General features: G+C 35.3%; 1 long non-coding RNA gene across 2 annotated transcripts; it reads right to left on the reverse strand.

Moving 5' to 3' along the window:
• Positions 1–24216: 24216 nt before the first annotated feature.
• On the reverse strand, positions 24217–36879 carry LOC138337707 (uncharacterized). 2 transcript variants are annotated; one of them, XR_011211099.1, is made up of 5 exons: positions 36742–36879; positions 35578–35621; positions 32671–32714; positions 29247–29289; positions 24217–24351 (listed from the first exon to the last, which is right to left on the reverse strand). It is a non-coding gene; the product is annotated as an uncharacterized lncRNA (long non-coding RNA). The 2 variants fall into 2 exon arrangements; XR_011211100.1 differs by having other exon boundaries at positions 29247–29302.
• Between the last annotated feature and the right edge of the window lie 35210 nt (positions 36880–72089).

Consider the following 72089-nt stretch of genomic DNA (forward strand, 5'->3'; position numbering starts at 1 on the left):
CACAAGAGGAATAAAGAGAATGAATCTTGAAAGATGTTAATATACTCAATTTAATGAACCTAATTCCCAAATGAGTATGATGAGGAGGTGTGAGTCCTCATTGATGTGCTTGGTGTTGTGACCAAGGGTTATTGTAATTGTAAATGCCGCATGTTGAGTATTGTAGTTGATTTTATGATATTATCTGATATATACTGTTTTCTATTTTGAGTTGGCCGATGATATCTACTTAGTACTCGTGTTTTGTACTGACCCCTACTTGTATGTTTTCCTTTTGTTCATTGTGGAGTGCAACAAACGTACCGTCGTCTTCAACCCAACTGCAGCTCTAGCCAGTCTTCATCACACCAGATTTCAGGGTGAGCTAAAGCCTCTAGGTTGGACTGGATCTTCTTCTTCATGTCTTGATGCCTTGAAGTTCTGGCATAGACTAGCTATTATTTATGTTTAGTTTCTTAGATACTCTTAGCTTTAGTAATTTGAGGATAGATGTTCTTGTGATGATGACTTCCAGATTTTGGGGATAATGATAAGTTTTGAGTTTTAGAAGTTGTTTATTGATTTTGTTAATGAGTTTTAAGTCTTCCGCATTGTATTCTGTTTATTATGGTTAAAGGTTGGGGTTTAGATTGGTGGGTTTGCTCACATAGGAGGATAAATGTGGTGCCACTCACGCCTCGATTTGGGTCGTGACAAACTTGGTATCAGAACATTAGGTTCGTTGATCTCATCACACAAGAACGAGTCTAGTAGAGTCTTAAGGAACAGTAGGGGGACGCCTTTACTTTTCTTTGAGAGGCTATAAAACTTTAGAAAAATTCCATTCTTTCTTTCTTTCGTGCTATTACTTGGATCCAATTGGTATCTAGTTGATACAAATTGGTATCTGACCATCTTCACTCTATTTCGCAGATGGTTAGAACTAGAGCAACAACTACGCCAACACCAGCACCGGCAGGACAGGGTGCGTCTGAGCCAGCCAGTGGGGCTGTAGCTCGAAGAGGAGCAGTGACAAGGGGTTGTGGGAGGACGTCCTCTAGAGGAAGAGGACAAGCATCTAGCCCATCTTGTACTAGGGCGGTGACTCCTCCACCGACTGAGGAAGTAGTAATAGAGGGTGAGAAAGGGGAGAATGAACAAGTGCAGAATGAGGAATTACCACCCCAACCTACCCCATAGATGATCAATCAGGTTCTTGCTTATCTTAGCGGGTTATCTGATCAAGGTCAGACGCCTCCAGTGTTTTCTGCACCAGCACCTCAGGTTCCGGAGGTACAACATGCAGCTACTGTGGCTCCCCGCATGGATGCCTCATTGGAAATAGGCACGTTTCCTCGGTTGACTACAGGGTCAATATTACAAGTGATCAGCATGAACTTTTCAGTAAGTTCTTGAAATTGAAACCCCCAGTCTTCAAGGGTGCTGAATCTGAGAATGCCTATGATTTTCTAGTTGATTGTCATGAGCTACTACACACGATGGGTATAGTAGAACGATTTGGCGTTGAGTTTGTGACTTATCAGTTTCAAGGGAACGCCAAAATGTGGTGGTTGTCACATGTTGAGTGTCAACCAACAGAGGCACCACCTATGACTTGGGAATCATTCTCTAGCTTATTTATGGAGAAGTATATACCCCGTACTTTGAGGGATAGGAGGAGAGATGAGTTCTTGAGCCTAGAGCAAGGTAGGATGTCGGTTACTGCGTATGAGGCTAAGTTTCGCGCATTATCCAGGTATGCCACCCAGATTTGTTTCAGTCCACAAGAGCGGATTTGCCGTTTTGTGAAGGGGTTGAGGTCAGATTTGCGAATTTCAGCCTTACAAGTAGCGGCTACAGTGAAATCCTTTCAGGAAGTGGTAGACTTCGTGATAGAGGTGGAGGGAGTGAAGCCAGATGACTTCACCTTGGCATCGACATCTAAAAGGTTTCATAAGGGAGGTGAGTTTAATGTTTCTTACTCCAGAGGGCAGGGTTCAGGAGGTTACCCAGCCCGACCTATCCAATCTTCACTACAGACTATAGTTGGGGGTCCACTGCAGACCGACCAACATTTCTCTGAGTTTGGTGGTTATTCCCAGACTTCGTCATTCTCACAGGGACCTATGCTTGAATCCAGAGAATGTTATAAATATGGAGAGACTGGACATATTAGGAGGAATTGTCCAAAACCGAGTTACAGACCTCCAATAATCAGAGGTAGAGGTGGTCATGGAAGAGGGCGTTATTCATGAGGACGTGGTAGCCGAGGTGATGGTGGTCACCAAAACGGCCGAGGTAACGGGCAAACTGGAACTACTGCAGCGCATCATGGTAGGGGCAACGGGCATACAGGTGATAGAGCCCATTGTTATGCTTTCCCTGGGAGATCCGAAGCGGAGACATCTGATGCTGTCATCACAGGTAATCTTTTGGTTTGTGATTGCATGGCTTCTGTATTGTTTGATCCTAGATCCACATTTTCTTATGTATCTTCCTCATTTGCTAATGGTCTTAATTTACATTGTGAATTGCTTGACATGCCTATTCGTGTTTCTACTCCGATGGGTGAGTCTGTGATAGTTGAAAAGGTGTATAGGTCTTGTCTTGTGACTTTTGAGGGGAGCAATACTCATGTAGGCTTGGTTATCTTAGAAATGGTTGACTTCGATGTAATTCTGGGTATGACTTGGCTTTCTCCAAATTTTGCAATCTTGGATTGTAATGCTAAAACTGTGACGTTAGCCAAGCCTGGGACAGATCCGTTAGTGTGGGAGGGTGACTACACTTCCAATCCGGTTCGTATCGTCTCCTTTCTTCGTGCTAAGAGAATGGTTAGTAAGGGTTGTTTAGCTTTCTTGGAACACCTCAGGGATGATACTACCCAAGTACCTTCAATTGAGTCGGTTTCGATAGTTCGCGAGTTTTTAGATGTGTTTCCTGCTGACCTTCCTGGTATGCCACCGGATAGAGATATTGACTTCTGCATCGATCTTGAACCTGATACTCGCCCCATTTCTATACCCCCTTATAGAATGGCTCTCGCTGAGTTAAGGGAGTTAAAGGGCCAACTTCAAGAGTTGTTGAGCAAAAGGCTTCATTAGACCAAGTGCATCCCCTTGGGGTGCTCCTGTTTTGTTTGTGAAGAAGAAGGATGGAAGCTTTCCGATGTGCATAGACTATAGACAACTGAATAAGGTAACGGTTAAGAACAAGTATCCTCTTCTTCGCATTGATGATTTGTTTGATCAGTTACAAGGCGCTTGTACCTTCTCAAAAATCGACTTAAGATCTGGTTATCATCAATTGAAAATACGGGCAACAGATGTGCCCAAGACTGTTTTTCGGACCAGGTATGGGCATTATAAGTTCTTAGTAATGTCTTTTGGGCTTACGAATACCCCTGCTGCTTTCATGAGCTTGATGAATGGGATTTTTAAGCAATATCTGGATCTCTTTGTCATTGTATTCATTGATGATATACTGGTATACTCAAAGAGCAAGGAAGAACATGAGGAGCACTTGAGAATTGTGATGGAAATGTTGAGGGAGAGAAAGCTTTATGCCAAATTCTCTAAGTGTGAGTTTTGGCTAGATTCAGTGTCCTTCTTAGGGCACGTAGTTTCTAAGGATGGAGTGATGGTGGATCCATCTAAGATTGAAACAGTGAGGAATTGGGTAAGACCTACTAATGTGTCAGAAGTAAGGAGCTTTGCTGGTTTAGCTAGCTACTACCGTCGATTTGTCAAGGGGTTCTCTTCTATTGCTTCCCAATTGACAAGCTTGACTAAGCAGAATGTTCCATTTGTATGGTCGGACGAGTGCGAAGAAAGCTTTCAGAAACTCAAGACTTTGTTGACTACTGCACCCATTCTCACCTTGCCAGTGGAAGGTAAGAACTTCATAGTTTATTGTGATGCATCTTATTCGGGTTTGGGTGCAGTGCTAATGCAAGAGAAGAACGTAATTTCTTATGCTTCAAGGCAATTAAAGATGCACGAACGCAATTACCCGACCCATGATTTGGAGTTGGCCGCGGTAGTATTTGCATTAAAGCAATGGAGGCACTATCTATATGGGGTTAAGTGTGAAGTTTATACGGATCATCGTAGCCTACAGTATGTTTTTACTCAGAAAGATTTGAACTTGAGACAGAGGAGATGGATGGAATTACTGAAGGACTACGATATCACTATCGTGTATCATCCGGGAAAAGCTAATGTTGTGGTAGATGCTTTAAGTAGAAAGGCAGGGAGCATGGGAAGTCTAGGCTACTTGCAAGTTTCAAGACGCCCATTGGCTATAGAAGTACAGATTCTGGCTAATGACTTAATGAGGCTAGAAATAAATGAGAAGGGAGGATTTTTGGCCAGTGTGGAGGCGAGATCTTCTTTTCTTGACAAGATCAAGGGAAAACAGTTTGATGATGAGAAACTAAGCCGAATTCGGGATATGGTATTGCGAGGAGAGGCTAAAGAAACAATAATGGATGAGAAAGGTGTTTTGAGAATTAAGGGAAGGGTATGTGTGCCCCGTGATGATGATTTGATCCACACTATTCTTATAGAGGCTCATAGTTCCGGATATTCTATACATCCTGGTGCAACCAAGATGTACCGTGACCTAAAGCAACACTTTTGGTGGAGTAGAATGAAGCGCGACATTGTTGATTTTTTTGCCAAATGTCCAAATTGTAAGCAAGTAAAGTATGAACACCAGAGGCCCAGAGGAACACTTCAGAGAATGCCCATTCCTGAATGGAAGTGGGAGAGAATTGCAATGGACTTCGTGGTTGGTCTTCCAAAGACATTGGGGAAGTTTGACTCTATTTGGGTAATTGTAGACAGATTAACTAAGTCTGCTCACTTCATCCCGGTCAAGGTGACCTACAATGCAGAGAAGTTAGCCAGACTCTACATCTCAGAAATTGTTCGATTGCATGGAGTTCCACTTTCCATCATATCAGATAGAGGTACGCAGTTTACTTCTATGTTTTGGAGAACATTGCATGCTGAATTAGGTACTAGCTTGGACCTTAGTACTGCCTTTCACCCTCAGACCGATGGTCAGTCTGAGCAAACAATTCAGGTGTTGGAAGATATGCTTCGTGCATGTGTAATAGAATTTGGGGGTCATTGGGATAACTTCTTACCCTTAGCGGAGTTTTCATACAATAATAGCTATCACTCAAGTATTGATATGGATCCTTTCGAAGCATTGTATGGGAGGAGATGTAGGTCTCCCATTGGTTGGTTTGATGCATTTGAGGTTAGACCTTGGGGTACTGATATTTTGAGGGATTCATTAGAGAAGGTGAAATCTATTCAAGAAAATCTTTTAGCAGCTCAAAGCAGGCAAAAGGAATATGCAGATCGAAAGGTTAGAGACTTGGAGTTCATGGAGGGTGAGCAAGTCTTGCTGAAGGTTTCGCCCATGAAAGGGGTGATGAGGTTTGGAAAAAGAGGTAAGCTAAGCCCGAGGTATATTGGACCATTTGAAGTACTTAAGCGAGTAGGGGAGGTGGCTTATGAATTAGCCTTGCCCCCAGCACTCTCAGGAGTGCACCCGGTATTACATGTGTCTATGTTGAAAAGATATCATGGGGATGGAAACTACATCATTCGTTGGGATTCAGTTCTGCTTGATGAGAATTTGTCTTATGAGGAGGAGCCTGTTGCTATTTTATATAGAGAATTCCGCAAGCTGAGGTCAAGGGAGATTGCATCCATCAAAGTTCAATGAAAGAATCGACCAGTTGAAGAAGCCACTTGGGAGAAGGAGGCTGATATGCGAGACAGATACTCACACCTGTTTACAAATTCAGGTACTCCTTTTTGCCCTTGTTTTTCTTCTTGTGATCATTCGAGGACGAACGATGGGTAAATTGGTATCTATTGTAACGACCTGTTTAGTCGTTTTGAGCAACAGATTTTATTTCTGGAAAAACTGTCTTAATCGACGGAACCTACGACGGACCGTCATGGGCACGATGGACCGTCGGGGGGTCTCATTCCAAAACACTTAGAATTCTGAAATTTTGGTACTGAAATCGACTCTCTGAACTTGGTGATGAAGTGGCTGGATGGACCGTCACAGGTATGACGGGCCGTCGCAGCCTCTTTAATAAATCGAGTCTCTGAACCTTGTGATGGAAGCAGCAGGACGGACCGTCGCAGGCACGATGGGTCGTCACAGTCTGGCGTAACCCTGACTGGGTCAGATTTCTATTTAATATTTTAAGGGGCATTTTGGACTATTCCTGCTTATAATTATAATGTTAGTGGTTGAATATCAATAATCCAATTTCTTGAGGGTTAAAGGAGATAACCTTAAATTAATTAGTGGGTTACTTTTGTCATCTTTTATACTTAATTATATGCTAATTAGGGTAAAAGAAAGAGGGTTTGAATAAGAAAAAGAAAAAGAACAGAGAGAGAGGGAGAAACGATCGATTGAGAGAGAGGAAGAACGCAGCTTTGGGAAAGTAGATTGCTTGACTTCAATTCTTTGGTGGAGGTAGGTTATGGTTTTTATGCTATTTCATAGTAAACTCTTAATAGCGAATGATATGTATTGGGTAGTATTGTAAACCCTTCTTATGCTTAATAGTGTGTTTGCATGATGTGATGATATAATGGTGATGAAATAAGTATGATGAAGCTAATGAATCCTAAATCTTGAAAACCTCTTGTTAATGATGATGCCTTGGTGTAAAAGAAGGCTTGATGAACTAAAAGAATGAGTTTAGGGGATTGGGTGTCACGAACCGACACGTAATATTAGGGGGATCGGGTGTCACGAACCGACACGTAGTATTAGGGGGATCAGGTGTCACGAACCGACACGTAGAATTAGGGAGATCGGGTATCACAAACTGACACGTAGTATTAGGGATCGGAGTGTCACGTTCTGACACAAGAGGAATAAAGAGAATGAATCTTGAAAGATGTTAATATACTCAATTTAATGAACCTAATTCCCAAATGAGTATGATGAAGAGGCATAAGTCCTCATTGATGTGCTTGGTGTTGTGACCAAGGGTTATGGTAATTGTAAATGCCGCATGTTGAGTATTGTAGTTTATTTTATGATATTATCTGATATATACTGTTCCTATTTTGAGTTGGCCGATGATATCTACTCAGTACTCGTGTTTTGTACTGACCCCTACTTGTATGTTTTCCTTTTGTTCATTGTGGAGTGCAGCAAACGTACCATCTTCAACCCAACCGCAACTTTAGCCAGTCTTCATCACACCAGATTTCAGGGTGAGCTAAAGCTTCTAGCTTGGACTGGATCTTCTTCTTCACGTTTTGATGCCTTGAAGGTCTTGCATAGACTAGCTATTATTTATGTTTAGTTTCTTAGATACTCTTAGCTTTAGTAATTTGAGGATAGATGTTCTTGTGATGATGACTTCTAGATTTTGGGGATAATGATAAGTTTTGAGTTTTAGAAGTTGATTATTGATTTCGTTAATAAGTTTTAAGTCTTCCGCATTGTATTCTATTTATTATGGTTAAATGTTGGGGTTTAGATTGGTTGGTTCGCTCCCATAGGAGGATAAATGTGGGTGCCACTCACGGCTTGATTTGGGTCGTGACAAACTTGGTATCAGAGCATTAGGTTCATTGGTCTCATCATACAAGAACGAGTCTAGTAGAGTCTTAAGGAACGGTAGGGGGACGCCTTTACTTTTCTTTGAGAGGCTATAAGACTTTAGAAAAATTCCATTCTTTCTTTCTTTCGTGCTATTACTTGGATCCAATTGGTATCTAGGTGATACAAATTGGTATCTGACCATCTTCACTCTATTTTGCAGATGGTTACAACTAGAGCAACAACTACGCCAACACCAGCACCGGCAGGACAGGGTGCGTCTGAGCCAGCCACAAGGGTTGTAGCTCGAAGAGGAGCAGTGACAAGGGGTCGTGGTAGAGGTCGTGGGAGGACGTCCTCTAGAGGAAGTGGACAAGCATCTAGCCCATCTGGTACTAGGGTGGTGACTCCTCCACCGACAGAGGAAGTAGTAATAGAGGGTGAGGAAGGGGAGAATGAACAAGTGCAGAATGAGAAAATTACCACCCCAACCTACCCCAGAGATGATCAATCAGGTTCTTGCTTATCTTAGCGGGTTATCTAATCAAGGTCAGACGCTTCCGGTGTTTTCTGCACCAGCACCTCAAGTTCCGGAGGTACAACATGCAGCTACTGTGGCTCCTCGCATGGATGCCTCATTGGAAATAGGCACGTTTCCTCGGTTGACTACAGGGTCTATAATGACAAGTGATCAGCATGAACTTTTCAGTAAGTTCTTGAAATTGAAACCCCCAGTCTTCAAGGGTGCTGAATCTGAGGATGCCTATGATTTTCTGGTTGATTGTCATGAGCTACTACATAAGATGGGTATAGTAGAACGATTTGGCATTGAGTTTGTGACTTATCAGTTTCAAGGGAACGCCAAAATGTGGTGGCGGTCACATGTTAAGTGTCAACCAACAGAGGCACCACCTATGACTTGGGCATCATTCTCTAGCTTATTTATGGAGAAGTATATACCCCGTACTTTGAGGGATAGGAGGAGGGATGAGTTCTTGAGCCTAGAGCAAGGTAGGATATCGGTTACTGCGTATGAGGCTAAGTTTCGCGCATTATCCAGGTATGCCACCCAGCTATGTTTCAGTCCACAAGAGCGGATTCGCCATTTTGTGAAGGGGTTGAGGTCAGATTTGCGGATTTCAGCCTTATAGGTAGCGGCTACAGTGAAATCCTTTCAAGAAGTGGTAGACTTCGTGATAGAGGTGGAGGGAGTTAAGCCAGATGACTTCACCTTGGCATCGACATCTAAAAGGTTTCATAATGGAGGTGAGTTTAATGGTTCTTACTCCAGAGGGCAGGGTTCAGGAAGTTACCCAGCACGACCTATCCAATCTTCACTACAGACTGTAGTTGGGGATCCACCGCAGACCGGCCAACATTTCTCTGAGTTTTGTAATTGTCCCCAGACTTCGTCATTCTCACAGGGAAGAGACTGTACATATTAGGAGGAATTGTCCAAAACCGAGTTACAGACCCCCAATAATCAGAGGTAGAGGTGGTCATGGAAGAGGCCGTTATTCGGGAGGACGTGGTGGCCGAGGTGATGGTGGTCACCAAAACGGCCGAGGTAACGGGCAAACTGGAACTACTACAGTGCAACATGGTAGGGACAACGGGCAGACAGGTGATAGAGCCCATTGTTATGCTTTCCCTGGGAGATCCGAAGCGGAGACATCTGATGCTGTCATCACAGGTAATCTTTTGGTTTGTGATTGCATGGCTTCTGTATTGTTTGATCCTAGATCCACATTTTCTTTTGTATCTTCCTCATTTGCTAATGGTCTTAATTTACATTGTGAATTGCTTGACATGCCTTTTCGTGTTTCTACTCCGGTGGGTGAGTCTGTGATAGTTGAAAAGGTGTATAGGTCTTGTCTTGTGACTTTTGTGGGGAGCAATACTCTTGTAGACTTGGTTATCTTAGAAATGGTTGACTTCGATGTAATTATGGGTATTACTTGGCTTTCTCCAAATTTTGCAATCTTGGATTGTAATGCTAAAACTGTGACGTTAGCCAAGCCTGGGACAGATCCGTTAGTGCGGGAGGGTGACTACACTTCCAATCCGGTTTGTATCGTCTCCTTTCTTCGTGCTAAGAGAATGGTTAGTAAGGGTTGTTTAGCTTTCTTGGCACACCTCAGGGATGATACTACCCAAGTACCTTCAATTGAGTCGGTTTTGATAGTCCGCGAGTTTTTAGATGTGTGTCCTGCAGACCTTCCTGGTATGCCACCAGATAGAGATATTGACTTCTGCATCGATCTTGAACCGGGTACTCGCCCCATTTCTATACCCCCTTATAGAATGGCTCCCGCTGAGTTAAGGGAGTTAAAGGCCCAACTTCAAGAGTTGTTGAGCAAAGGCTTCATTAGACCAAGTGCATCCCCTTGGGGTGCTACTGTTTTGTTTGTGAAGAAGAAGGTTGGAAGCTTTCCGATGTGCAAAGACTATAGACAACTGAATAAGGTAACGGTTAAGAACAATTATCCTCTTCCTCGCATTGATGATTTGTTCGATCAGTTACAAGGCGCTTGTACCTTCTCAAAAATCGACTTAAGATCTTGTTATCATCAATTGAAAATACGGGCAACAGATGTGCCCAAGACTGCTTTTCGGACCAGGTATGGGCATTATGAGTTCTTAGTAATGTCTTTTGGTCTTACGAATGCCCCTGCTGCATTCATGAGCTTGATGAACGGGATTTTTAAGCCATATTTGGATCTCTTTGTGATCGTATTTATTGATGACATACTGATATACTCTAAAAGTAAGGAGGAACATGAGGAGCATTTGAGAATGGTATTGGAAATGTTGAGGGAGAAAAAGCTTTATGCCAAGTTCTCTAAGTGTGAGTTTTGGCTAGATGCAGTGTCCTTCTTGGGGCACGTGGTTTCTAAGGATGGAGTGATGGTGGATCCTTCTAAGATTGAGACAGTGAAGAATTGGGTAAGACCTACTAATGTGTCAGAAATAAGGAGCTTTGTTGGGTTAGCTAGCTACTACCGCCGATTTGTCAAGGGATTCTCTTCTATTGCCTCCTAATTGACGAACTTGACTAAGCAAAATTTTTAATTTGTATGGTCGGATGAGTGTGAGGAAAGCTTTCAAAAGCTCAAGACTCTGTTGACTACTGCACCAATTCTCACCTTGCCAGTGTAAGGTAAGAATTTCATTGTCTATTGTGATGCATCCTATTCGGGTTTGGGTGCAGTACTAATGCAAGAGAAGAATGTGATTGCTTATGCTTCAAGACAATTAAAAGTGCATGAACGTAACTATCCAACTCATGATTTGGAATTGGCCGCGGTAGTGTTTGCATTAAAGCAATGGAGACACTATTTATATGGGGTTAAGTGTGAGGTCTATACGGATCATCGTAGCCTACAGTATGTCTTTACTCAGAAAGATTTGAACTTGAGACAGAGGAGATGGATGGAACTACTGAAGGACTACGACATCACTATTTTGTATCATCCGGGGAAGGCGAATGTTGTAGCGGATGCTTTAAGTAGAAAGGCGGGAAGCATGGGAAGTCTAGCTCACTTGCAAGCTTCTAGGCGCCCATTGGCTAGAGAAGTTCAGATTCTGGCTAACGACCTTATGAGGTTAGAAGTAAATGAGAAGGGAGGATTTTTATCTTGTGTGGAGGCAAGATCTTCCTTCCTTGACAAGATTAAGGGAAAGCAGTTTAATGTTGAAAAATTGATCAGTATCCGAGATAAAGTGTTGCAAGGAGAGGCTAAAGAAGCGACAATCGATGAGGAAGGTGTTTTGAGGATTAAGGGAAGGGTATGTTGTACCCCGCGTCGATGATTTAACCAACACTATTCTGACAGAGGCTCATAGTTCAAGGTATTCGATACATCCGGGTGCAACCAAGATGTACCGTGACCTAAAGCAACACTTTTGGTGGAGTAGAATGAAGCGTGATATTGTGGATTTTATTGCCAAATGCCCAAACTGTCAATAGGTAAAGTATGAACACCAAAGGCCCGGAGGAACACTTCAGAGAATGCCCATTCCTGAATGGAACTGGGAAAGGATTGCAATGGATTTCGTGGTTGGTCTTCCAAAGACATTGGGAAAGTTTGATTCTATTTGGGTAATTGTTGATAGGTTAACTAAGTCTGCTCACTTCATTCCGGTCAAGGTGACTTACAATGCAGAGAAGTTAGCCAAACTTTACATCTCGGAAGTGGTGCGATTGCATGGGGTTCCACTCTCCATTATATCAGATAGAGGTACGCAGTTTACTTCTAAGTTTTGGAAAACATTGCATGCGGAATTGGGTACTAGGTTGGACCTTAGTACTACGTTCCATCCTCAGACCGATGGTCAGTCTGAGAGAACGATTCAAGTGTTGGAGGATATGCTTCGTGCATGTGTGATAGAATTTGGTGGTCAGTAGGATAGCTTCTTACCCTTAGCAGAGTTCTCCTACAAAAACAGCTATCACTCAAGCATTGATATGGCCCCATTTGAGGCACTATATGGGAGAAAATGTAGGTCTCCCATTGGGTGGTTTGATGCATTTGAAGTTAGACCTTCGGGTACTGACCTTCTGAGGGAATCGTTAGATAAAGTGAAATCTATTTAAGAAAAGCTTCTAGCGGCGCAAAGTAGACAAAAGGAGTATGCAGATCGGAAGGTTAGAGACTTGGAGTTTATGGAGGGTGAACAAGTCTTGTTGAAGGTTTTGCCAATGAAAGGGGTGATGCGGTTTGGTAAGCGAGGTAAACTTAGCCCAAGATATATTGGTCCATTTGAAGTACTTAAGCGAGTAGGGGTGGTGGCTTATGAGTTAGCCTTGCCTCCAGGGCTGTCCGGAGTGCATCCGATATTCCATGTGTCGATGTTGAAAAGATACCATGGGGATGGAAACTACATTATCCGTTGGGATTCAGTTTTGCTTGATGAGAACTTGTCTTATGAGGAGGAACATGTTGTCATTCTAGATAGAGAAATTCGCAAGTTGAGATCAAGGGAGATTGCATCCATCAAAGTTCAATGGAAGAATCGACCCATTGAAGAAGCCACTTGGGAGAAGGAGGCAGATATGCGAGAAAGATACCCACATCTGTTTACAGATTCAGGTACTCCTTTTCGCCCTTGTTTTCCTTCTTGTGATCGTTCGGGGACGAACGATGGGTAAATTGGTATCTATTGTAACGACCTATTTAGTTGTTTTGAACGGCAGATTTTATTTCTGGAAAAACAGGCTGAGGCGACGGACCCCACGATGGACCGTCATGGGCACGACGGACCGTCGCAGGGTCTCATTTCAAAACACTTAGAAAATCTAAAATTGGGTACTGAAAATCGACTCTCTGAACTTCGTAATGAAATGGCAGGACGGACCGTCACATGTGTGACGGACCGTCACAGAGTCTTCAGTGGAAATCCAGTCTCTGAACCTTGCGACGACCTGCAGGACGGACCGTCGCAGGCACGACGGGCCGTCACAGGTTGCATAATCCCAGTCTGGGTCGGATTTCTTTACACATTTTAAGGGACGTTTTGGACTATTCCTACTTTAATTATAAAGTTAGAGGGTTAAGGTTAATAAGTCCAATTACTTGGGGATTAAAAGAGGTAACCTTAAGTTAATTAGGGGGTTACTATTGCCATCTTTTATTCTTAATTATATACTAATTAGGGTAAAAGAAAGAGGGTTGGAATAAGAAAATTTGAAAGCACAAGAGAGGGAGAAAACGAACGAACAAGGAGAGAAGAAGAACAAAGCTTTGGGAATTTGCTTGCTTGATCACTAGTCTTCGGTGGAGGTAGGTTATGGTTTCTCTTATGATATTCGTAGTACACTCTTAATAGTGAATGATATGTATTGATAATATTGTAAACCCTGTTATGTGCTTAATTGTATGCTGGCATGAATGTAATTATGTAATTGTGATTATATAAGCATGATGAAGTTATTGAATCCCAAATCTTACAAAACCCTAATCTCTCTGTTAATGATGAGGCATTGATATAAAAGAAAGTGTGATGAACTAAAATAATGAGATTGATTATGCCTTGGCAAGAAAGAAGGCTTGATGAATTGATAGAAGGAGATTAGGGGATCGGGTGTCACGAACCGACACATAGATTTAGGGGATCCGGTGTCACGAACCGACACGTAGATTTAGGGGATCGGGTGTCACGAACTGACACGTAGATTTAGGAGATCGGGTGTCACGAACCGACACGTAGACTTAGGGGATCGGGTGTCATGAACCGACACGCAGATTTAGGGGATCGGATGTCACGAACCGACACGTAGATTTAGGGGATCGGAGTGTCACGTACCGACACAAGAGGATTAATGAATATGAGGGAGCGGACTGTCACGTACCGACATAAGAGAAATAAAGACAATGAATCTTGAAAGATGGTAATATACTCAATCTAATGAACATAATTCCCAAATGAGTATGGTATTGAGGCTTGAGTCCTCATGTGTGAACTTGACGGTAATTGTTAATGATATAGTACTTGCTGTTGGTACATGTTGAGTATCATAGTTGATTTTATGATATTACTTGGTATATATTGATTTCTATTTTGAGTTGGCCGATGATATCTACTCAGTACCCGTGTTTTGTACTGACCCCTACTTTTATGTTTTCTTCTTGTTTATTTGTGGAGTGCAGCAACCGTGCCGTCATCTTCGACTCAACAGTAACTCTAGCCAGTCTTCAGTACTCCGGATATCAGGGTGAGCTAATGCTTCTAGCTTGGACTGGATCTTCCTCTTCATGTCTTGATGCCTTGAAGTTCCGGCATGGACTAGCTTTTATGTATTATGTATTTTTAGCTTCTTAGAAACTCTTAGATTTAGTAATTTGATCATAGATTTTCTTGTGATGATGACTTCCAGATTTTGAGAAATAATAGTTATTGAATTGGTTTTTATTAATGAGTTTAAGTCTTCCGCATTATTTTATGATGATATTACATTGAAATGTTAAGGTTTAGATTGGTTGGTTCGCTCACATAGGAGGGTAAGTGTGGGTGCCAGTCGCGGCTCGGTTTTGGGTCGTGACAAAATTTTTAATGATATTCATAAATAGTGTCATATAGTTTTAAGGGTAATTTCAAGCTCTCAAGTTTGTACCAATATTAATTTTAAAAGATAATATTATCAAAATAATAATTTTGTTATTGTTATAAACTGAAAATAATGATAGAAAATATCAACAAGTTCAATTTATTAAATGGTGCAAATGTTGCTATAATATTTGTATTGATATAATTTTTTAATATTCTAGATGATACAATTGGTATAATTTTGATATTTTAGATGATTAAATAGTGGTATGACTTGGTGTTTTAGATGATACAATATGGATATATTATACGGTACATATATTTAGTTTACACAATTTAATATATTATATGATACATATTGAGGTATAACATAATATTAAATTTTATTTAAGACTTTTGACACCAAAGTTCTTTTATAAAAAGAAAAAAGACACCAAAATTGTACGAAAATCTATATAATATGTACGTTTTTAATTACCTTATTAAACTTTCTAAGCTCAAATGGTTTTCTAAGTCATGCCATAAAAATTGTCAAAAAATAATGTAAATAAATTTTAGACATTAAAATAAATCTATATATTTGTACGAAAAAATTTCAAAGAGGTGAGAGAAGACTACAATTAATAAATAGTATAATTATGGATGGAAAGTCAAAAGTAAATAATAATTATCAATTTCTTAAATTTAACACATAAACCCCAAAAATAGGAAATAATTGATACTAAAATATAAAAAAAAATCAAAAATTCAATATATGAGCCAAAAAATAAAATAAAACTGTATAAATTAGTGTTTAAAAAGTCAAAAAGTAAACAACAATTATTAATACCATAAATTTAGCACATAATCGCCCAAAGTAGGAACTAAATCGTATACTAAATATACAAAAAATAAAAAAAATGAAAATTGATATTGGTAAAAAACAATACAAAACGATAAAATTATGATTGAAAAACCAAAAGGTAAACAATAATTATCAATCCCATAAATTTAGCACATAACCATCCAAAAAAGGAAATAAATCGAATATTAAAATATATATATACTTTTAAAATAAAAAAATTATATACGTTGTCATGTTTGTGATTAAAAAAACTTAGTTTTGTAAATAAAAAGGAATATATACATATATTGTTAATTAAGGTCTTAAAGGGTATAATTCTTCTAACTTTTTCCATAAAAACCACAAGATAACTTTCTTTGGTCGTTGGGTCCATCTTCCACTTGTTCTAAGTAAACAATCCAATAATAACTAAAAGTGAAAATTAATAAACTAATAAAAGACTCTAACATAATTATTAAAAATATCTATAATTAAAAAATAATAATTAAAATATCAATATTTTAAAAAATATTGTGTATCTTCTACTTTACCTCACATTAATTATATTTTTCCAACTGATTCTCTCTCATGTTTTCAAAAATAAAGTATTCTCTCTCGTTGATTTTTCTCTTTCAATTCTTCTTTATCTTTCTACTTTCATTTTTCTCTCTTTCGTTTTTTCAATTCTTCTTTGTCTTTTTACTTTCGTTTTTCTCTCTTTCGTTTTTTTCGTTCTTTTTTAAAAATTGAAAAGTATATTTCTAAAAATATTCACAATAATCCCTTAAATTATTTTCTTATATTTTCCTAAAAAAATGAATAATTATTCATTTTCTTACTGAAAGACCTTTGAAATATTTTTACTTAATTATTAGGCTTATAATATTTTCGCCCCCGAAAATATCTTTAAGTCTTAAGTTGTTTATTTCCTCAAATTAATTAGTGTGCTTATTTTCTTAAAATAATTAGCAAAATACTTTAATTACCAGATAACTGTGAGTTGACGAATGTTTTAAGTACCTTTCAAACCTTCTAAAATATTAATGTGAACTCCGGAACCTTTAATGTTTTTATGAGTTTTTCAGTTTTAATCTTTTGAAAATTAATTTTTTTGTTAATTTTTTCTTAAAAAAGAATTTGTGATTCTAAAATACAATTTTTGTAAATATAAAACAATAAACATTTCATTTTACTAACATTTATTTATTTAAAGGAAAAAAATTTAACAATACAAAATAAGCATCTAAATGACAGCTATAAAACAGTAATTTTTGTTTCACCAACATAACAATAGTTTTTTTTTCAAAACAATGAGATTATTTTTGTAAAAAATCTAAACAAATAATTAAGAAAATGAGAAAATAAATGGAGCATTACAGCCCAAGATTTTTAATAATTCCTTACAAATCAGTTATTGCTTCTCTCTCGTAGTTCTAATTAAAATCAAACTCTTCTCTTTCATAAATCTAATCACAATTAAATTCTATACCTCTACCATTTTGAAAGTTTGTTCAATGAAAAATATGAATATATTTTTTTCAATTTTAATTCAGTAGATAAAACAAATATTCACCATATACTTAGAATATAATTTTGATAGTTTAGTTGATACAATGTTGATATAATTTTGATATTTTTTATGATTGGTGTTTTATTGTATATACTGAGGTATATTATAATATTAACATTTTATTTAAGACGTGATATTAAAGTTGTACGAATATCTATGCAATATGAAAGTATTCAATTATTTTGTTAAACTTTCTAAATTTAAATGGTTTTTAAGTCATACCTTAACAATTTGTTAAAAAATAACGTAAATAAATTTTGGACTATATATATATATACTAGGTAGAGGTGGCTCGTGCTTGCATGGGCCCAATATTGAAAGATTTTTGTTAGTTATATATATATATATATATATATATATATATGAAATATGGTTGGCAGTTGTTTTGCTCGTTGTCATGGCTGTGTTATTTAGGTTGGATATCTACAATATTTACATAATGCTGTATTTTGACTATTAGTCAGCGTCATTCAGAAAGCACCTGTGAAATAAGATGGAAAATAAATTTAGTATATAGTTATGGAGAGGAGTTAATGTTGAGTATAGTAATGGTTTGTTTAAGAATTTATCATTGATTGCAAGATTTAAGTACCTGTCAATTTCTTATAACTATGCAGCAAAGTCCATGCTATCAGCACCAAAAGTGTACGTCATCAAGACAGGTGTTGCCAACCATATTGCAAAAAAGTATTACACTATAACAAAAGGAGAGTGTCAAATCTTATCCAGAAAATCAGAATCAAACACCTTGATATTAGAACCCAATTTCAAAATATTTCAAAACTCCCCATCGATTCGCATTTCTACCTCTAACTTAACGTTTAAAATTTGACTCCATGTTCTAATCTACCAAACTATCAGCAATCAGCAATCAAACTGAAACACATTTCCTAATGCAACACACATCCTCTTTCTACAAATAATCTATCAAATGTAACAGATTTGATAGATTCCCTTCAGAAATAAATAGGGATACAAGTTGTAACCACATTTGTTATATTTCCAGAAGAACAAAATTTAATCATAGCATATTATCAAAAACATATTTTCCTATATAGATTTAACCCAGAATTTACATATAACATCATAAACATATCCAAAAACAAATGCAAGCATTAGTTTTAAAATTAATAGGACAAACAACATTTATTGCTGCATAGCAATTGAGAGTCGTGTAGAGAGAATATATTTTAGTCTTCTTTTATCATGATTTGCTTCAGCTTGCGTTTACTGCTTTCTGGAGTTCTTGGTGCGTTGATGGGCAGTGGCAGATTGCTAGCTATATCTTTCTCGGTGATTGACATGATAAACAGTTTTGCTGAAGATGCATCCTTGTTTTTGGCAAACAACAGTTGTTTCTGAAAGATGGAAGAACTCATGTTAGATTAGATTTTTAAGGAATAAACAAGAGGTTGTAGAGTGTTTTACCTTGATGCAACGTATGTCTTGAATTTCTGCTACAGTTAGAGACAATAGTTCTTCTCCAATTTTATCTGAAATCATGGTTGTTGTTGAACCAGTATCATCCTTGATGGTTACTTCAAACTGGCATCTAAGCAAAAGTCAATACGTTTATGTTCAATAATAATTTTTTAAATTGAAAATTGTTATTTAGTTTACTAATCGTTCATATGCTCATATGTTATGCAATAAAATAATTCTACCAAACAAAGGTGGTATTTATATAACTTTACAAGAAAGCAAGGATGTTAGCCGGCTAGGAGATGTCTTATTCTTGGTAGTATGCTCTTTGACTACTTGGATGAACATCAGAATTAAAATAAAATGTAAAAGCAACCAACTCAACAGGTATCCAAAGTATTTTTCCACTACATCACAATTTATCAAAGCCAATTCTTTTGGCCTATCAAACCATAATTAAATAAGATATAAATAATCTATAACCTGTAATAATATTTTACATAAATAACATGTTAGCAGTTGCAAAACAAATGAAGTAGCTCAAGCCTTAAGAAAATTAAACTATGATACGTAAGGTTGCAGCACCTGAATATTTTATCATATTGGTTATTCAAAAAATGGAAAAAGAAAACTTCGGCATCAGTTTAGGTGTGTGTAGTGATTGAAGTGAGAGACTAAAACAGAATGAGACACTTGCTAAAAGTATGTATTAGATTGTGATAATACTATCATTACTTAATTTGCGGAATTCCTGCCAATCAAAAAATCAAGAAATGTCTAATCCACATTGCAAAAGTAAGCAATTTATTGAAAAAATATATTGAACTTCTCATGTAGACAGGAACATACTCCTGGTCACAAATTTCAATTCATTTATCTTCAGATATAACTATGAGAGGTATATTTACAAAAGAGTATAAGATCCTAATTTCACTTATACCGAACCAAAGACATGTTATCTTATTATTTGGCTTCAAAACATAAGAGTAAAGATGGGTTCTTATTAATCTAATGATGAGTTGTATTTATTGAGTAGATGTACTGTTTTGAGAAAATGAAAACAACTTTTCATCCATCTTCCAACCAAAGGTAAAAAGGGTTGTCGAACTTTCTTGATGTTATTTGATATTTTCTCTATTTGTTATTTATTGTGCATGGCTTGAACTTGTTTTATATATATTTTTCGTCTTCTGTTACTAAGACAATTGTACACCAAAGGAAAGCATCCAAGAGTAAAAAAACGCTCACTTATCCAATCCATATAAGTTTGAACAGACTAATTAATTCATGCATTTTACTTATCAAAATCATATAAGTAGTAGTAAAAACACTTTATTTGTGGAAAAGCTATCTTGTTATTCTATGATCTGCAACCAAACACGAGATAAACTCATCCTAAAATTAATCAAAGTCTCACACGGGATAAACTCATCTTTAGATATTTACATATGTGAAAACTATGAAAGTTTAGCAATTGATATTAGGAATATAAATTTTGAATTCATGACTTTCAAAATATAGCTAAATCAGTGCTAAAAGTTTTAAAAATTTAACGTACCAAATTTAATTCAAGGACGTTATGGTTATGCAGTTATTGATCCTACTGATATGATTTTCATACCTTGGTGTGAGTTGTGTTGGTCGACGGCAAGTTGTACAATAGAATGTTCTCTGTGTCCAAATCCTTGGAAATACTTTCTTGTAGTCAGAGAAGACTAAGACACAGAATTTTTGAGTTTCATTGGATATTAACAATTGAGCTTGCACGTGGAATACTTGCTCCTGTGCATACAGATGAAATGGTAAATTAGATTAACATTTCATTTCATAAAGAGATTTAAGATGTAGATGATGCATATACCAAAGATTGTTGCTGGATGTTGACAATAGGCACTATGTGTTCTTCAAATGGCACAAACAAAAGAGAGCCTATAGCTGTGGTGCTTTTTGTTGTGTATGTGTTGAGAACCGATTTTATTTCATCAGACCTGTATGTAAAAAATGTTAAAGATGAGAAAACATTTATTTATTTATGGAGAGGTGTATTTTGAATACCATGTCTTTAATGCGATAGCTTGTAGGTATGGAGGATCAATCTGGATTGTTGTACCAAATATATTTGAAAGGCTTGCATATTGTTTAATAGTTGGTGTCAATTCAATTAATATGTGTTATAAGAGATATTGTTAATATGTTTGATTTTACCTGAAGATGATTTTGATTTGGCCACTATTTTGGCAATGATTACTGGAAATTCTTGAAGTTGTTTCAGGTGTTTGAGAAGTTTATTTCCATATAGGTCGATGAATTCTTCCAAGAGAGTGAGTTATGTTGGTTTCCTCCTATTTTCATTATAAAAAGAAGAAGATAAACAGTGTTATAATAGATCATAACTTACACAGATACAAGCAAATTTGGGAAAAAGTTCACGAAAGAAAGTAAAGAAAAATGTGTTACAATTGTTGTACATACACAAATAGAATGAATATCATCAAAGTAGGATGCAACATAACATTAGAGGATGAATTTTTGCCCGCAATTGGAATTACTCAACAGCTTTAATAATTATTTATATTCTTTTTTATTCTGGTCCGCAATTATCATGGCTCAAAAGCAACATCTTTCTGATAAACATTGCATAAAAGCTAGGCTTACAAATGGTATAGTATTAATAGTGGTAATCAAGTAACATCTAAAATACCGTATATGTAAAGGAGATGGTAAGCGGGGTGGGTGGTGGAACTTGTGGTGCTTGCGAAAGGTGAAAATGGAGGGGAGACAAATAGCTAGTATATTGAATTCATATTAGATAAAAATGTTTTTAAGTAATTCGTTCATCTCAAGTGATATTTACATACAGAAACTGCTAGATATTGGCACATATTAGCAACAATTTTTTTTACCTGAAGTTGATGATCCCTTCTCTTATCGAAGGGTATTCCGTTTAGTCATAAGAAGAAGAGGAATTCTGGCTAAACAAAGATGGAGTAAGCATACTTAGATTGTTCAAATAGCTAGGTGTTTCCTTTTTTTTTAGAGAGCAACCTGTAGAATTGGCTAATTCTTCCATTAAAGTGGCTAGTTAGTGTTGTCTATGGGTCTTAGCATATTATATTTGTCACTCTTGAATACCAACAATGTGCATGACATTCCTTATAAGAATGAGCTTACAAGTTAACCATTACTATGTCGCTATAATCAAATTTGATAATATTGACAAACCTAGATCAAGTTTAATCAGTTAATCAAAAGGATAAGCAAACATTAATAACAATAGATGTGCTGCAAGTTTAAGTACACCACAATTAGATAAATCTGATATTTCAAACTATTCAATAAAATCAAAATCAGAAGATCAACCCCATCCTCCACTCCCAATTCCATAGCATCCAGTTACTGATTTGCAAAGGAAATTAGTACAATCCATGCGATAATTGGAATCTTTTTATCAAAATGTGGTAACCAACTTATCTTTTTTTCCTATTTATTTTTTTCTTTTCGCTTTTGGGCAACATTACGAAAGAAGAAGTAGATGGAGCAGAAAACTTTGTGAAATTGAGTGAAATTTTAGATCCTTAGGTCAAGCTATATACCATGGTAAGGTTACATTCAAATAGAATTGACTAATTCTTCCATTAAAGTGGTTGGTTAGTGTTGTCTATGGGTCTTGACATATTATATTTGTCACTCTTGATCAAGTTTAATCAGTCCATGAAAAGGATAATCAAACACTAATAACAATAGATGTGCTACAAGCTTAAGTACACCACAATAAGATAAATCTGATATTCAAGATATACAATAAAATCAAAATCAGATGATCAACCACATCCTCCACTCCCAATTTCATAGTATCCAGTTAGTGATTTGCAAAGGAAATTAGAACAATTTATGCGATAATTGGAAACTTTTTATCAATGTGTGGTAACCAACTTATCTTTTTCTCCTTATTTATTTTTTTCTTTTCGCTTTTGGGCAACATTACGAATGAAGAAGTAGTTGCAGCAGAAAACTTTGCGAAATTCAGTGAAATTTTAGATCCTTAGATCAAGCTATATACCAGGGTAAGGTAACATTCAAATATGAGATGCTTGCAATCACAGAGAAGGGAATTTTTTTTTTAAAAAAATTACTTTCCAAGAAAGAGGGTCAATCAGACACCTAGATCAAATTTGGACCTTCAACTTTGACGAAAACGAAGATGACATCACTATTTATTAATAAATCCAGTTATTTGACACAAGCATATAGAAAACAAAACGATATAAGATGAAAAGTAACATTGTACTTACTCATAGTCGATGATGATAAATTCTTGAATTCTGTTCCCGTTTGAGGCATATGATGGAGGACTACCATTTATCACGAGGGCAAGAATGTCTTGCAAGAATTAAAGTGTTATTAGTAAGTGGTAATAGTTATAAAAAATGAGTTATATGTCTGGTAAGTATACTGTAAATATATTTTGAGAAGTACCGACTTCAAAGCCTATAGTTTGATAATCGAAACTGTCAAACGATGTAGTTTTTAGCAGCGTTGGTGGCAGCAATGGTGGTTCAGGGGGTATGACTTTATCTATTGGTTCAACAATTGTGCCCTTATCAATTGTCCAGCTGAATTGATGAAGAGGAATTCCATACTCCTTGATCGACTCGGAGACAAATGCCCCCAATAGCAAATATGTTTGGAAAGGAACAAACTCATTTGCATAATGTGCGACATCTGTACCGTGCATGATAACTTGTATTTGAGTTTCCTATGAGAAATTTAATGAAATTAGAATAATATTAGGTAAGTGAAATAACATATAGTTGGTATAAAAATTGAAAAGTGGTTTGAATTGTTGGGAAAAGTTACTTTTTATGGGGAATATAAAATTTAAAAGATATGAGTATGAGGGGAGTTTTTGCCATGGACATGATGGTTTAATCAACAGAATGAAGGCTACAGTAAAATATGTAAGTACTGATTTTGTAGATAATTATTTAAGGAACATGACAGCAACAACATTAAGCAACACTTTTATCAGGTTTTTCTGTGCGTTTACAAAATCAGTTGAGGAAGACATTCTTTATCAAAGTCTCCTAAAGAAGTTGAGGAAGACATTATTTATCCTTCTTCATTATCTGTATAATAATATTTCATTTATTCCATAATCTTCACACTGTCGTTCCTAAAAATTTGTATGTGATTTCGTTTAAAAAATAATTCGATATGTTAAATGCAGTGATATCCGCTCAGGTTTCAATTCAATTTTTTTCTATATTTTCCAAAGAAAATCAATAGCATCGAACCTAAACAATAACGAACTTCTCTATAACACAAATTATGTCTACAAAAAAAAGAGAATTAAAATGTGGGTTTAGAGTGATAAGAAGTGCTTCATATGAAAACTGACAAGCAGTAGAACAGAACTTCAATGTAAAATCAAATCAATCAATAGCCAAATTTATTTAAAAAGGAACTTCAGAATTCAAGTTTACCTAAGTTCTACAAACAAAACCAATTATATTTAACCGAATCTGTAACTTTTTTACAACAAAAGAAACGTAAAATGTAGATTTACAGTGACAACAAGTGCTTGACAGCAAAACTCACAAGGAACAATATTTCAACTAAGTAGAAGAGCATTGAATTGGAGATTAATGAGTGAAGACAGATTACAACCATTAAAAAGCAAAGTAAAAATGGTATGCAGTATATTTATTTTGCTACAAACTAGTTTATGAAAGTAGATGAGTATTTATTAGTTTAGTGACAAATACCTTTTCATCCTGTATTATCATCAGTTAATATTTCTTGTTTCCCTCCCTGGTGGTTCGGAGATGACCTTTATCTACCACTTGAACTTTACAAATCCATTCTTCTGTGTTCTCCTCGATTTCGTTGATATTCAATCTTTCTGTCATGGCTGGTAATTGGGATTAAATATGCAAGACAACATATCATTAATAGAAGAATAATAGTATGAAATACAAAAATATATGAGATCTATTAATAGAATACAATAGGTTGTATATCATCAAAAGTGTAAGATAGTTTGACGAAAAAGCCTTTTCTATAATTTCGTCATAGACAATGTTATATGTAGATGTGTCATCGTTGTTATCAGCTATTGGTGGTCTTATGAATATCTTAACACAATTAGAACTCTTGGCTCTTGATAAAGCAACATACAATTGACCATGAGAAAAGACAGATTCACGTAAATAAATGCCAACAAAATCTAAAGTTTGGCCTTTTGCTTTATTAATTGTCATAGCAAAACACAGTCGTATTGGAAATTGTATCCTTTTAAATGGTAGAGGTAACTTTTCATCTTCTGATGTTAGTAGTGGTATTCTAGGAATGAATACATGTGTATTTTTAAAATCACCATTAGATATTGTGGCGCGGATAACGTGTGATCTGAAATCAATACATATTAAGCGTGTACCATTGCATAAACCTTCACAGGGATTTAGATTTCTTAGTAACATAATTGGACAATTTTTTTTAACGTTAATTTGTAAGGAGGTAAACCAACAGGATTCAAAGTATGTAATAAGTCTTTGTATTCACTTTGATCCTTTGGATCTATGGTCTCATCTGTAGCTAGATATGTTTTTTCAGTAGTTGGGAATTGAGTGATTAACATATCATTTATTGCGTCAACAAAATCATTTTTTGTTGTTAGAATAGCACGAGAAGTGATGAAAGAAAGATTTGAGTAAGAGGTGTGCAAATTCGGATAAGTAACTTTAAATAAAAGATTCAATGGATCTTTTTCATTCTCGAATGGTACGATTAAAGAATGAGGAATTTGAATTTTGCCTTTATCAATTTTTTTTTCGATTCCATTACCAATTCTCATTAAGTATTCACAAAAGGCTGGATCTTTTTTTGCACGCATGTTTTCTAGCAATTATAATTTTTCAAGTTGATTCCAAATTTGAGAGCATAACAGCTTTGATTAGTGAAGTCTTCTCTTTTTCCACTACGAACAACAGGAAGAGTTTTTTTGAAATCCCCACTAAAAACAATAACTTTTCCGCCAAATAATATTCTTGTTTCCATTAAATATTTCAAAAGTAAGTCAAGAGCTTCAACTACTTCTTTTTTTGCCATTGAAATCTCATCACATACTATAAGTGTTGCATCACGAATTAAAGATGCCAGAGAACTTTGCTTACTGATGTTACAACTGAACTTTCCTTCGATATTTATTAGAATTTTAAAACGGGAATGAGCAGTGCGACCACCTTGAAGCAGCGAAGCTGCAACACCTGAACTTGCAGTTGTCAAAGCTATAAATCCTCTATATCTAACCGTTCCTAATAAAGCACGATATAAAAAGCTTTTACCAGTTCCTCCAGGGCCATCTATAAAGAATGCACCTGATTTATTTGAAAATATTCTTTCTAAGATTATATTGTAAGCTTTTTTTTTGTGCAGTGTTCAATTAATTTTGTAGAAGCAGATCATCTTCACTTACAGTAAGATTTCTTTCATAGTAAACATCTGTAGCTTCTTTTGATAGTGCAGATGTTTTAATTAATTCAGGAATTAATTTAAATTCATTAATATCACGACCAACTGAATGAAGAATATCATTAATATGCATTAACACCCTATAACGAATTTTCGTTGTATTAATGTTTGGAATTCTCATAAAATCCTCTGATAAGGATATTTCAAATTTTTCCCATAATTCTTTTGGATTACTTGGGCTACAATATATCAGTAACATAGCAAACAAATGTCTAAGACTTGCTGGCATTTGATAATCTACAGCCTCAGACATACATTTTATTAAATTATTATCTGAAAGCAATAATCCTCTTTTTTCAGCTGCTTCTCTAAATGTTGTACATAAGTTTCCATTAACCATTAGAAAGTCTTGATATGATTTTGGTCCTCTTATGTTCATTAAAAGTAATCTAAGGTAGTATCTTTCTCCTTCAGTAGGATGACAAGGACAACACGTCCAATAGCATTTCCACGCTTACGAATTGTCCACATTTTATCTGTTTTTTACCAGACAAAATATTCAGGAAATTCGCGATATAATAAGTTTAAATTTTTAGCTGTATCATTCACTATGTTCATTACAAAAAATTCAGTTAACATTGTATTTTGAATCATTGGATTATTAATAATTTTACTAATATTATCAATACTTTTGAACGAAACAAGTTGTTGTCCATCAAGATGTAGTTGAAGATGGTATACATTAGGAGACATTTCATTGATATTAAAGGCAAATATACGCCACGCTGCTTCAGGCGCGAAAACCCATGTAGCTGATTGATATTCTTTTATCTCATCAATTTTTATATTTATATCATTAGTATGAATCTGGAATGCGATTTTATCATATCCTTTCCATATGTACTTATAAATGTATTTAACTACTTTGATATCTGAACAAATCTCAACGTTTATATGACAATTATATTTGGATAATAAAAAGGAATTATAAGGGAAAACCCATGAATTATTAAGAAGATGTTTTCTAATCTCCACATAGTTTTCTGTATTGCGTCTTCTATAAATAGGGTATGAACTTTTTCCTTTTGTCGTTTCATGAGCAAGCTCTTTTGGATACTTAAACTTACAATATCCTTTTTTAATACAAGGACTTGTTGGATTTAGTTCACCGCAAGGTCCATGAATCATGTGTTGTGTAAAGAGTGAATATAGGTGAGGATTTACAGTAGGATTTGGTAGTTCTGCAGAAACAAATCGATCATAGGCTTCAGGTGTAAGTATTTTGAATCTTTCATAAAGTATAATTAGAAAATGAGCATGAGGAAGTCCTCGTTTCTGAAATTCTAGTGTGTACATATATGCCTAGACTTTACCGAATATGTGTTTCTTTAACAAATCCTTTTTTAGTTCCTCTAATTTTGCATGAAATACTCGACAAATTAAATCGGGTCTATTTTGTGCTTCATCACTTGCTAGTAGATTTTCTTTGATCTCTGGCCAAAAGGAGTTACATGTAATGGTTAAAAATATATCAAGTCTTCCAAAACGCTGAACCAATGCAATTGCATCCATGTATCGTCTACGCATATCTCTTGGCCCTCCTGTAAAGCTAAGTGGGAGAAATTTGTGTTTACCTACTTGTGAAGCATCTCTTTCACCTCGTCGTAGAACATCTAGCAATCCTCCTAATACATCTGTTCTATATAAATCCGGATTGAAAGAAGCAAAATCTAATCGTTGAGTTTCAATTTTTATCCATTGGTCAACAGTGTATTGTTGAAATAGTCTTCCTAAATGTAGAATTATATTTTCATCATCTCGCATTTGAAGTTGATAGCAATAATATTCACGACCGGAGACACTATTTCTTTTAAGCTTTCCTTTTTGCATAACTTCAACTTCTATATCAAGAAATCCATCAATTGTAGTCATATTTGTTATGCTTGGTAATTGTTCATTTTCACAATATTTTGTCTAGAAGAAAAAGCACCTAAAGGTTCAACTTTCTGAATACCACAATGCCATCCATTTTGACCATATGGAAATAACAGTGGATATTGCAATGGATCATAACAACCGTAATAATAATTTACCAATTGACTCCTATTGCTATTTGTATATACACGAATATGAGGGGTGAGTGTATAGTTTTGAGTATCTTGCTCTACCCATATTCCAGCAACTTCTGATGCAGTTAGTAAGTTGTACACTCTTTGATCTAAACCAGCATCGGATTTTAGAGCAATGAAGAAGTTAGATAATTATGGAATATTTATTAGTGACTTTAAGAATATGGAGTATGGATTAGCATCTAATATTTCCATCAGTTTTTGTACAGTACCTTCATTCAGTTTGCTTGAACATTCTAATCGATTCCTCAATTCATTTTCACTATCAAAGAAATATAATTGTAAATTTCTTCCTTTCTCAGTAGCTGGTACTAAGTTCCCTATGAAGTGATACATTTTTCCTTGAACTCGAAATGTGGATATACCTTTATATTTTTTTGCTAGTTCTTTGTCATAATTAACTCCTAGAGATGTGAATGCAAAAATGTTATTGTAAGTTTTTATATAAGTTTGAAATTGTTCAGATTCATTCATGTTTCCTAAATATAGATTTCTTAAAGTTGTCGGTATTTGATGCGAAATAAGCCACACAACACCATTGCCACAACAAAATGCGGGCGGCTCATACTCAACTCTTTTTGCAGTGCAGAATTTACACCGGGGAACATCTTTTAGGGTAGCATAATTTGTTATCGGGTGGATGATTTCCATGTAATTAACTTCTGTCGAACTACATCCTGCATAATGTAGTTAATTCTTAAAACTAATTTTAGTAGATAAAGATTATTTAGATTATAGCCTATCCAGCTATTTTACCTCTATTAAGAGTTTGCTCATGTGTAAACAATGTGGTGGTGCTGAAGCTAGCACCGATGGAGGCATTATTGTCGATGGATGAGTTTGCCCGCCTGCCAGCTAGATAGGCATCTTTCTTATTGGATTGTGCCAGTTTATATAATTCACGCCGTCTAGCTTTTATATCAGCATGAGCTTTTTCAGAATTCAAATGATTTCTATTACTTTTGTCTGACATTTGTAGAACTGTTATCTATCCTGAATATGAGATATAAATTATATGTTTACTTTCGTTTTCTTACTCATGCACAAAACAGTTCAAAATGATTATAACAAATCAAATTACATGCATAAAACAATTCTAAATAATTATAACAAACCAAATTATTCTTTACAGAATTTAGTAAAAATGCAAAAAAATTAATACAGAAAGCAAAATAAAAACTGTAACAACGGGTGGAAAAGAACATACCTGTAGCGCTGAGTAGTAGTAATTACAAATTCCTATCTTCACACTGCACGCAAAAACTAATTGTAAAAGGAATTTAATATTTTCAACAAGTTGTATCTATCAAATATCATCTCTAATATTTCGTCTCAAACGTATGATATTAGTGTAGCCATATGAATATATAAAAGGTTAGACAAACAAAACAACAAACTTAGTAAACTTAAATACTCGAATGAAAATATTAGTATCAATTGGTAAGTCATAATGGCATTGTTAGCATATTGTAGTTTGTATGAGCTCATAATCAGTATAATTGCTTTTGGTAGAGTTGGTAGAATTTCTCTGATGAGGATGCTAAAGCTCTTTTAAAAGTAGAGAGAAACTGAAAACTGATAAGAAAACTTTCATATGATGGTTTAGCTGTTGTTACACTTAGAAAAGGTAAACCGAATTCAATTATGACATCTATTACGAGCAGTTATAAAAGGTAAACTAACTCCATTTAGAAAATGTATTCATGTTTTCTAGCAAAAAAACATTGGCAAAATTTTAAGTCCTAAACACAATGGCCATACTGCCTATAATATTAATACCTAAATTTTTTGTGTATTTGCATTGCTCTTAAATAATCAATAAAATTCAAATTGTATATAATAATCTAAAATAATTGAAATACGTGTAAAGCTAATCGACAAATGACAACTTTTTTATAAACGAAATGAAAAGTAGGAACAGGTGTGGTGGCTGATGTGTGTGTGTGTACACACTAATTAACCCCAATCAAGGCTGGAAGAGTGGGTTGTAGCTATGGCCATGGGAAATTCCTACTTATTGTCTCTCTTTTGGTGGGTAACTGTTGAGTAAGTTTTATCTGATATGAAAGTACTGCTAACATGCAGAGTTCCTCAAAAGACTTTTTTCTGCTGCTAAAATCCATCATGTTACTGTCAGTCATTCCATTTATTTGCACTGATGATACTTCTCCAGAAATATTATCTAATGCAATTCTATCTCCAATATTACATACTATTTACTATACTATGATCCATAATCTATAGCTATACCTATATCCTACAACAAAATGCGAAATAATTCCTTCACTTTCTTAAACCCATCTAGATTACAATCTGTTGAAGTAGTTAAAGTTGAAGTTAGCAATGTGTGGTGTTTGAACTATTCAGCTTTTTACCTAAGAACCTTGTAAACAGGAGTGGGGTTTCCTTCACTTCCCCATTTCCCCCCTAGGTGGATACAACTGACCTTTTGTCTCTTATGGACATCAGAATAGTGTTACATTTTAGAGATGTCATTTCTGGTTTTCAGGGACTTTAATGTGGTTATACTTTATTTGGTGTTCAACTATCATCTTGTTGCTAGTTCAAAATCTATTTCGTGCTTGCAATGTGAAGTTTCTGCAAGACTATAGTTCACTAATCCTCAATCATGCAGGTCTACTATGCTGACAAGAGAAGAGCTAAAATTAGATTTATGGTTATGAACTAACTAATTTAACAAATTAAACTCAAAGAATTTTTTTCTTATCCTTTATCCTTATGTACAAATTACAGAGTAACTATCATACATAATTTGTGGAAGCGGATTATTTATATTGAAGTGGACAAGTCCTTTAGTCTTATTGACATAACTATAGAAAAATATTAGGAACATACAACAAAATTGAATACTATCTACAATTATAGTCACTCATGTACCATATTCTTCAAAAACCAAAAAAGACTTAAGCATACTGAAACAGTAGGTTTTTTACACATTAAAGAATCAAAAAATTGGTAATTCTTTCAGAAGAATTTGGACCACCCAAAGAAAACTAAGGGATCCTAAGTCTCACATAATTGCTAAAGAATATCAGGTCAGAATGCCTACAGAACAGTTTGCTATTTTTTCGACAGATAATTGTATTCGATATTTCTTTTAAAGGTTTCATTATCTTCTTTTGTGCAGTAACTGGGCTGCCTAAATTTGAAGCTAATATTCAGGTCTCTGGAAGCAGAGCAACTGTTTATGGGAAGGGAAAGGCAAGGTAAGTTTATAGTTCTTGCTTGATTTCCTAATGTTCTATACAAACTATATCGCGTATTGATTTTGTTATGGATTTTCTGCTAGTCCATTCCGCAGTTCTCAGGTCAATGCAACTGATTTGCGTGGGGGAATATCATTAGTTTTGGCTAGTCTGTCTGCTGAAGGAATTACTGAAATCAGTGGAACCTCCCATTCTGATAGGGGTTATGAAAATTTTGAAATGAAACTCCAAGGTCTCGGTGCCAACGTCATGAGGACAACAACGACAACATACCACGTGTAATCCCACCAGGTGAAGTTCGGAAAGGATAATGTGTATAACTTCTGGAGGTAACACTTACGCACCAGTACTACTGCTAATTAAGTATCATTTCAATATGATTATTGATTAGCTTTTTAAATAGTACTGAATTAGCAACAAGAACATGTGACAGGTGTTGAGAGGGAAAGAAAGAAATAATAATAATTAATGTAATGAATAATATAGGGTCATGGATAAGCACAAGCACGTTGTATGTGGTATCATTCTTTTTGTTCTTCTTTCGTTCTCCGAATTCTCGTTGTGCTAGCTTGGAGAAGTTCACCTACTATTACAGTTACGTATGTATTTTATTTTCCACCTGAACAGCTGACTCATTTTGACACAAACTGAATGTTTGACACTGTCAAGTTTTGGATGTATGTAAATTGAGAAATAGTAATATACATAAGTAACAATCTATAAAGATCAAAGAGCAAGCCTGAAGAATAACTGGGGATGTTGAAACTGTGAGATTATTCATTGCATTTCGCAATAGCCAAATGTTGCAACTTTAGACAAGGCTCATTTGTCGATTTCTGTAATTGACATATGTCAGAAACTTCTAAGTTTATCAACCACTCTGTACAAACTCTTTCACTATAAACAGAAATATACTCGAATGTAGTAGACCGTCTAAACTACCTCATGAAGGACTCGTGCATAGCATGATCTGTCAATATACTTCTGCTTTTATCATCTTTTGTTAGTTTATGGTGCTGAATTATTTTCTTTCAGCTAGCTCTTCTGCTACGTATTTTGTTCTTGTATTGACTTCTCAATTATTGTTTGTTTTGGATTCAACAGTTCAATTGTTTTGGTAGTACGAGTGTATAATTTTTAAATTACTATTGATGCAAAATATTGGTCAGAAAAAAATTCATACAGCAGCTCAACTAAGCGGAAACAATACACGAAAATAGCCTAAAACAGAACAAAAAAGCACATAGTTTGAATCTTTAAACTCAGAATCAACAAAGTAACCCCAATATTAAACCAACAAAACAAATTACCAACTCACCAACTACACGGAACAAAACAGTATGAAATTAAACCTCACATCAAGTCAAATGAAGAACTCAAACCATAATAAGAAAGAGCTCATACCTTTATCGAAAAATCAGGAAAGGCCTTTGGGCGTAAAAGGGTATCTGGTACAATGAAAAAAAATTAACCGCAAAAGCAGATGATTTGGACCTGCCTTATATAAACAAGTGTTAAAGGCAGGTCCACAGCAAACGAGAAAGAACAAACCAAACACAACAACAAAACACTGAAGACAAAGGAAGCGGAGGGAGGGAGGAAGGGAAAAGGAATAAAGCAAATATGGTTCGAATCCATATGCCTTTGAAAGGGAGCACATATAACGCTATGGTGCCGACAAATTTAACTAAGGTCGAAACCTGTGTCAGACATACTTAATCTACTTATCTCAAGGCCTCGATATATATTATGATATATCACCTATCAGCTAAGATGCCAACATTTTTGCTCTACCCTTAATAGTAGTTATGATTTTCATTTTCTTATTGCCATGCAAACATATACAGTAATATTTTCTTGTTGGTACATCATGACTATATAAGAGTTTGACTGAACAGATGGCTCCATCTTTCAACTATTTTCTCCAATTTCTCTCTAGGACATGCAAATTCAAGTTCAGTTCCCCCTTTTTTGTTTCTATTTGCGATTTTCTGGTCAGAGACACAAAAAATTTGGTTTTTTAACAAGTGTTCTAACTTACAAGGATGATTAGCCTTTGCAATTATGGTATATGCACATGTACTCTGCTGGCGCAGGCGGAGTCACAGTGATAGGTACGGATTTGACAGAACTCAATAGTTTTAGTTAGAAATCCGGTCTCAAACCATGTAATTACACTAAATGAGAACGGATTGTATGTATATAACAATGCAATTTTGGTGATAGAAATTAATATTCAAATGAAAACTTCGAAGTTTATTGATACATGAACTGCAGATAGTGTTTTTTTCCTATCATACACTCAGTCATTTTTGACGAAGACATTTGTGGCTCTGTCACAGAATGATTGCTGGAATTTGTATTTGTAGGGTATCCGATGGATTATGAAATATAGGTAGAAAATAAGAGAAGAGCTAAAATTAGATTTATGGTTATGAACAGACAACTTTGACAAATTAAACTCAAACAATTTTTTTCTTATCCTCTATCCTTACGTACAAATTACAGAGTAAATATCATATATAATTTGTGGAAGCGGATTATTTATATTGAAGTGGACAAGTCCTTTAGTGTTATTGACATAACTATTGAAAAATATTAGCAACATGCAACAAAATTGAATACTATCTACAATTATAGTCACCCCCGCACCATATTCTTCAAAAACCAAAAAAGACTAAAGCATACTGAAAGAGTAGATTTTTACACACTAAAGAATCAAAAAATTGGTAATTCTTTCAGAAGAATTTGGACCACCCAAACAAAACTAAGGGATCCTAAGTCTCACATTATTGCTAAAGAATATCAGGTCAGAATGCCTACAGAACTGTTTGCTATTTTTTCGACAGATAATTGTATTCGATGTTTCTTTCAAAGGTTTCATCATCTTCTTTTGTGCAGTAACTGAGCTGCATAAATATGAAGCTAATATTCAGGTCTTAGGAAGCAAAGCAACTGTTTATGGGAAGGGTAAGACAAGGTAAGTTTATAGTTCTTGCTTGATTTCCTAATGTTCTATACAAACTATATCGCGTATTGATGTTGTTATGAATTTTCTGCTAGTCCATTCCGCAGTTCTCAGGTCAATGCAAATGATTTGCATGGGGGAATATCATTAGTTTTGGTTAGTCTGTCTGCTGAAGGAATTACTGAAATTAGTGCAACCTCCCATGTAGATAGGGGTTATGAAAATTTGGAAATGAAACTCCAAGGTCTCAGTGCCAACGCCATAAGGACAACAACGACAACATACCTCGTGTAATCCCACCTGGTGAGGTTCGGAAAAGATAATGTGCATAACTTCTGGGTTTACTCCTGTAGGACTTACAAGTAAAGATCAAAGAGCAAGCCTGAAGAATAACTGGGGATGTTGAAACTGTGAGATTATTCAACATAATAATTTTCTTGCCTTTGCTAAACAATGTATTGTCTTTTAGTTGATTCAATCGTATTGTCAAAGCAGTGTAACATAATAATTTTTTAAAAAAATGATGACTTTTTGTCTTTTGGTTCTTGGCACAGAGGGGTTCAACTAACTCATTTATGTAAACCAATGAAATTTGATGCATTAATACTTTAGACAAAAATCACAATATAATAGATATGGTCAGTCTAACTGCAACCAACCAGATATGTCTACTAAAGATTCATATGTTTCCAACATCCACATTAGTGTATGAATGTTTAACTATGGTCCACATCATTAGACAGTAGACAGTGGGGGTCAAAGGAATTTGGAAACAAACTAGATCATAATAATTACTTGTCAGGAACTTCTAAGTTTATCAACCACACTGTACAAACTCTTCCAAATCGCTTCCTATTAACAGAAAAATACTCGAATGTAATAGATCGTCTAAACTACCTCACAAAGGACTCCTGCATAGCATAATCTGTCAATATAGTTCTGCTTTTATCATCTTTTGTTAGTTTATGGTGCTGAATTATTTTCTTTGAGCTAGCTCTTCTGCTGCGTGACTTCTCAATTATTGTTTGTTTTGGATTCAACAGTTCAATTATTTTGGTTGTATGCGTGTATAATTTTTTAATTACTATTGATGCAAAATATTGATTGGAAAAAAATTCATACAGCAGCTCAACTAAGCAGAAACAATACACGAAAATAGACTAAAATAGAACAAAAAAGCACGAAGTTTGAACCTTTAAACTCAGAATCAACAAAGTAACCCCACTATTAAACCAACAAAACAAATTACCAACTCACCAACTACACAGAACAAAACAGTATGAAATTAAACCCCACATCAAGTCAAATGAAGAACTCAAACCATAATAAGAAAGAGCTCATACCTTTATCGAAAAATCAGGAAAGGCCTTTGGGATTAAAAGGGTCTCTGCAATAATGAATTCAAGAACAAGAACACGTTTTACACAGTGCAGATTTGTGGTAAATTAAAAGTAAAAAAATGTTCTGTAAGTAAATTTCTTGTCCCTATCCAATACTCAATCCATATTTTCTCAAGATTTTGTTCTGCTCTTTTCAGAGTTTCAATATTCTTTTTGTCTGCTCCATTATCTCGTTATGAAATATGGCTCATTTCACACTCTAGGTGGGAAAATTACTGATCATGTCTTTCTAGTGTGAAATTAAGGCTACCCCCTTCTTCCCTTTTCCCCCTTTTTAATATGCTTTGATTGAACAATTATGTGTTTTGAATTCTTGATGTTACTGCTTACTATGTATACTTAATTTCTGTTTACTAAATTTTTCCTATCTCTGCCTAGCAGTGTCAAGATTGCACATTTTTGTACCCAAGTTCACTATGAGACTATTTTGGACACTAATTTTAGTAGTTCTCTACAATGGGTGTTCTTCAGAGGGGGTTAATTCAACTCTTTCTGCAAGGCCTAAAGTTGTGAACATTGGGTGTATGATGTCTTTCAATACACTTGTTGGGAAAGTTACTAAAGTTGCTGCGGAAGCTGCTGTTGAGGATATAAATTTCAATCCAGATGTTCTTGTTTTGTAGCTCAAACACATCCTGATTAAAATACAACCAAAATTTACTGCATGTGAAAAGATATGGGTTTTTCATACATGAACAGAGTGGAAGACCAAACTAACACTACATCTGACAAAAGAAAACCAAAAGTTACTGCATGTGAAAATACATAGGTTTTTCATACATAAAGAAAAGAAGACAACCAAAAATTTGAAAGAGGAATTCAAAAACACCCAAATTAATTAACATTATTGGGATTTTGTAACATGGAACAAGAATCACATACCCAAATCAAATTTGGGTATCACATACCGAAATCAAATTTAGGTATATTCACCCACCTAAATCAATCTGAATGAGCCAACCAAAAGGATAATCCAACATCAATAACAATTCCAAATGAAAAAATAAGTGAAAATTTTAAACACCCAGATCAAATTTATAAGTTGAACATTGATTGAAAGGAAGATGAAGGAAAAAGAAAGCTTAATTGAGACATGTAAAACATTACCTAGAGAAGGCTTGAGAAGGCTGAAGAGAGTGAACTTCCATGTGTAAATAGTGAATTGAAGCATTAGGAGGAAGACATAGGAGGAGGAAGACATGTATTTTCATTTTATATGAAGAAGACACGTTAGCTGAGAAAATGAAAAGGTAAGAAGAAGACACGTTAGCTGAGAAAATGAAAAAGCAAAATAGATTAACAAAGAAAAGACAGCTGACCATATACTTGTAAAGACCAAAATAACCCTTGAAGCAAGCATTGTAAAGACCAAAATAGCCCTTGAAGCAAGCATATTGATTATACTTTTTCTAATATAGGAGTAAATATATGAAAATAGTTTTAAAGAGGTGAGAGAAGACTAATAAATAGTATAATTATGGATGGAAAGTCAAAAAGTAAATAACAATTATCAATTTCATAAATTTAGCAAATAACCCCACATAAATAGAAAATAATTGATGCAAAAATATACAAAAAATAAATAAATAAAAAATTCAACATATGGGCCAAAAAACAATATAAAAGTGTATAATCATGATTGAAAATCCAAAAAGTAAACAACAATTATCACTTAGCATAAATCTCGCACATAATCCCCCAAAATAGGAAATAAATCGTATACTAAAATATACAAGAAAAATTAAAAAAATTCAAGATATTCGTAAAATATATTTTAAAAAACAGTAAAATTATGGTTGAAAAATCAAAAGGTAAACAATAATTATCAATCCCATAAATTTAGCACATAACCCCCAAAAAAGAAAATAAATTGAATATTAAAATATATATTTTTTATAATAAAAATTTAAATATTCTATCATGTTTGTAATTAAAAACTGTTCTGTAAATAAAAAGGAGTATGTACATATATTGTCAATTAAGGTCTTAAAAGGGTATAATTCTTGTAATGTTTTAAGATGAATTTCTTTGGGATTTGGGTCCATCTTCTACCTGTCATAAACTGACTAACACAATAATAATTACGGAAAAAGGCCTAAAATATTTTTAAAGTATTAAAAATGGTATAAAATTATCTTCCATCCTCCTATTGGCTCCAAAATATCTTTTTCACCCATCTATTGGGTCCAAAATACCCTTGTCATCCACCTTTTGGTTCAAAATTGACCACTTATTTAACGATTTTATAATTAAACTATTTAAATATTTTTTTAAATACGTGGCGCTCAACTATTTGTAATTGGGGCTTCGAATTGACTCGAATAATTTTGAATGTTATTTTCAGGAATCTATAATTTGATCGTGTTTTAGTAGTGTTTATGATGATTTTGATATTATAATTGGATTATTAATTGGGTGAGGTTTAGTTAGTAGTTAGTGGGTAGTGGGTTGGTTTATAAATTATATTAATAAATTAAATTATAACGTTGAACATGAAGTATTTTTAAAAAATATTTAAAGAGTTTAATTTTAAAACAATTTAAAAAGTGGCCAATTTTGAATCCAAAAGTGGATGACAAGGGTATTTTGAAGTCAATAGGTGGATGAAAAGGGCATTTTGGAGCCAATAGGTGGATGAACAGTAATTTTGTACTATTTTCAATACTTCAAAAGTATTTTAGGCCATTTTCCGTAATAATTAAAAGGGAAAATCAGTAAACTAGTAAAAATTCTATCGTAATAATTAAAGCCATCTATAATTTAAAATATTAGTAAAATATAAAATTATCAATATTTTAAAAAATATTGTGTATAATAATTTACTTCTTATTTCACGTCACCTTAATATATTTATCCAACTCATTATCTCTCATATATTTTCAAAAAAAGAAATTATTTTCTCTTTCACTGATTTCCCTCTTTAATTCTTCTTTATCTTTCTCTCTTTTATTCTTTTCAATTTTTTTTTAGAAATTGAAAAATATATCTGTAAAGATATTCACAACAATTTCTTGAATCATTTACTATATTTTTCTAAAAAATTGAATAAGTGATTATTTTCTTACTGAAAGTTCTTTGAAATTTTTACTTAATTACTAGCCTTTTAATATATTTTCCCCCTAAAAATATATTTTAGTCTTAAATTGTTTATTTCTTCAAATTAATTAGTATGCTTATTTTTTTAAAATAAAATAATTAGTCAAATATTTTAATTATCAGATAACTGTGACTTGGCAGATGTTTTAAGTGCCTTTAAAATCTTGCTAAAATGCCTTTAATGTTTTAATTAGATTTTTTTTAATCTTTTGAAAATTAGTTTTAATTAGTGATTCTAATATACGTTCTTTTATAAAACGATAAACATTCATTTTACTAACATTTATTTATTTAAATGAAACAAATTTAACTACAAATAAGCATCTAAATAACAGCTATGTAACAGTAAAAAATGTTTCACCAACATAACAATAGCTTTTTAAAAAAACAATGAAAACATTTAAAAAAAAAATCTGAACAATAAAATAAATAATTAAAAAAAGCAAAAATGAATAGAGCATTACAGCCCACGATTTATTTTTTATAATTCCTTAATTTGTTTTATCTCTCTCTTATTTACAAACCATAAATATCTTTAATGTAGTTACTACTTCTCTATTATAATTCTAATCAAAATCTAACTCTTCTCTCTCATAAATCTAATCAAAATTAAATTCTATACCTCCACTATTCTGAAAGTGCGTTCAATAAAAATTATGAACATTTTTTCAAATTTAATTCAATACAACGGGAGATCGAATGAAACATGTATTCACCATAATAATTGTTGCGTTTATGATTGTTCTAAATATATTTACTGATTTTATTGATTGTTCTTTTTATAAGCTTATAGTGCTTTAGCTTATTGGTTGGTGTTATTTATGGTGCTTATTCTACTAAGCAGTTATTTTTTTTGTGTCTACGAAAAAGAAAACTACTAACAAATATAAAATAAGATTTTATAAATTTTGTTATATGACAGTGATTAGTTTGTTAATTGGTATTAATTTGGTTAGTTTGTGCTGCAAATGATGATGCATATCATTATGAAGTGTACATATTTTTTTACCGAATTGGTGTACAGTTCAAAATACACCATAATAACCATAAAGTATGCCAGAATTTATACCAACTCTGCATAGCATTTAAATTAAAAAATTAATTTTAGCATTGTTTGGTTAGTTTATGGTGCAAATTATGATGTATATATGTAAGAAGTGTACACAATTTTTAATGATTTGGTGTAAACAATCCAAACTACACAATAATAACCATAAACTATACCAAAATCTATACCAATTTTTCATAGCATCTAAACCAATAAATTTATTCTAGCATTGTTTGGTTTGTTTGTGGTGCAAATTATGATGAATATCAACGTACACAAATATCAATTTATAACAAATATTAAACCGTAGCATAATAACATACACCATAGTAGTTATAATACACAAATATAAGTTTGAATTTTTTTAATGTGTACTCATTGATTTTATTGATTTAAATTTCTAAAAAGTATACATATATATTGTTACAGTTTTAGTGATTTGATATTCTTTATATAGGATCTGTAAAATATAATCTATATTGTTCTCAAATGTTTTGCACCATACATAAATACTCGCCTATAATTATAATATTGGTTAATTAGTGGCTTATGTAATGATGTAGTCGATTTTTCGTTGAATTGATATAATTAAAAATTATTATGGTGTATAAAGTTTTGTTATAGAATAGTGGTTAGTTTGTTTACTGGTATTGTATGATTAGTTTGTGGTGCAAATTATGATGTATATAGTATACACAAATATAAAATTGTACCAAATATTAAATCATAACACACATCATAATAGTTATAATTTATAAATTGTACCAGATATTTATAAATTATATCAAATATTAAATCATAACATATACCATAATACTTAATTAGGATGTACACAATTTTTTGACCATTTCACACAACAGAATATGTAACTTATACCAAATATCAAATCACTTTTGCATATCATTTACATAGGTAAATTAATTTTAGCATTGTATATCATAAAATATACCACTATAATATACACATATAAATTTGGATTGCAAACCTGTAATATTATCTATCGTGGTATTTATTTGTAACTATTTGTGAATATCTGACGCTAAGTGTATTTCAAGATTGAAGGAGTTATATATGATGCAACCACAAAGTATGATGGCTTAATTAAGACTATTGCCCTCAAATTAGAAGTCAACACAATAATATTTGAGTTGGTGATCAAATATTTAGTGAGTGATCGATGCCCCTCGCTGAACATTCATAATGATATGGGGGTACAAGTCTATTTAGATCAGAAAAATAAATTTAAATTTCTTTTCAAAATATCAATTTTGTGTAACATCTGAAAATAGAACTATGAAAACCATTGAATACCAAATTGATACCAAAAACAATTACCAGACGCATATGCAAACAAATTCAAGGCAAACATTTGTAATGTCAAATGCAATATGTTTGAGGTATGAATCACATTGTAGATGGTTATAATGTAGAAATCGAAGCAACTGAAATAATCAATGACCCTCGGAATTATTTTATGGTGGATTGTCAAATTTACGCTGATAAGCATGTACAATCTGCTATGATGCAGTGGTACGCACTTTTGAGGGAATTTTGTTTCACTGTTGTTAGATCAAGTACTACCAAGTAAGATTTATTAACAATAGTTAAATTTATTCATTTGATTTTATATAAAAATTTTGTATTATTGACAATAACCTTCATAGACAATTATTATCTAAATTTCCTACAGATGGTTGTTTATGAATTCTTAAATCGTCATTTTTAAATAAATCTAAATTATACAAATTTAAAAAATTCTGCTACATGTACGTGTCCAGAGGAGGATAGGCTTTGTTCAAAGAGACAGTCTACTACATGTGTTTTTGGTACAATGTTAGTGAAAAAGTATTACACACCAAAAGACATACAAACAAACATGAAAAAGGCACATGAAATTTCATTGACATACATACAAGTTTGGAGAGGTAAGCAGAGAGCTTTCAAGCTTCTGAGAGGTGACCCTGCAGAATCATATGAATTTTTTTTTTTGATATATTTGTATATCTTTGTAACAACATATCCAGGCATAATTGTTAACTTAAATAGACGAAGAAAATCATTTTTTACTGCACTAGATGCCAACATCAGAGGAAGGGAGTATTGTCGGACGATAGTGATAATTGATAGCACACATTTGAAATCATCTTATGAAGGTACCATATTGACAGCCAGCTAGCTAATAGATTGAATTCGGAAGGTATGTACTAACTATTATTTAATCTATAGTGTGTTATGTCTTGTGGTAATTATTAATTATATTTGTAGGTAGTATTTTACCACTTGCCTGCAGTATTGTTGATTGAGAAAATGGTAAATCATAGTCCTGATCCTTTGAGTGTTTTAAGAATGTATTTAATGATAGAGAAAATATGTGCTTTGTTTCGGACTGAAATAAAGTATATGAAAAGCAGTTGCCAGAATCTACACATTATGCATGTATTTATCATCTGTGAATTCAATACACTGAAAAAAACACAGAAGGATATCGAAGAGGTGAGAAAATTATTTTTCAGTATGGCAAAAGCATACACTGTACAAGAGTTCGAAGAATGTATGGGATGACTGAACGAAATAAGTCCAAATCAGTGTGCATACTTGATCAAGGGTGATTTCAAGAAATGATCGAAATGTCATGCAACAATAAAGAGGACATGGATACTAACTAGTAACATCGCAGAGTCCATAAACAAAGTGATTAGAGCCGCAAGAAAACTGCCAGTGATGTCATTGTTGGAATATATGCGTAAAACAATTCAAACTTCGAACGAGAAACACAATGAAGAGGGGACTAAAACAACTATAACCACAAAATACAACACATTATTGAAGGATAAAACTTTGTCAAAGCATATGACAGTTAGTATGCATTACTCTGTTTATGTAATTGGTGATGTTTTAGTATATACACTAACCATATATTTTAATAAAGGTACGTGCGTCAACATAATTTTTCTTACAGTTACCCATGGTGCTAAAAGATTAGTGTTTGTCTACATACTAAACGTGTAGTTGTGGCAGATTTCAACACGAAAAAATTTCATGTAGTCATGATATTGTTGTTATAAGATATATAAATAAGCATGCTCACGACTCCTGCTCGTCATATTACAACAATAAAATTTTAAGAAGCTTATGCAATATCGATTGAGCCTTTGCCTTGCAAAAGCAACTGGAAAATTTCATCGCATATGTTGGAAGATATAGTTTTACCACCGGATATAAGGAAGCTATCAGGAGATCACCAAGCTACATTCGTAAAAAAGGATTCAACAAAGTTAAATTCAGGAGATCTAAAGTGACTTGTAATAGATGTGGTACAGAGGGTCAAGAAGACTTGTCACAAATATCCTCAAGAGAACTAAGTTTGTATAACGACCCTAAAAATGAACTAGGATGGACTAGAGCTTCACTTGTGTTTTTATGAGTTAATAACTTGTTAAAATAATTAAGAATAACTTTTGAAGCTAGTTTTAAAGATTTTTGAAGTCAAACGTCAAGGGGCGATCATGACGTTCAAAAACTAATCTTTTATGTGTTGGTGTGCCCTAGTATTGTTGTGCATATTTTTATGTGTTGTTTGGAGAATAAAATCAGCAGGGATTACCCTAACACCTAGAGGGACATGTTTAGGTTCAAAGCGTTCGAGCACGACTCCCCAAGGACCAACCTAAGGGTCCTTGAGGAGGACCCAAACATTAGCCAAATAAGTTGCCCAAGGCAGTAAGTTTTGTTCATGGAAGAAACCAATCCGCATCGCGGACTTGGTTCATCAAGGGCCGAAATATTTGGTCCATGTAGCGGACTCTACTGTCCCAAAATTTATTTTAAAAAATCATCAAGGAACAACTCTACCATGTGGACTTATTTCCCGACGATAATTCCAAAAATGAAAGTTAAGTTTGACTCGTTTAAAAGGGTACAATTAATGTAAGGGTGCTTAGGGTATTCCGGAAATGGTTTCATGTCGTTCCACTCAACATATACCCTTAAAGTTCTTCTCTCCCAAAAGTTCTCTCGAACTCCATGGAAGTTTGAGGTCAAGATGGAGCTTAGGCTATGGATTCCAATGAATTTCTTCTCCAATTCTCTTGAGTTTTCATCTAACAAGGTAAAATATTTATTTATCTAAGGTTAGCTATCACCTTAGATCCAACTTTAATTTTTTTTTTTAAAGATTTCAAAGTTTATGAAAAAGTTCAATTTTTACTCTAACTCAAGGGTTCTTGCATGGAACAATTTCAAATATTTAGATATGATGTCATTGATGTATAATTTATGTTTTTCAATGAAAATCTTCATGAACCCTTGATCTTCTCAAATCTCTAAATTTGTCTCTAAAGTGGGTCTATTGCTTATGACCTAACAACGACAGAATTGAGTTTAGATTATGTTGTAATGTTGATTTCTATGATGAATTGTTCTATTATATTGTGAATTGTTGGAGATGTTAAGAAATGGTGATCTTGGCTATTGGAAAAAGGTAAGTTGACCTAATTCTCTTAGTTAATTTTAACTGATATAGAATTGCTATTGATTGGTATGGTGCACTTATGGTGGCGGTGCTTATGTGTTTAATATAATGATGATCATGTCCTTGTAGGCATTATTATGTGAATCATAGTACTATCATGTTAGGGTTCATGTAAAGATATTTATGTGAAGTAATGTGATCATGAAGAGGATGTTATGGCTTATATGAATATGTAAAGTGAAGGATGATGTGATATATGTGTGATCTTTTATAATGTGAAAGGAATATAGTAAAGTTCTCATGTGATGTCTATATGATCTTGTATAAGCGTTAATGTTATGGTTCTTCTCTAATTGATGATATATGATCATGGAGGACTAAGAAAAAGTCTTATATGATAATGTTGTATCTTGTGTAGTAGACTTAATGTCCCTACTTGGTACTTGAATGATATGGAATATGTGATATGATGAGTGTTTGTGTCTTGATTTGGTAGACCTAAGTCCTTCTTGATACATGAAAGTTATGTGAATATGTAATCTCTTGACTTGGTAGGATTAGGCACCCTTGTCATGTACGTGTATAAATAAATGATGAATGAAAGTCTCGGATCAATAAATCTAAGATGGTGCCCTTCTAAGGATGAATAATAGGGACCTTGAATATGAAAAGAAGGTCAAATATGTGTAACCTTGAATATGAAAAGAAGGTTAACATTGAAGCCCTGAAGTGCAAAGACCGTAATGGTTCCTTCTTGAGCGGAACAATGAACTTACAAATAGGTTGACTGGAACGACATGAAACCATCTCTAAGAAAGTCATAAGAGCTATCTTAATAGACCTTGAGTGGCAGCCCTAGTGGAGCCATTCTTGGTAGTAGTATTGTGAGTTGGTAGAAATAAGAATGATACCTTCTCAAATACATTCATGTGAATGAACTTACTCAAGCATCGAGTGGATATGCTTGTGGTAGTAGCTCTACTTGAGTATGAGACTAGAGTACAAATAGTCCCTTAATATCCCAGAACCATGTGCCAATATAAGATTAGTCCTAGTTCTACCTTTGGCCAGTAGAACACGTTCCACGGTGTAGGGTCCTTCTGACACCGAATTCCATACCTAGCTTATATAGTCTATGTCGTTTAATGCCTATTCTCATCATATGGGATGTACACTCTAGTTATTGGATAAGTTCTACAACATGTGGGTACTGGAATGGGAGGCTATCTATACATTGCACGAGTAGACTTTGAAGATTCTAGGTGAGCTCCCTAGGTCTTTGCAAGACCATTATGTAAAGTCCTATAAATGTATGATTTTCTCTCAATATGGTTTTAAATGAATATTGTTCTCTTAATGAAGTATGTTCACTAGAAAGTGTCTTTTCTAGGGTAGCTTTGAGAATTGCTAAGGTAGGCTTGGAGAGAGTGTATGGGCGGTCTCTTCATGCTTTACTCAAGTGAGTCTTAGAGTAACCTTAGATAAATAGTCTAAATGATGTAAATGCTTATTTGATGAATATGGAACTAAGTGCTATGTGATGAAGAAGAATATCTTTACTTTAGGTAGTCTTAAGGATTTCTTAGGTGTGCTTGAAGAGGTGTATGAGCGGTCTCTTCTTGTCTTACTTAAGTGAGTCTTCCAATAACCTTTGGTATAGGGTCTAAATGCTTAAATGAATTGTATGTGATTATGGTTATATCTTTTTGAACATTGATTATGTATTATTGCGATTGTTGACTTGTATGATCTCTTAGACTTTTATGAGGAAGGTTTTTATCAAAATGTTATGAAAGCAGTTTCTATACTGAATGTACCTTTTTCATGGTTTTTGTATGACTTTCATACTTAGTGCATTAATTTTGGTAACCCCTTCTTTTCCCTTTTTGACTAAAGTGAAGGGATTCGCAGTCTTGATATGTCATGGATGATGGAAAGGTTTCTAAGTATTGAAGATGAAGTTTCGGTGAGTCCTCATAGGTTTGAGGAAAAGACCCACATGTTTTTTTATGTCTTCTAGTCTTTCTTAAGTTTTGTATGGGCTTAGTCCCAATGTTGTAATCAAAAGTGTTAGATGGTTTATGAGACACATGTTGTAGAGTTAAATGTTTTTAAAGTCTTCCACTTGTTTATTAATGAAAGCATTCTTCCAGTCTAAAGAAAGTTTTAAAATCTTGCTTAGTTTTAAGTGTCGTATGCAATGAAATATTCATATGACTTGTACGAGACCTCCGAGAGGTCGAATACGCCGGTAACGGCTAAATGGTACTTTCGGATCGTTACAGTTTGTTATGTAATGGTTTGGTATTTGTATATGTTTTATTAGTTACTTTTTTTCCAGAATATTATATTTGCTTATAGAATGATGTTCCTTTTTACCATTGTCGAATTAGTCTAAATTTTTATTATTAACTAGATATGATATAATAGATAGTGAATTTTGTGGTTCATATATATTGATGTGTTATGTGAATGTTCTGGTAGCTCATTGATTGTATTCGCTTTATCAAATATTATGTTCCCAGTTGATATATTTAATGATAGTGTTGTTTGTTATGCTTTATATGGTGTACTTTATGTGGTTCTATATCTCATAAATATAATTTGCATATCAAAATGGCACAATATTGAAGCAAAATATAATATGATGTCAGTATTTTTGTTTCAGTATTGATATATTATATGGTGTCTTCATTTTGTATTATATGGTATATGTTGAGTTTTTAGTAAGGTTAATATATTGTAAATGACACCAATATTGAAGCAAAATATGAGATGATTTCAATATCTTTATGTTGGTATAGGTATATTATATGATGTCTTAGTTTGTATATTATATGATATATATGTGGAGTTTTTAGTAAGGTTAATATATGGTAGAACAATATTTAGCCCCTTACTACGATGTTTTCTGTGAAGTATAAACGTATAACAATTAACAAAAATTATGTACCTAAATTTTAACTTGTACAATGATGAAAGTATGTATACCCAATATTTCTTTTGATATCGAATTACATAAAAATAATTAACCAACCGAATAAAATAAGTAATACCAATAAAATAGTTACTCTTGAAACAAAAATATTTTGTTAACCAATTGTTTAACCAATAAAAATGTAACATAAATATTTAACCAAACGGCATGATAAAAACATAAAGTTAAATTTAATATTCAAATACAATCTTCTGACTAATTTCCTTTTGAACATTTGATTGAACATGAAGGAATATTGATTGTATTGAAGTGTTAACCTAATAAGGGAATACATGGAAGATATATATAGGAGATATAGGAAGGAGTACTAATCCTAATAGGACTAGGATTAAGGAGTACTAATCCTAATAGGACTAGGATTAGTACACAGTAAATACTAATATTATTTAATACTATTTATTTAATACTATATGTTATTATTCCCCCTCAAGCTGAGCTGAGCGGAAGCGAACGGAAGCATGGAACTGAGGTAATCGTGTTGTCGGCTCGGGAGAGGCTTGGTGAGAATATCAGCCGGTTGTTCTTCAGTGGGTACATACTGCACAGTCATGGTGCGGGCCTGAACTTCATCGCGAACAAAGAGACAATCGGTATCAACATGCTTCATTCTGGTGTGTAGGACGGAATTCTCGGACACACAAAAGGTTGATTTGTTGTCACAATAGAGAGCAGGAGCAGTGTGAGTGGCGCAGAGTTCGCGAAGAATATATGTGACCCACATGGTCTCAGCAGCAAGAAGAGCAAGGGCGCGATATTTAGCTTCAGTCGAGGACCGAGAGACCTTGGGTTGTTTTTTTGTACACCAAGAGATCAGGTTCGGCCCCAAAAAAATGAGAAACCCCGATGTAGATTTTTTATCATTTTTATCATTCGCCCAATCTGAATCTGAGAAACCCTGAAGCTCCAATTCCCCGGGTCGAATGAGTAAACCACGACCAACAGTGCCAAAAATGTACCTGAGAATGCGTTTTAGACAATGGTAATCATGTTCACTTGGTTGATGCATGTGCTGAGCAACTCGGTTGACAGCAAACTGGATGTCAGGATGGGTAATGTCCAGATACTGTAGAGCCCCAATGAGGCTGCGGAAGTGGGTGATATCGCCAAAGGGGGTGTCAGCTCCATTCGTAGACGAAGAGACTGTCATTGGTGTTGGTTGACTGGTGCATTTTTCCAGTACAACTTTCTGCAACAGATCTCGAGTATATTTTGATTGATGAAGAAACAAGCCGCTGCTTGTCCGATAAACCTCCATTCCAAGAAAATAATGTAACGGGACAAGGTCCTTCATTTTGAAGGTAGTATGGATAGCTCGAGTGACATCCTGAATGAGAGCTGCAGTAGAGCCTGTAATAATGATATCATCTACATAGACAAGAAGAATGACTGTACCGTGTGCTGAATGTCGAGTAAACAAACTCGTGTCGTGTACGCAACACGTGAAGCCGAGTCCCTGGAGGAACGTTTTCAGACGTGTGTACCAAGCACGGGGGTCTTGCTTGAGCCCATACAAAGACTTCTGGAGTTTGCAAACATGTTGAGGGAAGCAGGTATCAACATAGCCCGGTGGTTGCGTCATGTAGATAGTTTCATCAAGCATGCCATGAAGAAAAGCATTGAAAACATCCAACTGATTGATGAGCCAATTGTTGCACACGGCGAGTGACAGTACCAGGCGAATGGTTTCCTGCCGAATAACAGGACCGAATGTCTCGGAGTAATCAAGCCCATACTCCTGATTGTAGCCTTTAGCAACCAAACGAGCCTTGTACCTGGAAATACTGCCATCTGCATTGTGTTTAATTTTGTACACCCATTTACAGCCCACTGGGTGCCGCCCATGGGGCTTAGGTACAAGAACCCAAGTTTTCTGATCAGTTAAAGCCTTAAACTCGTCATCCATAGCATGACGCCAATAAGCATTTTTTGAGGCAACAGAGTAGGTTGTTGGTTCACTATCTTGAAGGGGTGTATTTGGTAGTATGGTAGCCTAAAAGGTTTTGGGTTTAAAGATACCGGCTTCGCCACAGGTTAATATGGGATGAGTATTGGAGGGGGGGGGGGGGGGTACAGGCGGTGGTGATTCGGGGGTGGCCGGGAAGGACCCAAAACGGATCGGGCTGGAGATGTTGTGGGTATGGGGTGGTTTGGGTTGGTTGTGAGTGTGGGTGGTGGTTGCAGGTGTATTGTGGGTGACGGTCGAAGGTGTGATGAGGGGTGGTTGGGTAAACCAGCAAATCAAGGAACAACAGTAGGACCCCATAGGTCAGAATGAATAAGTTGAAAAGGTGCAGTTGTACGCTTCTTAGATAAAGTAAAAGGTAATTTATGAGATTTAGCAATTGAACAGGAGTCACAATTGTTTACATGAATAGAAGAAAAGCCTAATTGAGACATTAAAGAATTTATTATTTGAGTAGACGGGTGACCTAGACGACTGTGCCACAACAAACTGTGGCCATCAGCCGAAAGAGCCACCGGAGCCACAAGAACGCTTTCTGAAACTGGGTGGGCAGACGAACTTGTGCCAAGAAGAATGTATAGACCATGCTCACAGGGACCTTGAAAAATCACCCTCATGGTAGTATCGTCTAGTATCTGAAAATCATTAGAGGTGAACAAGAGTGAGCAATTATTGTCTTTTGTGAATTGGTGAACTGAAAGGAGATTGGTTTTAATAGAAAGGACGTGGGTAAGGTTACCTAGGTGAAAGATAGCGGTGGGAGTTTTAATGGTACCTGTGCCAGTGTGAGAAATATTAAGGGACTCACCGTTGCCAACAGTAATACCATTGGAGCCATGATATGAATTTGGATCGTTAAGCTTGGATAGATCAGAAGTAACGTGCATGTTGGCTCCAGTATCCAACAGCCATTTACAGAAAGGCCGGCTTGAGATGCATAATTGGCACGGTTATCACTATTTTGGCTCTCCTCATACCGAAACCAACAACGAATAGCGGTGTGTCCTGTTTTCTGACAGATTTGACAAGTTGGACGATCCCGCTCGTAAGTGCCCTGCCCGCCGCTGGAAGATGACTGCCCGCCGCTGCCGAAGGAGTGCAGGCTGTTGTTGTTGCCGTGGTGCTGACCGTCGTACGACAGACGACTGCCCTGCCAACCGCCGCTCCCACGGCCTCCGCTGTTTCTGCCGTAGCCGCCACGGCTCCCCTGCCGGCTGCCACCACGCCCCCCGCGATAGTTTTTGCTTGCGGTGAGGGCGGTGGCTGGCTCCATAACAGCGGCTTCTCGGAGAAGAAGTTTGCTCTCCAGATTCACATTGATTTCTTCACTTTTTAGCCACGAGGAGAGAGTAGCCAGGTCAAGGGGCGTTGGACTGATGCGAACCGCCTGTTTAATGGAGGAGTAAGCTGATGGGATCCCCCGAACGACGCACATGATGAGATCTTTTTCGGGAATGATTTCGTTCACGGTGTCGAGGGCTGTGATGATGGTGGACCTCGTCTAAATACTCCGCCATAGTTTTCGTGCCTTCGGTAATTGTGTGGAGACGATCACGTAATTGAAAAATATGAGAGTGGGAAATTGATGCATAGCGTGTTGCGAGGGCCGTCCACAGGGCTGAAGTTGTTGTGTAGGATCGGACGTGTTTCTGAACTGTGGGAGAGATGACCGCAATCAAACATGATCGAGTCTGGCCATCCACGGCTTTCCAGGCGGCATGGGCTGGATTGATTTTTTCTGATTTGTCCGTGGCGGTGATGACTGTCGGCGGTAGTTCTGTGCTTCCATCGACGTATTTGAGAAGGTAATTGGCCTCAAGGGCTGTAAGAACGGTGATTTTCCATGTAGGGTAATTTATGTCTGATAATTTTTTGGGAATCAGGGCATGAAGATGCCTGTGAAGGAGTTTAACGCCAGAAGGAAGTGAATTGAGAGGATCCACCTCGATTGTCATGGCTGCCGCCGCCCAAGAAAAGAGAGGGAACGATCGGTGCCCTAAAGAGAGAAAAAAAACCTAGAGAAAAGAAGATCTAGGTTTTCTGGCTCTTGATACCATGAAGGAATATTGATTGTATTGAAGTGTTAACCTAATAAGGGAATACATGGGAGATATATATAGGAGATATAGGAAGGAGTACTAATCCTAATAGGACTAGATTAGTACACAGTAATACTAATATTATTTAATACTATATGTTATTAGAACATTTGACAACTTTTTTCTAAACCTTTCGTAGTACTCGATTCTTGCTTGTCACCTGTTCATTAATTTCACTTTCACTAATTGCATTATCATCTAACTTATTCATGGCATATTTTCAAAGTAAGGAAGCATATCTCGTACGAAATAATGTTGATTCAAAATATCCTAGTTTGATGCCATTACTGTCTTGGCAAAAACTCCTAGCATATAGACAAGTAATAATTGAGTCCGGAGTTAAAAGGGTAAAAAAAAATGTTAAAAATTTCAAAAGGGCATACCAATTTTTTTAACCAAAACGGTAAAATCGCTGCTGTAGCAGCGATTTCTTAAATTTCCTTTTTTTTAAAAAAATAATTTAAACAAGTCGCTCCAAGTGGAGTGATTTTCAAAAAATAAAAAAAATATAATTTTTTTAATAAGTCGCTGCTTTTGCAGCGACTTACATTAAACTTCTTTTTTCTCTCTTTACTTTTAAAAAAATTAAAATCAAATCTTGGCAAAATCGCTAAGGCAGCCATTTTTAGTTAAATATTTTTTTAAAAAAAATTGCAGCGATTTACACTTAATTTTTTTTTGAAACTTATTTTAATCGGCTAATTTTTTTGCAGTGATTTATTTAAATTTTCAAAAAAAATATAAAAATTAAGTGTAAATCGCTGCCTTTACAGCGATTTGATTTTTTAAAAAAAATAATTAAAAATCGCTGCCAATGATTTTAAAAAATAAAATTAAAAAAATTGATTTTTTTTAGAAAAAATAAAGAAAAAAATTTAATGGAAGTCGCGACTTATAAATTTTTTTTAATTTTGAAAATTTCTCCATTTGGAGCGATTTGTTTAATTTTTTTTTATTTTGAAAAAGCGAATTTAAGAAATCGCTGCTATTGCAGCGATTTTTCTTTTTCAAACGGCCAAAGTCGCTACATAGTGAGCGATTTTATCGTTTTGGTTTTTTTTAAAAATTGATATGACTTTTTGGAATTTTTGACATTTTTTAACCCTTTTAACTCCGCACTCAGTAATAATCCTCAATCATTACGAAAAAATTCAAAAATATATAGAAATAATTTTATAAGAATTAACCAAAATCTAAATATTAACTTAAGCAAAAATTACTTACTTTGTGCCTTCCAACTATTGTGGAATGTCATCACGAATAATGTATACCAAAAGATCAGTAAAAACATAGTCTGTATATTCTTCTGAATTCCTTCCATCAATGTCATTTCTTTCTTCATAAAATTCGGTATTCATTAAGAGCAAGAAAACAATGTGTGAAACTTTTTCACCACTTTCTCAACAATTTTTTTGTGAGCAAATCCTAATTTTTCTAAAGGAATCAAAATCACAAAGACACCTACTGTGCATGAAGAAGACAACCATAATCCAATGAAATTTCTCGAAACATTGAAAGGAATGCAAACAAAATCAACTTTATTGCATGGGGTATTACAAAGTATCTTGTATCTTCTAATGGTTCTGTGTATAAAACTGTTATTTTTCTTGTTCTTCTCCCAGACATTGTGTATTTGATCAACCTACTGAATTAAATAAGAGTCAATTGTGGTAACTCTTTTTTGACTTTCAGATTCAACTTGCATTTTTCTCTCAAGTAATACATTATAATATTTATTTGTTGTAAATAATATAGTATTAATGCGTAACATTAACGTTTTCAATGAAAACTCAAAAATGATTAATAAATTCAATAAATAGTGTAAGTTGAGTGTATAAATGAATTACCAAGTTTGAACAAGCTCGCCCTGTAGCTACTATGGTGTGAAACCAATCCATCAAGTCAACTCTCTCAATTCCAAACTCAAGAGGAGATTTGATGACATTCTTTGCTATGGTAAAAGCCACTGGCTTTCCTAAGAAATATTTACTCATTTGAATAACAAAGTAATATTAAAATTATAAATTTATAATATTGTACTCACTGGCCGCGTTTGTTAGATAATTTGTCATTGTACCACTCTCTTTATCAGGTTCATATTGACATCAAAATTAATGCAATTAAAAAAAGGTTGTTTAATTGAGAAATAGATTGTTCTATTTTTAGATTTACCACCAGAGTCAATCAAATCAGTGTACGGTGCCTAAGCATAATTTCAGGAGCCTTTTTACGCACTAGTTCAATTGATGTCATGTGTATCGCTTCAGCCTCCAGAGCAACAAGTTGTGACTCCCTAAGAGGTGGATCATCAAAGACAACAAATGTTGGTGTCTCATGTGAATATGTTTTCAACTTTCCAGATTCAAGACCTATTTAAAATGTATAAAGTAATGTACTATACATTGTTTAAATATACATAATAAAAGGTGGTTAATGAGCATAGAACAAATATGCGTACTTGTATCTACCATCACATTCTAATAAATAGTATCATCATGAAGAGAATCAATAATAGGTTCATTGATTGGTACATCATTCACGTTGTGAATTTGAATATCATTATTTTCTCTTGTGTTGACTTCAAATACAACCTTAACATTCTCAAAATTTTATTAAATTACAGATAATGTATCAGAATTACACCATAATACACATATAAGCCGCTATACACACAAATTACAACTACATCATTTTAAATATAAAAACAATTGTATACACTTAACATAAAAGGACACCTAGTTGATTCAGTGAATATACCAATACTATATTTACCATGCATACATCATTGTATGAATCAATACATCATGTTATTTCATTTTATTCATCATTGTACAGTAAACTAGATTGGTGATATAGCAGAATACATAATAATTTACAGGAACAGTTAAAAAATGAGTAATGTATCATATTCTACACAATTCTGAACACCAAATACTATACCATTTTTTAAATGGTGATAACTTTGATTTCTTAAACATAGTTGTAATACCCTAAAATGAAATAAGGTAAACCAGAGCTTCGTAAATGTTTCATGAGCTAATTTTGTGTTAAAATGATTAAAAATGATGTTCTTAGGCAGTGTGTGAAGCTTGGTGACGTTTGGAGGCCAAACATCCAAGAACGTCCAGAACGTTCGAAAGGTGTGCCTTAGAAAGTGCTTGTGTGACTTCATGAGTTTTAATGAGTTTTACGTGTTCGTTTTAATCAAAATTGATGTGGAATGTTTCTAAGACCTATATGACTTAGTATAGGGGTTAAACTTCCGGATACAAATCCACCTAGAACCCACAAGGGGTCCTATAAGAGGACCCAAGACTTGGCAACCAAGCTGCCAAAACTAGGTAATTAACGCCCTAACAGCCTACTGGCCATAGTCAAGACGACGCCCCGTCGCCTAGGGGCGTAGATCAAGACATCACTTAGGAGATCAACCCTCCACTTGCCAGCTGCAGACCCAAACGCCACCCATGCAACACGGGCCGTCATTCAGTCGACGCCTCGTTGCTTGGGTCCGTCGATGGGTCCATGCAAAAGCTGTTACATTTTCATTGCCTTGACTTGGGGTGTTTTGTAAATTCACCCCAAGTATTTTATGAACATAGGATGATATTTTTAGGGTTTGTAAGTTATATTAAATTATTTTTAAGTCCTAGACCTAGACAAGACCCCTCAATTCAAATATTCAAACACCTCTAAAGAAAAACTCTCTCAAGTCACCATTGGAGCTAAGACTTAAGGAAGAGCTAGGAGGGATGATTGGAAACGTTTCTTCATCAAAATTTGGAGGGTTTTCTTCTCATTGAGGTATGGTAGTCATCCTTTAACTCTCTTCCATTCAAGGAGTCATTTCTAAAAGATTTCAAAAAGGGTTATCAAACTCTATCTTCTCCTATCTTTAGTTCTAAGCATGAGTCTTCATGTAAAAGTGTTTTAATTATTAAAATATGTTGTTTATAGTATTAATTGATGATTTTCATGTCAAAATTCTAATGAAGTCATGCTTATGCATATTTCCAACTTCTAGTTTGAGAAATGGGTTAAGTGAATATGATTGTGTAGTTTTTGAACTTTGGTTTCTTCATGTTGATATTATGGTTTAACTACTGCCCTAAAGGCTAATTTATGAAGAATCATTGAATAAATTGTAAATAGGTGTTGAAAGCATTGGAAGAATGGTAAGTTGGTATCATTGTTAACTCTTATTATGAAATGCTCTTCAGTGATATGGTCCACCTTTGGTGGCAGTGTTTACTTGAATATATGAATGTGAATCTTCTTTTGTATTGTGAATAATGCCATGAAGGCATATTACGTAAAGTATGATGATAACGATGTTGTTCTTGTGATATGCTTTATGAAGCTTGTTATGTGAAGTATGCTAGAGATAATGTCTAAAGAAACTATATGATTATGTGAATCATGTTTAAGTGTGAGATAGATGAATGAAGGTTTAAGCATGTTTAAAATTGAATGCTGATGAAATGGTGATTAGGTGAAAGGTGTGCTCACATGTACACTCACACACTCACTTTTGAATGAATGGATGAAGTTAGTAACTGTGATTAAGGAAAGTTTTGGGGTGAACACTCTTCGTGAGTTGAGATGAAGTATTTAGTAACAATCTCACTATCTCCCAAGAACTTTCTAAGATAGGTCGGAGGATGGATGCCCTTCGTGAGTGGAGATGTGGTGTCCACTAGTTATCCTTAACCTATAGTATATAATGTTGAGACTCCGTGGACAAGTTATGCTTAGCACCGAGAGAATAGGAAGAAAGGGTGGTTGCATTTCGTGAGTTGAAATGTTGTATTCCAATGTACCTCTTGAGATGAGTACTCCTCATTAGTAGAGAATGAGTTACTTAGTAGCAATCTCCTTATACCTTAACTATGCGCCCACATAGGTGTAGCTATTGGAAAACCCATGTAAAAGCTAAGATGACCCTACCCTAGGAAAGTGGGGATCCCTTATCCGATAGGGTTAGTATCGTGATTTCATGTCTTGATCTCATGGTCTATGTTGGTTAAGCTAACCCCCACAAAAGAATGAATGAACTAAGTATCTTAAAAGAATATACTACTTAGGGTAGGTGGTGGTATGAGACACTATCTATCCACTGCACTAAGTAGACCTTCTGAAAGGGGAGTCTTGGTGTGTTTTTATATGAAGTGTACGAACAAAGTCTCCTAAAAGAGTGTACTACTTAGGTTAGGTGGTGGTATGAGATGTTATTTATCCATTGTAAGTAGACATTCCGAAAGGGGAGTCTTGGTGTAATGAAGTTATACATGACTAATGTATTGTGCTTAATCCAAGGGAATCCTCAAGGAGCACTAAGTGGGATTAGTAGTATGGGATGCTACTCTCACATGCACTTATTGTAACTTACATGAAGTCCTTAATATATGAATGTCCTTCAAATGTCTAGCCAAGAGTGTGGACTTGTTTCCCGTGCAAGGTAAGCCTATGGTTAGTATTCTTAAGGATAACTTTGGTGTGTCTTGAAGGAGGTGTATGGGTGGTCTCTTCTTGTCTTACCATTGGGAGTCTTAATATAACTTGGTTAGAGAAACCTCAAAGGAAATGAATTCACTATGCTTGGGATAAATTGTTCACTGTAAAGTTTGCTTGGTTTACAGTAAAGTTATATTTTGGTTCAAAAATTATGAGAGTTCTATTTTATCTGATAAATGATGATTCTTATACTATTTTAACTCTATAATCATGAAGGTTTTACTAATTTGGCATAAATGCTTATTTTACTAAAATGTCCCATTTTGCATGTTTTTGCATATGTCATACTCAGTACATTGTTTTGTACTAATTCCATACTTTTCTATACTCTATAAGTATTAGATTGGAGGCAAGAAAAAATCTATAAGGCAAAGCTTGAGAATCTACTCTCTCAAGACTAAGTATGTCCTCATATATCCGAGGGCATAGTTCTATTTCTTAGTTTCTATCATTAAGACTTATTGCGTATTTTCATTTAATGTAAAGGGTCGTGTTCCTAAGATATTTATGTTGTGTCTTTAAATTGTCTTGTGAAGACAAGATCAATCCTTAACTTTATGAAATATGTTTGATTTATTATTTTATTCGTGAAAAGTTTTAATTCTGCACTATTTTTCATATCTTATGTAATGAATGATAGCTAAGGCTTGTACAAGACCTCCGAAAGGTCAAGTACGCAATTTTTCCGACCTAAGGGTGCTCCCTTCTTGTAAGACCTCGAAAATGACTTAGGTTAACTAGAGAATAACATGTTCATATTAATGTTCTAAAGTCCTAAATGTGTCTAATTGGTATAGAGGAATTAGCTAAAGTATTAGGTGTGTTGGAAGTCAAACGTCAAGGGATGACTAAGACGTTCAACGACTAAGTCACCTAAATGTCTCTTATATGTTTCTATGTTCTTATGTGTGTTTCATGATGTTTTAAGGTTCTTAATTGAGTTAATATAGAATGTGTAGGCATTGTTTAATGTTTCGTGAAATTTGGAGGTCAAATGACCAAGAACGTCCAAGGCGTTCGAAAGATATGCATCGAGTCGACCTTGTACTTCTAGGCGAGTTTCGTTGAGTTTTATGTGTTTGTTTTATATGAAATTAATGTGATAGGTGTTAAACTTATATTCTATAATATTTGGGTTGGAAACATCTGGGAAATTATTCCCAAGGACCATCAAAGGGTCCTTGAGGAAGGACCCAAACCTGTTGCCAAAACAGTCCCAGGCAGACCTTGGCAACGGAGCAGTCAACGGCCCATTGGCTTGATGACGCCCCGTCGAGGGTACCGTCGTGGGGGACTTAACCAAGGGTGAAGTTTGGAACTTTGGCCAGCCACTGTAGCCACCAACGGAGGGTTGTGACGCCGCGTCCTGGCTGTGACACCCCGTCAAGGCCAGACGTCGCTCGCACTTGTGTTCCTGCGCGTGATGCTGTCCACTTAGGGGTGAATTGGTAAATTTACCCCTCTTATAAATTAAGTCATTGGATGTTTATTAAGGGTCTTTTGGGTATTTTAATTAATTATATAAAGGGTAAACATCTTAAAGACTTCATTCTTCCAAATTGAAAACCCCAAATCCCTTAAGAAATTCCAAAGACTCCATTGAAGTCCAAATTGTAGAAGCAGCTTAGTGTGGAGGTTTTGAGTGGACATTCATCCTTGAGGTATGGATTTTTATCCTTGAAACTTGTCTCATCAAGAAGCCCAACTCTCAAGATGTTTTTCAAAGTTTTCTAAAGTGAATTGGACGAGAGAATACATGAAAAATGGAGAAGTCTAAGGTAGATGCAATATAACAAAAAATGCATGACTTAGAGAAGAAGGTGTATGGAGGACCAAACTAAAAAATTGATCATGATCTGAGGCAGAAAAAATCATGTCTACACCAAGGAGTTGAATTTCTACTGCGATTTAAAATTCTAAAAATCCAACATGTTCGACAGATATGTGGACCCAATGACACATCCTAAGAATTTCTGCATCACATTAATTATTTTGGAAAATAATGAGTCTCTCTTAATACGGTTATTTTTTCAAAGCTTATCAGGATTAACATTCACTTGGAACGTCAAGTAAGACTTTGACAAATGGCTCACATGCGAAGATCTGGCTAAAGATTTAGTAAAGCAATACCATTTTAGTATTGTCGTGGCAGAATTGGTAGTTAAGAAATTCATTCGTTGTTCTAATCTAACTATTTCTTTAATATTATTTATGATATATTCTATATATAACATATCTTAGGTTCTTTGGGACATATGTAAATTTTTCTCCATCAATCTTTCTAATAATTTTATATTTTCCATATATTCCATCTAATATTGTGAACACTCATAGTTCATTTTAATTTGAATTTGTTTATAAATCATACCATTCTATTTTTTCATAGTCTAAATCTCGTAGGTCTATTTCATACCATTGTTGATTTAATATATCTTCTGATTCGTTATCGTTAAATATTTTCCCATATTAATCTTCTTAATTCAATTATTTCTATACCTTTAAGTATATTTAAGATTAAAGTTTCATAGTTTTATATCATTTCGTCATATATGTATATGATCATGTTTATTGTTATGCAGGATTTTTCAATTATTCCGTCCTATCATATCATAATCGATTAAATTTATATTAGATTATTATGAACTAGATTATATGTTTTTCATGTTTTTCTTTCACTACTAGCATCGTACTTTAGTGGATACTTCTTTCTTATCAGCGCCTCAACTTTGTTTACTCCCCAAAACGGCTTTCCACGCCTACCGATTTCAACATTAGGATGGCATAGTATTTAAATGTTCTCCCTATTTCCAGTGTGCTAATAAACTAGAAATCATGATTCAACTAATTTTAATACATAATGACTAACACAAATTATTCAATCATATATATAATATTCGGGAATATATGAAATTAGTTCCACATTTTTTTTGAAAAATATACCTTTGTTTCTTGCGTATTAATGCTATCTGAAATATCTTATTGGATTTTAGATTGTTGCTTCATTTATCTAAATATTAATTTTTTTAAATTATGAGAGTGTTTTTAAAAAGAAAGCTTTATACTTGAGGCATTGTCTATGGTTTATGTTACATATTCCTTCCTTTATATAAAAAGGAATTAGTGCATTTTAGTGCACTTACTTTACCACTATTCCTACCGTACTACTTTCACACTTGTCTTTTTCATAATACACCCTACCTATCATATTTTACACTTGTCAACATATCTTTAATAATGCACATGCATATGTTGACTTATTTATGTGACTACTACTATTTATTTCAAGACTTTTACACAACTACTTTTTGCTCTATGTGGCTAAGAACGTCTTTGTGTCTCCTTTTATCTCCATTTTTATCTTCTTGTCATCTTCCATCTTTATCTTTTATTTCCATCTGTCACGACCCAAATCGGGCCGCGACTGGCACCCACACTTACCCTCCAATATGAGCGAACCAACAAATCTAAACCTTAACATTTCAATATAATATCAACAGAAAGTAATGCGGAAGACTTAAACTCATTAATAAAAACCAATCCAATAACTTCTAAAAATTCAATAACTATTGTTATCCCCAAAATCTGGAAGTCATCATCACAAGAACATCTACTTCAAATTACTAAATCTAGGAGTATCTAAGAAGCTAAAATACATAAACAGCTAGTCCATGCCGGAACTTCAAGGCATCAAGACATGATGAGGAGGATCCAGTCCAAGCTAGAAGCATTAGCTCACCCTGATATCCGGAGTAATGAAGACAGGCTAGAGTTGCGGTTGAGTTGAATACGACGGTACGTTTGCTGCACTCCACAATTAACAAAGAAAACAAATACAAGTAGGGGTCAGTACAAACACAAGTACTGAGTAGGTATCATCGGCCAACTCAAAATAGAAAACAGTATATATCAGATAACATCATAAAATCAACTAATATCCTTAGCATGCAGCATTTACAATTACCATAACCCTTGGTTGCAACACCAAGCACATCAATGAGGACTCACGCCTCCTCATCATACTCATTTGGGAATTAGGTTCATTAGATTGAGTATATTAAAATCTTTCAAGATTCATTATCCTTATTCCTCTCGTGTCGGTACGTGACACTCCGCTTCTCATATACTATCCTGGTGTCGGAATGTGACACTCCGATCCTCATTCTATCCTGGAGTCAGAACGTGACACCCGATCCATATTCTATCCTGGTACCGGAACGTGGCACCCGATCCATATACTATCTTGGTGTCGGAACGTGACACTCTAATCCTCATATACTATCCTGGTACCGGAACGTGGCACCCAATCCATATACTATCCTGGTGTCGGAACGTGACACTCCGATCCTCATATACTATCCTGGTATCGGAACGTGGCACCCGATCCCCTAATCTCACTACTTTCGTTCATCAAGCCTTATTTTACACTAAGGCATCATCATTAACAAAGTAGATTAGGGTTTCTCAAGATTTAAGATTCAATAGATTCATCATGCTTATTTTATCACAATTACATAATCACATTCATGCAAGCATACAATTAAGCATATAGAAATGTTTACAATACTACCCATACATATCATTCGCTATTAAGAGTTTACTACGAATAGTATAAAAACCATAACCTACCTCCACCGAAGATTCGTGATCAAGCAAGCTATTCCTCAAAGTCTTTGCTTTCTTCTTTCTCTTGATCGTACGTTTCTCCTTTCTCTGTTCTTTCTGTTTTTCTTATTCAACCCTTTTTCTTTTACCCTAATTAGCATATAATTAAGTATAAAAGATGAGGACTTAACCCACTAATTAACTCAAGGTTACCTCTTTTAACCCCCAAATAATTGAGTTATTAATATTAAACCACTAACTTTATAATTATAAGCCGTACTAGTCCAAAATGCCCCTTAAAATAATTACAGAAATCTGACCTGGACTAGGATTACGCAGCCTGTGACGGCCCGTTGCGCCTGCGACGGTCCGTCCTACTGCTCCGTCACAGAGTTCAGAGACTCAATTCTCTGAAGAGTCTGTGACGGTCCGTCACGCCTGTGACGGTCCGTCCTGCCATTCCGTTACGAAGTTCAGAGAGTCAATTTCAGTACCCGTTTTTCAGAATTTCTAAGTGTTTTGAAACGAGACCCCCTCGACAGTCCGTCGTTCCCATGACGGTCCGTCGTGGGGTCCGTTGTCTCTGCCAGTTTTTCCAGAATCAAAGTCTGCTGCTCAAAATGACTAAACAGGTCGTTACAATAGATACCAATTAACCCATCGTTCGTCCTCGAACAATCATAAGAAGAAAAACAAGGGCGAAAAAAAGTACCAGAATCTGTAAACAGGTGTGGATATCTTTCTTGCATATCAGCCTCTTTCTCCCAAGTGGCTTCTTCGACTGGTCGATTCTTCCATTGAACTTTGATGAATGCAATCTCTCTTGACCTCAACCTGTGGACTTTTCTATCTAGAATAGCAACAGGTTCCTCCTCATAAGACAAATTCTCATTAAGCAAAACTGAATCCCAACGGATAATGCAGTTTCCATCCCCATGGTATCTTTTCAACATAGACACATGAAATACCGGATGCACTCCGGACAGCCCTGGAGGCAAGGCTAACTCATAAGCCCCCTCCCCTACTCGCTTATGTACTTCAAAGGGACCAATATACCTTGGGCTTAATTTACCCCTTTTACCGAAATGCATCACCCCTTTCATGGGTGAAACCTTTAGCAAGACTTGTTCACCCTCCATGAACTCCAAGTCTCTAACTTTTCAATCTGCATATTCCTTTTGCCTACTTTGCGCCTCTAAAAGATTTTCTTGAATAGATTTCACTTTATCTAACGATTCTCTCAGAAGGTCAGTACCCCAAGGTCTAACCTCAAATGCATCAAACCACCCAATGGGAGACCTACATCTTCTCCCATACAATGCCTCAAATGGGGCCATATCAATGCTTGAGTGATAGCTATTATTGTATGAAAACTCCACTAAGGGTAAGAAGCTATCCCAATGGCCACTAAATTCTATCACACATGCACGAAGCATATCCTCCAACACTTGAATCGTTCGCTCAGACTGACCATCGGTCTGAGGATGGAACGCAATACTAAGGTCCAGCCTAGTACCCAATTCCGCATGCAATGTTTTCCAAAACTTAGAAGTAAACTGCGTACCTCTATCTGATATAATGGAGAGTGGAACCCCATGCAATCACACCACCTCCGAGATGTAAAGTTTGGCTAACTTCTCTGCATTGTAAGTTACCTTGACCGGAATGAAATGAGCAGACTTAATTAATCTATCAACAATTACCCAAATGGAGTCATACTTACCCATTGTCTTGGGAAGACCAACCACGAAGTCCATTGCGATCATTTCCCACTTCCATTCAGCAATGGGCATTCTCTGAAGTGTTCCTCCGGGCCTCTGGTGTTCATACTTTACTTATTGACAGTTTGGACATTTAGCAATAAAATCAACAATATCATGCTTCATTCTACTCCACCAAAAGTGTTGCTTTAGGTCACGATACATCTTGTTTGCACCAGGATGTATAGAATACCTTGAACTATGAGCCTCTGTCAGAATAGTGTTGATCAAATCATCAACGCGGGGTACACATACCCTTCCCTTGATTCTCAAAACACCTTCCTCATCGATTTTTGCTTCCTTAGCCTCTCCTCGCAATACTTTATCTTGGATTCTGCTTAGTTTCTCATCATCAAACTGTTTTCCCTTAATCTTGTCAAGGAAAGAAGATCTTGCCTCCACATAAGCCAATAATCCTCCCTTCTCATTTACTTCTAACCTCATAAAGTCGTTAGCCAGAGTCTGAACCTCTCTAGCCAATGGACGTCTAGAAACTTGCAAGTGAGCTAGACTTCCCATGCTCCCTGCCTTTCTACTTAAGGCGTCTGCCACATCATTAGCCTTTCCCGGATGATACAAGATAGTGATGTCGTAGTCCTTCAGTAGTTCCATCCATCTCCTCTGTCTCAAGTTCAAATCTTTCTGAGTAAAGATGTACTGTAGGCTACGATGATCCGTGTAGACTTCACACTTAACCCCATATAAATAATGTCTCCATTGCTTTAATGCAAACACTACCGCAGCCAGTTCCAAATCATGGGTCGGGTAATTGCGTTCATGCACCTTTAATTGCCTTGAAGCATAAGAAATTACATTCTTCTCTTGCATTAACACTGCACCCAAACCAGAATAGGATACATCACAATAGATAATGAAATTCTTACCTTCCACGGGCAAGGTGAGAATCGGTGCAGTAGTTAACAAAGTCTTGAGCTTCTGAAAGCTTTCCTCACATTGGTCCGACCATACAAATGGAACATTCTACTTAGTCAAGTTCGTCAATTGGGAAGCAATGGAAGAGAATCCCTTGACAAATCGACGATAATAGCTAGCTAAACCAACAAAGCTCCTTATTTCTAAAACATTAGTAGGTCTTACCCAATTCTTCACTATCTCAATCTTTAGAAGGATCCACCATCACTCCATCCCTTGACACCACGTGCCCCAAGAAGGACACTGAATCTAGCCAAAACTCACACTTGGAGAATTTGGCATAAAGCTTTTTCTCCCTCAACATTTCCAATACCATTCTCAAATGCTACTCATGTTCGTTCTTGCTCTTTGAGTATATCAGTATGTCATCAATAAATACAATCACAAAGAGATCCAGATATGGCTTAAAAATCCCGTTCATCAAGCTCATGAAAGCAGCAAGGGCATTCGTAAGACCAAAAGACATCACTACAAATTCGTAATGCCCATACCTGGTCCGAAAAGTAGTCTTTGGCACATCCGTTGCCCATATTTTCAATTGATGATAACCGGATCTCAAGTCAATCTTAGAGAAGACACAAGCACCTTGTAACTGATCGAACAAGTCATCAATGCGAGGAATGGGATATTTGTTCTTAATAGTTACTTTGTTCAACTGTCTGTAGTCTATGCACATCCGAAAACTCCCATCCTTCTTCTTCACAAATAACACCGGAGCACCCCAAGGAGATGCACTTGGTCTAATGAAGCCTTTGCTCAACAACTCTTGAAGTTGGGCCTTTAACTCTCTTAACTCCGTGGGAGCCATTCTATAAGGGGGTATAGAAATGGGGCGAGTACCCGGTTCAAGATCGATGCAGAAGTCAATATCTCTATCCGGTGGCATACCAGGAAGATCTGCAGGAAACACATCTAAAAATTCGCGGACTATCGAAACCAACTCAATTGAAGGTACTTGGGTAGTATCATCCCTGAGGTGTGCTAAGAAAGCTAGACAACCCTTACTAACCATTGTCTTAGCATAAAGAAAGGATACGATACGAACCGGATTGGAAGTGTAGTCGCCCTCCCACACTAACGGATCTGTCCCAGGCTTGGCTAACGTCACTGTTTTAGCATTACAATCCAAGATCGCAAAATTCGGAGAAAGCCAAGTCATACCCAAAATTACATCAAAATCAACCATTTCTAAGATAACCAAGTCTACATGAGTATTGCTCCCCACAAAAGTCACAAGACAAGACCTATACACCTTTTCAACTATCACAGACTCACCCACCGGAGTAGAAACACGAATAGTGTCAAGCAATTCACAATGTAAATAAAGACCATTAGCAAATGAGGAAGATATATATGAAAATGTGGAGCCAGGATCAAATAATACAGAAGCCATGCAATCAAAATCAAAAGATTACCTGTGATAACAGCATCTGATGTCTCCGCTTCAGACCGCCCAGGGAAAGCGTAACAATGGGCCCTATCGTTTGTCTGCCCGTTGCCCCTACCATGTTGTGCTGTAGTGGCTCCAGTTTTCCCGTTACCCCGGCCGTTTTGGTGACCACCATTACCTCGGACACCGCGTTTTCCAGAATAACGGCCTCTACCATGACCACCTCTACCTCTAACTGTTGGAGGTTTGTAACTCTATTTTGGACAATACCTCTTAATGTGTCCAGTCTCCCCTCATCCATAACACTCTCTGGATTCAAGCATAGGTCTCTCAGAGAAGTGTTGACCGGTCTGGGGTGGACCTCCAACTACAGTCTGTAGTGAAGACTGAATTGGTCGGACTGAGTAACCTCCTGAACCCTATCCTCTGGAGTAAGAACCATTAAACTCACCTCCCTTTCGAAACCTTTTTGATGTCGATGCCATGGTGAAGTCATATGGCTTCACTCCCTCCACCTCTATCACGAAGTCTACCACTTCTTGAAAGGATTTCGCTGTAGCTGCTATCTGTAAGGCTGAAATTTGCAACTCTGATCTCAACCCCTTCACAAAACAGCGAATCCGCTCTTGTGGACTGAACAAAGCTGAGTGGCATATTTGGAAAGTGCACGAAACTTAGCCTCATATGCAGTAACCGACATCCTACCTTGCTCTAGGCTCAAGAATTCATCTCTTTTCCTATCCCTCAAAGTCCGGGGGATATACTTCTCCATAAACAAGCTAGAGAATGATGCCCAAGTCATAGGTGGGGCCTCTGTTGGTTGACACTCAACATGCGACCGCCACCACATTTTGGTGTTCCCTTGAAACTGATAAGTAACAAAATCAACACCAAACCGTTCTACTATACTCATCTTGAGTAGTAGCTCATGACAGTCAACCAGAAAATCGTATGCATCCTCAGATTCAGCACCTTTGAAGACTGGAGATTTCAATTTCAAGAACTTACTGAAAAGTTCATGCTGATCATTTGTCATTATAGGCCCTGTAGTCAGACGAGGAAATGTGCCTATTTTCAATGAAGCATCCATGCAGGGAGCCACAGTAGCCGCATGTTGTACCTCCGGAACCTGAGGTGCTGGTGCAGAAAACACTGGAGGTGTCTGGCCTTGATCAGATAACCCGCTAAGATAAGCAAGAACCTGATTGATCATCTCTGGGGTAGGTTGGGGTGGTAATTCCTCATTCTGTACTTGCTCATTTTCCCCATCCTCCCCCTCTCATACTACTTCCTCAGTCGGTGGGGGAGTCACCTCCCTAGTACCAGATGGGCTAGGTGCTCGTCCTTTTCCTCTAGAGGACGTCCTCCCACGACCTCTTCCACGGCCTCTTGCCACTACTCCTCTTCGAGCTACAACCCCAGTGGCTGGCTCAAACGCTTCTTGTCTTGCTGATGTTGATGTTGGCGCGGTTGTTGCTCTTGTTCTAACCATCTGCGAAATAGAGTGAAGATGGTCAGATACCAATTTTTATCACCTAGATACCAATTGGACCCAAGTAATAGCACGAAAGAAAGAATGAAAGAATGGAATTTTCCTAAAGTCTTATAGCCTCTCAAAGAAAAGTAAAGGCGTCCCCCTACCGTTCCTTAAGACTCTACTTGACTCATTCTTGTGTGATGAGACCAACGAACCTAATGCTCTGATACCAAGTTTGTCACGACCCAAATCGGGCCGCGACTGGCACCCACACTTACCCTCCTATGTGAGCGAACCAACCAATCTAAACCTTAACATTTCAATATAATATCAACAGAAAGTAATGCGGAAGACTTAAACTCATTAATAAAAACCAATTCAATAACTTCTAAAAACTCAACAACTATTATTATCCCCAAAATCTGGAAGTCATCATCACAAGAACATCTACTTCAAATTACTCAATCTAAGAGTATCTAAGAAGCTAAAATACATAAACAGCTAGTCCATGCCGGAACTTCAAGGCATCAAGACATGAAGAGGAGGATCCAGTCCAAGCTAGAAGCATTAGCTCACCCTGATATCCGGAGTAATGAAGACTGGCTAGAGTTGCGGTTGAGTTGAAGATGACGGTACATTTGTTGCACTCCACAATTAACAAAGAAAACAAATACAAGTAGGGGTCAGTACAAACACAAGTACTGAGTAGGTATCATCGGCCAACTCAAAATAGAAAATAATATATATCAGATAACATCATAAAATCAACTAATATCCTTAGAATGCAGCATTTACAATTACCATAACCCTTGGTTGCAACACCAAGCACATCAATAAGGACTCACGCCTCCTCATCATACTCATTTGGGAATTAGGTTCCTTAGATTGAGTATATTAACATCTTTCAAGATTCATTATCTTTATTCCTCTCATGTCGGTACGTGACACTCCGCTCCTCATATACTATCCTGGTGTAGGAACGTGACACTCCGATCCTCATTCTATCCTGGTGTCGGAACGTGACACCCGATCCATATTCTATCCTGGTACCGGAACGTGGCACCTGATCCATATACTATCCTGGTGTCGGAACGTGACACTCCGATCCTCATATATTATCCTAGTACCGGAACGTGGCACCCGATCCATATACTATTCTGGTGTCGGAACGTGACACTCCGATCCTCATATACTATCCTGGTACCGGAACGTGGCACCCGATCCCCTAATCTCACTACTTTCGTTCATCAAGCCTTCTTTTACACTAAGGCATCATCATTAACAAAGTAGATTAGGGTTTCTCAAGATTTAGGATTCAATAGCTTCATCATGCTTATTTTATCACAATTACATAATCACATTCATGCAAGCATACAATTAAGCATATAGAAGGGTTTACAATACTACTCATACATATCATTTGCTATTAAGAGTTTACTACGAATAGTATAAAAACCATAACCTACCTCCACCGAAGATTCGTGATCAAGCAAGCTATTCCTCAAAGTATTTGCTTTCTTCTTTCTCTTGATCGTACGTTTCTCCTCTCTCTGTTCTTTCTGTTTTTCTTATTCAACCCTTTTTATTTTACCCTAATTAGCATATAATTAAGTATAAAAGATGAGGACTTAACCCACTAATTAACTCAAGGTTACCTCTTTTAACCCCCAAGTAATTGAGTTATTAATATTAAACCACTAACTTTATAATTATAAGCCGGACTAGTCCAAAACTCCCCTTAAAATAATTACAGAATTCAACCCGGCCTGGGATTATGTAGCCTGTGACGGCCTGTTGCGCCTACGACGGTCCGTCCTACTACTCCGTCACAGAGTTCAGAGACTCAATTCTCTGAAGAGTCTGTGACGGTCCGTCACGCCTGTAATGGTCCGTCTTACCATTCCGTTACGAAGTTCAGAGAGTCGATTTCAGTATCTGTTTTTCAGAATTTCTAAGTGTTTTGAAATGAGACCCCCTCGACGGTCCGTCGTGCCCATGACGGTCCGTCGTGGGGTCCGTTGTCTCTGCCAGTTTTTCCAGAATCAAAGTATGCTGCTCAAAACGACTAAACAGGTCGTTACACCATCTTTATCTTCTTGTAATCTTCCGTCTTTATCTCTTATTCCAGCTGGACGTCCTCATTATATTATCTTCTGCATTGCATTTTGAGCATATGTGATCAGGGTATTTGTGACCAATTAGCTTGCAATACCTTGTTAATAATTTTCTTGAAGTGAATCCAATTTTAAGTACTGGTGTTGTAGGTCATTCTTCTAGCTTATGTAATGATAAAATCAATCTCTGGACTTCATCCATATCTGTTTTTCCTAGCTTCCTTGAATTGGAATAAATCATGAACTTATCTCTTGCATAGTAGCTTCATATAGTGTTTCCGTTTAAATAATTTTTCGCTAGTTCTTGTATAATGGTTGATATACCAATTATTCTTTTATTGGCATGAAAGCTTGGTACCTCACTCTTTTGTACCTCAGGTTGCGGTTCAATATCTTCCGGTATTATCATACCTGTTATAAATCTATCTTTACTACTTGTATCGCAGGCTATATCTCCTTGTATACTATCTTTGCTGTTGCAATATAAAATTTTACATAAAATCAATTTCCCTTAGTAAGTCTCGTTTAAGTAATAACTTTTTTATGTATCTCTGGCATTCCACTTAGTTCCTCTCCATCATATGTATATAAAGTATTTAGTAATCCATAGTTGTAATATGTTCTAACTAAGTTGGTGTTAGTTTTTGATTGTGCAATCAATTTATTATAAGCTTGTAATTTTTGGGTTAAATAATCCTTGATGGGTTTTTGGGTTGTACTAGATGTGGGTGTAAGGTTTAAAAATGTTTGGATTTTGTATATATTTTCTATATAGATTCGTGTAATATGGTTGTATGTTCTTTTTTCATGGTGTAGGCTATCTTCGTATGTAGAAGTTTGTGGTTCTGTGGTTATTATGATTTTTGGTGTTAGGCTCGGGGTAAATGCTTTTTGAATAATTGGTTTATGTTTGAATTCTTATGATTTTCACTAGCTCGTTGTCTTGTACCTGCAGCTGTATTTTAACAATTTTTATGGATTTTTAGGTGTTTTCCAACATCATCGTTTAGGTCTGGATTCTTCTGTCTTTCGATTGACATACTTTCGCATTTTTATAGTCATGTTGCTGACTTATGCTAGCTTTAGACTTCAGATTATCTTCATTAGTCTTTAGCTTTTGTATCTTGTTGTCCATACTATCTACTTTGTACAAAGTATAGTAATAGCTTTGAGTATCTTTTCAATTGTATCTTCTCCCTTCGTCTCAGTTTGAGTAGCTTTGTCGTGATAAGTATTCTGCATTAACATTCTTAACATTTTTTATTACTTCAATTGTAAATGTGAAATTTAATATATTTAATACCAATCTCCTTATTTTTTTTGTTGTTATCAAATCTTGTATTTTTCTTGTTAGCCACCATTTTACTTGTGTATTATATGTTTTTATAATAGATTTGTTATATGCAATATATGGTTCAAATGATAATAAACACTTTATACTGAATATATAACTTTTCTATTTGTTCCCCATTTTAATTCTGTAATATGAAATGTTCCAGAATAATACATGAAATGATATTCTATTTTATTGGCATCATACTTGTATTTTAATATGCCTCCATAACTTTTTTCACTAGCATCTGATTCTATTAGATAAGTAAATATTTTGTTTTCATCTCGAAAGCATAGTTTAGGTAAGTTTTTACGTAATAATTTTACCTTTTGTATCCGTATTTGGTCTTTTTTATCAAACTGATATTCCATATCTTTCTTTAATTTTTGTTATAATGGTTTATATATTTTCTGCTAATTTTTGTATGTATTCTCTTACTTGATTTACTAGGCCTATGAATGATTGAAATTTTCTTTTTGTGTCTAGTTGTTCATTTGAGTTACTTATTTTTCGTTCTATACGTGTTTGCATTTGTATTTCGTTTTAATCTATTTGTATTCCTAAGAATTTTATTTGATTTTTCATTATATCTGCTTTCTTTTTACTTAGACTTATACCTGAATATTCTATTATATGTTTAAATTTTTCTAATAATCTTACATGTTCATCTTGTGTTTTGGAATATTATAGTATATCATCAATGTATACTATACAATTTTCTATTTGATTAAAGTAATTGTCCATAAAGTGTTGATATCTACCTGGTGCGTTTTTATATCCAAATGGTAATACATTTCATTTATAAAATCATTGTGGTACAGTGAATGCTGTTAGTTTTTTAGACTCTTCGTCTAGTTTTAAGTGATAAAATCCTTATTTACAATCAAATTTGCTAAAATAATTATATCTTTTTATTTGTCTTATCTTTAATATTTATTTGGTATCGGATATTATATGTTTTTGTTTTTTCATTTAAATTTCTATAATCAATAACCATTCTGCTTTTTCCTCTTTTTTGTTAACTATGTTTATTTACTATAAATTTTGGGCTTGTGTGCTTACGATTGCTTTCTTGTATATATTCTTTTTCTAATAATTCATTTATATGTATCATAACTTCGGTTAAATCATTAAAATTTCCATCCTTGTAAAGGATCTTCACTATATAATAATTCTAACTTATCATGGATTATTTTTACTTTATTTATAGAGAATATAATTAATTCTATCTTAGGGTCTTCTTCTTTTTTATTTTCTAACTTTTTCATAATTTTCTCACTTTATTTTATCTATTCTGTTGTTTTCCTTTTTTTGTTATTTACTCTTTTTGCTCCTATTTTTTGTTTACATGGTGTTGTGAACCACCAATATGTTTTTGTTATTCTATGGGGGTATAACTTTTCTAAAACAAGCATTCCTAATAGCATATCTTTTATAGTCAATTAAAAATTATATATTTCTTCTGTACTTAATATCTTATTCCATATTTGTATTTTTATATTTTTTGCATTATATGTGATCATGCTTCCTTCATTATCAAATCATGTTACTACTATCTGTGTTTTTAATTTTTCCCATTTATCTGGCGATAAACAATTGTATTTACATATATTAGCTTCTGCTCCCGTATCTATCATCGTTGTATTATATCTGTTGT

This window comes from Solanum lycopersicum, chromosome 8 (assembly GCF_036512215.1).
Source record: "Solanum lycopersicum chromosome 8, SLM_r2.1".
Classification (NCBI taxonomy): Eukaryota; Viridiplantae; Streptophyta; class Magnoliopsida; order Solanales; family Solanaceae; genus Solanum; species Solanum lycopersicum.